This window comes from Nipponia nippon, unplaced genomic scaffold (genome assembly GCF_047370975.1).
Source record: "Nipponia nippon isolate SJK-2023a ecotype South Korea unplaced genomic scaffold, ASM4737097v1 scaffold_2, whole genome shotgun sequence".
In the NCBI taxonomy this organism is placed as follows: Eukaryota; Metazoa; Chordata; class Aves; order Pelecaniformes; family Threskiornithidae; genus Nipponia; species Nipponia nippon.
This window is the reverse complement of record NW_028262336.1, coordinates 79,106,399-79,178,487: the sequence shown is the minus strand read 5'-3', so window position 1 is coordinate 79,178,487 and position 72,089 is coordinate 79,106,399. Positions and strand designations below refer to the sequence as shown.

Here is a 72,089-nt window from a genome sequence, read left to right as displayed (position 1 = left end):
TGATTGCAAAAAGTACTCCAGGATTTTTGGTAGATTTGCTGAAAATTAGCATAGATCATACTTATAGAATCTCCATTAGTGGTTGTCCCAGTTTAGATATTAGCTCAGTAATGCTGAGATAGATATTGAATAGCAAGCAAAACTATCTATTCTAGAAACAGATTCAGAGACTATAAGTTTACTAATTTACCTTGTTTCCTCAGTGCCACTTTGCAATTACAGAATGCATCAGGCTGTGATTTTTTTCTCTCTACCTACATGGACAATTCGTCTCATTATGGCAGTTGCCTGCCAAATTGCTAGTGTCTATATAAATTTCCAGGGCTTTCGCAGTCCACAAAGCAAAATGAGATCTTGCATTTTAACTGATTAAATTGTACTCAATATTCCAACAAGTGAATATAAGCAGAATTTGTATTTCTATTATTCTGTCCACTGAGGCAGCCCTGCCAAAGCTATCAATTACTAGCAGCTGAATCGGACTAATGATTCTCAGGAATATAGATTCATCACTGGTGCTTGGCATCTTGGGATCAACTTCAATCTTTTATATGGATTTGCTTCTCAGGAAACAACTGACCGTGACTGTTGAAAGCGGTACCTCTTTCCTGAAGGGAAACATATAAATACTAAAGTTGAAGGGGAGATATAACATCATTAGTAACAACTGAAAATCTCACTCAATATGTTTAAGAAAGAAATTCTTCAAGACTTGATCATCAATTGTAGAAGGAACACATTCATTTGTAACAAGAATATTCAATAGTCAAAAAATACAAAGAAACATTAGATTAACAAGGGCAATCACTGTTGAATGCACAATTCTGCACAAGACTTGAGCCTGCAAATCATGTAATTTTAGTTGCTATCTTCTTTTCTCCTTTTTTTCTGCTGTATGAAAACTACTTAGGGCAGAGACTGTGTGTTCTTATTGGGACATTTCTTGGCACAAGCAGGCTTAATAAAGGCACTGCTGGAATAATAGAATCTTCCAGAAGTAACTTCTAAAATTAACAGTTAAGATTAATTTGAAAAGAGGAAACAGTTATGTGTTCAGCTGATTACATGAAAAAGTTTTCTTTGTAATTTAGATAAATGTTTTCCTGGCAATGAAACTGAATATAAAAGTATTAATTATTCACAATGTAATCATTAAGAAATTGGGTAAATGTAATCACATTGCACAGCCAAATGAAATTAACCTATGTCACCAAGAGGAACAGGATAATAATAATATATTATTAAATAGGGGAAACAAACAAACAAACAAAACAAAACAAAACCAGAAAACATATGCATAGAGATCTAGTAATACCACTATTTTTAAGATGAATGCTATCTTAAAGAGGACTGAAGAGAATAGAATATTGTTATTCTTTCTGGCTGTGTATGTATTACATTACTAAATTTTCTGAACAGGAAGTAGAAGAGATTTTTAAAAGTATGTCCAATTTCTATACCCTACTATGTTTTTCCTCTCACAAATAAGAGGATGTATATGAAGAAAATGATCTGAATAATTTGGTAGGTAGTTAGACTTCACAAAAGAGTTCTTCAACCAACCACCCTCAGGGATCTTTGGAAAATGTTATTGCATCTACAAACAGGGCTTTCTGTCTTATGACGTGCCTTCCTTGAAAGGCATATGGATTTAGGGTTTTTGTTTCCCTTGAGCACCAAGTCACAATTTTCTAGACCCACATCAAAAATATGAAGTGCTAAAGGTGCTTATTAATGGGTATGGAGTGTGGATTATTAGGGAAGTATGACTAGTTCGATAGTGCAGCCTGAATAATTCAGTTTTGCTTTTAATATGAATCACCCTTTGGAAAAATCCACATCTATCTTCACTAATTACAGAGGAATACTAACATCCTAATCTGTGTGCTTAAGTTAGTTGCCTAAAATTAAGCACTATAAATATCCACTCAGATGAAAACAGCTGCTTAGAACCTGAGTTATATAAGGTACATTCTGCATCATCTGTTATGGATCACTATTATGAAAATAGATTATACTTAACCTCCATATTATAGAAGTAGGCGCATGGTGAAATTCTATGCTTACATTTCACAGGAGGTCAAACGAGATCCTAAGGATGTTCTCTTGAAGTAAGAGCTCTGATTCAGCAGGCCGCCTATAATCAAGGAACAAGTGAAGATGAGGACTGTACAAAACATAGTTCTCAAAAATTCCAGGCACTGTACAGAAACTGAGGAACACTTACATTCTGGGTAGACAGACGTGTCAATATTTGTTAAAGATTATATGAAATTTGAATCAATTGGCCTGTTTTACACAATGACCTTAAACTGGATAACATTTTCTTTAGAATTACAACTTCTCCCTGTTGATTATAGAAGGAGCAAACCCATTTCAGAAGTCAAGAATTTCCATGCAGAGGAAGCAAAAGTCATCTTAAAATGCACCTAACCTCAACATTGACAATTTTGTATTTAAAATCCATCTTGAAAATGCTCTTTCTGCTTGCAGTTCAGACACATGATAACTACTTTGCTCAAACAAGACCTGGAAAAGTAAATCAGCAGTTCTGGGTTCAGACGAGACTTTTAAACACATGCTTTAAATTTAGCCTTAAGTAAATATTTTATTTATGTCAACATTGTGATTTTACTTTAATTTCTTGAACTGTATGCTATCACTATTTTTGCTAAAATTCTTACATTTCTTTCAATACAATCAATGCTGTCTTTAATAAAATGATTGGGTTTTAAATGTAGTAATTTCATAATACTAGGTATATTTTAGAAATATAAACTACTGGGTGTCAGAGTCTAATATTCTCTGGTTCTTTCAGATTTTCCAAGGAGGATTTAATGTTTTGATACTAAATTTACTTATTTGAAGATAATTGACATTACATGGGATTTTGATTTAGGAAAGTGATACAGCAGTGTACTGAACTCACAAAGCAAGCACAATATAACAATTGCAATACACAGTTGGATCACAATGCAAATATGATTCCCATTACCAGTCTCCACATGCTCACTGTCCTATCACTGGGCATCCCCAGTCACTGGGAAGGATTACATGGGTTGAAGCTAGCTCAAGCCCTTTGCTCTCTTCAAATTTCATTCTGTTGGTTGCATGATTTTTGTACTCTATGTTGGGCTGAGCCACATAAACTCATCCCCCATGTTGATCTGTCTGGCTCAGGAAGATAATACTTTCCATTGATTATTTTAGGAAGACCTTTTACATAACTAGTTTACCCATTCAACTGATACAGCTGTTTATAGCTGACAAAGTCCATCTTCTGGTCCCCTTGATGTTGAGAAAAGTTCAGCTTCCTTTATGATAGCTGTAGTCACTTCCTACATTCATTTCTGAGCTTCATGAGCACATCATCCTTGCCTGTCTTCACTGAGTCTTCTTCCATTGTTGGGGTTTGTTGATCACCCACAAAAGGATAGAGATTCCATCTCATGGCACTTGTGTTTGTATTCTTTCTACTTAATTGTTACAAGCTCTGAAAATCCATGACTTGCAATTTCAAATAAAATATACCAGAATGATCTTTCTCTTGGATCCAATACTTTTTTTGGTCAGAAAAAGAAAATAAACCTAAATTAACCATGTTAAATGTCAGGCGTAAATAAATAAGTAACATTATGTCAGTTTTACAATAAAATGAATTATAATCAATTCCTCCTTTTGTGTCACATTATTTACTAACACAAGATATCCTTGTTGAACTGATCCATATGGTCTTCTCTTCTTTCAAATCCAGTCAGGACATAGCTCTTCCATAACATTGCACACGAGATTAGACTGAGATGGCATGAGTATATTTTCTGTGTACTGCTTAATTCTTATTTCATCTGAATGCCACCCTACATATGTTGACTGTTGTAGGAACAGAGAAAAGACAGATTAATTAACATATGTTGCTAGCACTGTTCTGAAAATTTGGAGTCTTGGTTCTCCTGCCACATACCTTTCTTATCCTCTTCAGTTTTTGATAGCTGAGTTACTAATCCAGACAGGAAAAAGAGGAATAAGTTTTCAAAAGCATTCTGGGCACAAAACCATAGAAACATACTAAGGAAAACAATATGCCTGCTTAGTAGGATGATTACTACAGTTTTAACAGTCCCCTCCTGTGCAGCTGGTATGCATATATGCAGCTATTTAATTTCACCGGTTACTTAAATAGTTTCCAAATTCGGTATGTATTCAGTGTATGTATTGATTCACTTCACTAGGTTGATTCCAAAAAAGCCATTACTGTCAATCAATCAATCAATTATATACATTTTCAAAATATTTATATTTAGCCAATTACATAGTTAATGGAGAAAGTAAAAAGCATATTTAAAATTACATATCTTTTTGAAAGACTATCTATCACTTCCTTACCATGCATGGCCACATAGATAAATTTTGACATTATCAGTATTTATTTGTTTTAATTAAATCTAACATTATGGTATATCTAGAATAATCTGGAGAACTTGTTGATTTATACAGGAATTGTGCTGCTGTAGCTGAGGACAAAAATTCACATTCTGACTCTTGCTGGCTAAAGGTTTAAGGAATAGACAGCGTATAAACTGTAGAGACCCTTCAAAGTTCATTTGCCTGGACATGGCAAAATGGAGTTACATAACCTTTGTAAGGTCCAGGAGGCACACAACTGCTCAGAAAGGGAGTTTATTTATCACCTTCAGCTGGAAGGCACTCAAATGCTTGAATTGCCAAGAAATACCATCAACTATTCTGAACTTCAGCTGCTTTCCACTCTCCACTGCCAGTGCACAGAAAAGGATTCAATAATAATTACAGGGAGGCAATGAGAAAGTGACTGTGTGGCCTACCATACAGGATACTCACATAAGTGGTGAAATAGGATTCTGATCCTTGTTGTTAGAGCTGCTTCTTTAATTTGCTTAATTAGTTGTGTAAAACACATGAGCACTACTGGGGCCAGGGAGCATGACCCATGCAAGCATACGAATCAGTAATTTGTGCAAGCATATATTCTTGAGAGTGCTGCTGAGCTACAGAAGCATTCTTCATTCTCACTTCTTCTCTAAACCAGAAAGCCTTAAGGTCTTCTCTGCTCCATGGAGAAGATTTATCACCAGATAAGAAGAAAGCTGCCTGATAAACAAGACAACTTGAAGGATCTCTTACTTGAGGGCCTAACTGAAGTAAGGTCATCTGGTACAGCTCAGCAAGCCGAAGCAGCTGCAGCCCTTTCTCTCCCCACAACCTCCCACGCTCAGGTGATTGTTGCCACCTGGTGGGAGCTGCTACTGGCATTTTTATACAGGATCAGCTACTATAACCAAACAAACACATTCCATTGGAAATACATGATCTAAGAAGACTGAGTAAATTCTCAGTTTTCTGAGTTTCTGTTTATAGTACAGGGAATTTAAAAGTATTTTTCACTGACTGGACTATCCCTTTAAAATATTTTGAGGTGAAAGGTTCACTAACTTTTTAGTCATTTATATCTCATTCAATATGGGTATAGTTTTTTATTGTTTAAAAATCTATGTAATTAAATTTGACCATTTTAAAAAAGAAATTAAATAATGCGGTTTTTTTTTTTCCTAAATTTATCATGGTGGTTTTTTTTTTTTTTCAGAACTCATAATTTTCCAGAATGCAACTGCCAACTCCAAATACTATTCAAAAAATAACTGCTAAAAATATTTTTGACATAATTTCTAGAACCATAACAAGCAACATATACGCATACAAAACTGCATCTATCTACCTGGTCAACTTTAAGAGGGATAAAATAAACAGAGTTACAGTTCTATTAACCCATAATTGCAGTTAAAAGAATGCACAGTGCTATGTTTTCATGTTCTTTGCAAGTTATTATGTTAGTAAAAATAGTAGTTGTAGTTTTGGGTTTTTACTGCCTTTATTATTTTCTTCTGTTGTGCTAACACACAGATATTCAGCCATTATAACCTAGGGTAGCTGTAACTCTTTCCCTTGTCTCTCTCTTACAGCATAAAGCAGATATTCCAAGAGAGTTTTGAAACTATGTGTACATATGTAAACTGTAAATAATTTTTATTTTATCCCTTCTAAATTATGCTTGGACCTGAGTTTGATTTTCCTTGATCAAATCTCTCCTTGTTCTAAAAAAAAATTGTAGTTATAAAAATAAATGCTACATCAACCTTGGGTTTACAAATTGTAACACCTTGTGCTGTGATTACGATTTAGAGTGATATGTTGTCACTTCAAATTACTTTGCATTGGCAGCTGTGGTTTTTTTAGAATTACAAGTTAATTTGGCCAACATCCAGAATAAATGAAGTGATGCAAAAATGTCTCTGCATTTATTGTGCTTGAATGATTGGAAGTTTTTTAGCTTTAATGTTCCAGAATAATTTTATGTAACAGCAGGAGGTATGTAGACTTCAAACTAAACTGCTCCATTGATGTAACTTTTAAGAAACCTGCATAAAAGAGATAGTTTATTTTAATTACTGAGGAGAATGAATGAGTTCATGGGATCGGTGCAAACCCTATAAACAGACTTGCTTAAAACAAGAGGCTAGACAGTTACTAACAGAATATCTATTTAAGGTTTTGGGTTGGTTTTGTTTTTCAGTTTGCCGGAACTATAAGATTCAAATCACATCTGGAGCTTCAGATGTTCTTTCTCCTACCCCTTCCATTCCAATAAGTGTGTCTTACATACAAGGTTGAACTGGATAATTTGTCATTCTGTTTTGGAAAAAAAAAAAAAAAAAAAAAAGAAACCAGGAATTTCTTCTGTGGAGACTTTAAGTCTTCTCATCTCTGGATTCCCCATAATTTGTAAAATCCCATTCTTTAGATTCTTAGATAGAGAATACTGAAGAAAACCATACATTTCTTTCAGCACTGGTTTGTTTCATAAACAGTCAAATACCTGTCAGTACTACATAGTAATAGAAATAACAACTATGTTTGTTTGGAAAATGTGCACTTCTTTCTAGAACTTTATAAAGAAAACAGAACGGAAAGAAATTTAGCATCTGTATTTTCTATTTCTCTCTGTTTTGAGAACGTTTACTCTGTGAAGTAATGATTGTAAAGGTGATCCAGAAAGTACAGTGGATTAACTGAAAAAAAAAACCTCATCACAGCATCACTTAATTTACCTATGCCTGGGCATCTGAACAGACTGAATGAACCCAGAAGTATGTTCATACGTTCATTTTTCAATGCTTAAGAAGCTTTAAGCACTTCAGAAATGGTTTCACAAAATCCAGTATAGTAACTAATAAATGGTTCTGAAAAGTGGGAGCAAAAAAAGTGTTCTAAACTTCACATTCTGTGATTGAATTGCATATAGTTGGATGATGGATATTGATATCCCACTGCACAACTGCTGTGCTTTAAAGTGGTCTGCTTATGTAGCAAACAGAGTGTAGGACTTTTCAAGAAGAACCCCATGGTTGACTTAATCTGCCATGTGAATGACATCAGTTTAAGAGTAGATGGATATTGTTGGAAGATTAGATGGGATGTTTGCATGGGTTTGGAAATTTCTCTGGTCCATTTTGCAAGTACATACACAAGCCCATGCTGAAGAAAAGCACAGTTCTTTCCATCTCCCAAGAACTCTGTACTTCTTTATCTAAGCAAAGGCTTGCATTCATTTTTCTCCCTTTCTATTATTCTTGACAATATTGGTAATAACAATCAAGAAAAACAAATATGTCATATTTCTTTTCATAAGCTTGCTTATCGAGCTTTCAGAGTGCCTGTTTGCATATAGGTCTCTACCCTATTATTTGACAACTGTTTTCTCTCTTACATCATCCTTGCCTTCAATACAGCAAGATAGCTACAGTTTTCCATGCAAGTTTGGGAACTGAGGAGCAAGTAAGAAAGTAGATGAAGGGCAATGTTTGTAAGGAATTTGTGAATGGTTCAGTGAGAAGAACTACCAGTGAAATTTCAAGTTTTTTACTCCATGTTATATATGTGATGCTTGACTTTGAAAAAGAGCATTGCAAATGTTAACTAATGACCCAATAAACTTTCAACCCAAGTTGAAAATTTGTTAATTTATGTCATCTATCATCTTGATCACAAAATAAGTATTATTAAGCTTGAAGAATTCATGGTTAATCAGAACTAGTACTGAGGAAACCTCTGTGTTTAACCTTTTGATATAATAAATGGATTTTGTCAGTAGCTTAAATCAAACATCAGTTTGCAATGGTTTGTCTTTAAATGTTGGATGTATATTGAGACTTGCAAAAATTAGTAGTAGGAAAACTCTATGGCACTTTTGATCAAAGTGACTAGAAGGGTCTGAAGGAAAACTTATCTTTACAGATAGCAAGATTTCTTCTTTGATAATGGCAACAATCAGAAATATTTTCTGTTTATTATGAATAACTGTATAAGCCAATTACCATAAATGGTAATTTCACTGTTATACTTCTTCACACTTCTCTGAGACTTGGTTAGACAATGCTCTAATTAGATCATTTTACGTATGGAAATGGAGGCATATCTTCTTACCAGTATTTATGCTTGAAAACTCCACTGGACCTAATGGAAATTACTCTGATATTCTGTTAAAACCATTTTGGTCTAACAATAGAAGACAGACAAGGCAGTGGATAAAGATAGTAACTTTATGGGACCAACAGTTATAACTGGGAAGAATTTGCCAAGATTTGGCTATGCAATTCTTTATTTTAGTCTAAGTGCAAATTGAGAATAATTTATCAGTTTAGTGTAATATGCATAAATTGGGCCTTCTTTGAAAGAAGTAGTAGTTGGCATCTGTGAGAAAGAAGTTATTTTAATTGGAAGTTAGAGGGAAGAGACAGGTAATTAGGGGTGTCCTGGTTTCAGCTGGGATAGAGTTAATTTTCTTATTAGTATCTGGTATAGTGCTGTGTTTTGGGTTTAGGATGAGAACAATGTCAATAACACACTGACATTTTGGTTCTTGCTAAGTAGTGCTTACACTGGGCAAGGACTTTTCAGCTTCCCGTGATCTGCGAGGTGCATGGGAAGGCTGAGAGGGAGCACAGTCGGGACGGCTGACCCAGACTGGCCAAAGGGGTGTTCCATACTATATGACGTCATGCTCAGTGTATAAGCTGGGGGAAGAAGGAAGGGGGAGACGTTCGGCATGATGGCGTTTGTCTTCCCAAGTAACCGTTACGCGTGATGGAGCCCTGCTTTCCTCTAGATGGCTGAACACCTGCCTGACAATGGGAAGTAGTGAATTAATTCCATGTTTTGCTTTGTTTGCGTGTGCAGCTTTTGCTTTACCTTTTTAACTGTTCTATTTTATTTTACTTCAATTATGAAACTGTTCTTATCTCAACCCACAAGTTTTCTCCCTCTTACCTTTCGATTCTCTCCCCCATCCCACCAGTGGCGGGGAGTGAGCGAGTGGCTGTGTGGTGCTTAGTTGCTAGCTTGGGTTAAACCACGACAAGGGGGCAGGGAGAGGAGATATGCACTCTAAGAAAAAGATTTGTTTCTTGAAGCTTTTGGAACACAGAAGGACATAACTGGGGGGTAAGAAGACAAATAATAAAATACTATATATAGCAGGGTTTGTGAGTTTGTGGGTTTCAGTATTCAACAATGCTTTGAACTTTAGTTTCCAGTCTCATTTTTGGAAGATGAGCTCTCAGTCAGTGGAAAGAATCTGTTTCTAATGAAGTGCTTTGTTTTCACTAGCTTTTTAGAGTGCATTAGTTATCACGCATTAACACGGTTTGTCAGAAAACACCTCTCTTTCACCAGGAAGATATGCTAGATAGTGGTCATTATTCATTTTGTAACCACAGAAGCATACATCACAAAATGGAGTGATATATGTTGCTCATGGCAGTAAAGCTTCATCTCAACCTAATGTGAATAGGTTTGCCCTAGATAGTGACTACAATTACTACAGTAACTATCAATGAAAACATTGTATATGAAACGATAATATTTTCTTGCTCTGGAAGGCAACTATTTTAATATTTATTACTTTCACTGAGCATAAAATGATAAAAAGTAGTTGAAAATATTCATTATATAAGTTCATAGGTATGTCTCTGGATATTTGTTGGGAAGAACTATGTAAAAAGAAAAAAGGCATTACTGATACCTTATTTAGAGGCGCTTTTAATTTAAAAGCATGCATACCAGCCACCACAGGTACCTGAAATCTATATTGATGAGTTCTGGATTGCTATTTTTGCCATTTCAGCATTCTATTAGCTCTGAGTTTTAGATTGTGTGTATGTATTCATATAAAGTATATATACAGAAATGTTTTCTTATTATTATTTGACTTCTGTGTCCTATCATTCCTTAGAAAATAATGAAGCTGGAGATGGATTCCAGATTCTTATCTAAATGCTGTCATTTCTGTCACATATTTTCTGTGATTTACCTGTCCCAAGGGAGTTAGTTTTCTTCTCATGCCTTCTGCCTCCAGGTGGGGATAGTCAGAGAGAAACAGCAGAGATCAGTATTTGAATCCTATCAATCAACCACACAAATGACTGGAACAAAAAAACAGAAATTTTTCTGAAGGCTGGTTATGCATGGGGAAATGAAGACTCTGTTAAACTCCTCAGTCTCTTAATAACCTGATGTTCCCTGACAAGCCTAAATTACAGGTCAAATTAATCTCATTCATCACACAGTGTAAATCTGATGGCTTAGTAAACTCATTTTACACTATGTTTGGCCTATTGCTAGCCTAAAACAACAACTTTCCCTTTCTCAAACTGAATTCTACATTTAGATTCCAACTTCCCTTTTTTCTAACCTTTCAGCTTTTAATGTGTAACATTGGTTTACAAAAGCATATGACAGAAAACCAGCTGTGTAGCCTTTATTTCCTCTTTTTGTAAGAACTTAGATACTTTCTCCATGAGTCCACTGGAAAGACTACACTATAATTCAATCCACTAACAAACAGTTCAGATAAAACCGATTCAAATCCACAAGGTGTCCCTACAGACTTTTTAAGGAAAGAAGAAAGCAAATATGTAAATTGATATTCAGAGAATACTTTCCTCAAGGGAAACACATTAATCTTCTCTTTCATTGGACGAGTTTTTAGCTTACAAGTTAATGAAAGAAATATCTTTAATTTGGCATGACTTTCCCTGATTGAAATGATATTTGTGTCATGACACTCAGGTCAGTGTCCTTCAGACTAGTAATGTAAGTGTTCATATACCTCAGAGAATGACACTTGGCTGGTCCTCATGCATTTTACCAACTCAACTGAAGTCAGCTGTGATCTATTTTTCTATAAAAATGCAAACAGAGAAAGAACTTTACATACCTAAATACATATCTGAGCCCTTCCATTTTGTTCCAAATGTTGACTTTGCAGTATTGCTCTGAAAAAGCTATGAGGTGGAAGTTCGTTCTGAGTCCTGACATGGAAAGCAGAACAGCAAATAGCATTTGCTGTTTAGAATACTTATAGAAGCAGTATTTCTTTTGTAAGCAGTTATGCCAAGCAACAAACAATATTAACTCTATGGTAATTTAATAAGGAAACAAATACCAAAGAAACAAGCAAACAAAAAAAACACCTCTGGATGTTAATTTTACATTTTTCTTAATTTTTTGCCTACCATGGCAACTGGAGCAGTGTAGTGTGATCCACAAACCATTAAAGTAAGTAGACGCCTTTTTGTTGAATGCAGATAACATTTTGTTAGAACTTGAAGAAACAGAATAATCATGGTGATGGTACCAATGAAAGGAAAATTATTTACTTCTTCTTAAGTTGCTTGTTACTATAACCTTCCCTATGGTTCATAGAACATTTTAGAGTGATATGAGTGATAATGAGGATTAGATGATGTGCAACTCCTTCAGGCAACCTATATGTTTAAGATATTTTAAAAACATTTTTACTGTATTAAAATTTCTCCTTGAGTTACTACTGCATAGTCACTCTTCATTGTCAGTAGCATGAAACATCATAGTCCTATGCCAGCTTTTACCTCTTTCTGAAATATTTTGCATATTCAGTCTACCAACTTTCCTGTAAACAGAAAGCTAGTAAGTTCTGATACAGATTCAGGGGTTATGCTAGACATCAAAGGTAAAAAGAAAGGGAGGAGGATATTAAAGAGAGATTTACTAAAAAGGTAAATGCAAGAAAAGGCTCAGATTGTTCTTAAGTCTCAATAAAAGCCAAAAGGAGCTTAGTGTTCCAGTGCCATAACCTTGAAAATGTATGTATATTAGATCTTTGGCCACATAGCTGAAGGAAGCCCAGCTCATCTCAGTCCTTCCTAATTGATATTTTATCAGCTAAAGCCCTCCTAAGTCCAAATAATTTCTACACTGTCTAGCACTCTGGGAACTCAACTTCCATATATAGCTTTGTATTTAGCAGAAATATTCTGTATGTGACAAACTTTATTGTAAACACGTATCCATAAGCCCTTATCAGATGGATATTTATCACTTATTTAGAGTTTATTTACAAGCACAAGGTACTGGTGTCCACCTTTTATATAATGGTTCACTGGTTAAACAATCAGTTAATTAGTATATTGTATATGTTCAATGGAAGATGACAAAGCCTAATTTAAGTAGCCAGGGTAACTTTATACAGGTATCTAAAATTCTTCAGAAAGTCAAAGGTCTGAGGAAGTGGGGGACTCAAATTTGATCTCAGCTATTCCATTCTCCAACATACCTTTCTTTCCCACCCAGAACCAATTTTCTGATTTCAGTGAGGCAATATTCATTTGGGTACCTGTTTGACTATTTAATAACATACTGATCATCATAGAATCACATAATCATTAAGCTTGGAAAAGACCCTTAAGATCCTCCAGTCCAACCATTAACCTATCACTGCCAAGTCCACCGCTAAACCATGTCCTCAAGCACCACATCTACCCTTCTTTTAAATGCCTCTAGGGATGGAGACTCAACCACTTCCCTGGGCAGCCTGTTCCAATTGATCATATGAAGTAGAATCTACATATGCCATCGTTGTCCAAGCACTTTGCCATAACTGTTGCTAATTTTCCTCAGAATAAGCTCAAATACCATCATGACACAATTTTGAGTTGTTATACCTTTAAATAAGCGTGGATATAGTTATGAAGATGGGATTTAATGCTGTGTGTTTCTTTAATCTATGAAATATTACCTTTGTAGAAAAGGATGTTTCTAAAAATTTTTCTTCAGTGCCAGATTTAGATGTTCTGAATGTTATTTCTTCTGCATAGAAGGCCAATCCTTTTATTTTAATACATTTATTTGATTCCAACTCAACTATTCAGGGTGCTGTGACTCATTTGTTACAGAGAGTCACATGCAAAGAACTAATTTTGGCAGGTTTTCTGTTTGGTTTTTTTTGTTTGTTTGTTTGTTTCCTCGTCTGTTACATGTTTTGCATAATGATTCAGTCATGAATGGTCACCACTGAGAAGGCAGAACCTTCCTTGCACTGTTTGCTTCTCATTATACTATGTATTATTCCCAAGCTCATAATATGGAAGTTTATCAGGACCATTCCACCACTATTTATAAAAGGCTTCTAAAACAAATGGTGCTTGCCTCTATCCTGTTTCATAAATACATTTTGAATGTCTATTCTTTGTTAAATATTGTTCTTTGACTTGTAATTCCACATAAAGTAGAAAAATGCTTAACAATTTTGCTTATGAAATGCTGAATAATTGTATTTACTCTTTAATTGGATCATATCTGTAAAAATGAACTTTCAATACTAAAAAAAAAATGCTTGGTTTAATTCATAACAAGATGTAGAAGTACTAAAAAGTATTACACTATGAAAAGCATCAAGCAATTGTTAGGTTAAAGTTTGAACAAAGAGACTCATATCAAAGGACAAAGAGAAGGAATCTGTGGTAGTGTCACAGCTGGTTAGAAATCAGCTAATTATTAAAATCACATCGTTTAGAAGTTGACTTGAGAAATTGTTGAGAAACCGGCTTGCTTTGGTCCTCACTTCTGGAGCAGAATATAAGGAAATAAATAATCCTTTATTCTGTGAATTTTGTAAAATAGAGCCCTGCTTGTATTGGATTTGCATGGCAAGGTTTTGGTGGGGGGGAGGGCTGCAGGGGTGGCTTCTCTGAGAAGATTCCAGAAGCCTATGTCCCATAGAGTCAGTGCTACCTGGCTCCAAGACAGAACCACCACTGGCCAAGACTGAGCCAATCAGTGACAGTGGTAGCGCCTCAATCATAACATATTTAAGAAAGGGTAAAAACTCTTGCACAACAGCAGCTGGAAGAGCGGAGTGAGAATATGTGAGAGGAACAGCTTTGCAGACAACAAGGTCAGTGAAGAAGGAAGGGGAGGAGGTGCTCCAGGCACCAGAGCAGAGATTCCCCTGCAGCCCATGGTGAAGACTATGGTGAAGCAGGCTGTCCCTCTCCAGCCCATGGAGGTCCACGGTGGAACAGATATCCACCCTGCAGCCCATGGAGAACCCCATGCCAGAGCAGGTGAGTGCACCCAAAGGAGGCTGTGACCCTGCAGAGAGCCTGTGCTGAAGCAAGCTCTTGACAGGACCTGTGACCCTGTGGAGAGGAGCCCGCACTGGAGCAGATCTCCTGGCAGAACCTAGGATCCTGGGGGGACCAATGCTGGAGCAGTCTGTTCTTGAAGGACTGCACCCCATGGAAAAGACCCACACTGGAGCAGTTTGTGAAGAACTGCAGCCTGTGGGAAGGACCTACATTAGAGAAGTTCATGGAGGACTGTCTCACACGGGTGGAATCCTATGCCGGAGCAGCGGAAAAGAGTGAGGAGGAAGGACCGGCAGAGACAACATGTGATGAACTGACTGCAACCCCCATTCCCTCTCCCCCTGTGCCACTCAGAAGGAGGAGGTAGAGAATTCGGGAGGGAAGTTGAACCTGGGAAGAAAGGAGGGGTGGGGGCAAGATGTTTTAAGATTTGTTTTTATTTCTTGTTACCTTGCTCTGACTTTTGATTGGCGATAAGTTAAATTAATTTCCCCTAGTTGAGTCTGTTTTGCCTGTGATGGTAATTGCTGAGTGATCTCCCTGCCCTTATCTAGACACATGAGCCTTTTGTCACATTTAACGGCCTCAAGCTGCGCCAGGGGAAGTTTAGGTTGGATATTAGGAAAAATTTCTTCACCAAAAGGGTAGTCAGGCACTGGAACAGGCTGCCCAGGGAAGTGGTTGAGTCTCCATCCCTGGAGGTATTTAAAATACGGGTAGATGTGGTGCTTGAGGACATAGTATAGTGGTGGACTTGGTAGTGACAGGTTAATGGTTGGACTTGATGATCTTAAGGGTCTTTTCCAACCTTAACGATTCTATGATTCTATGATTTTTCTCCTCCTCTGCAGTTAAGAAGGAGAAGTGATAGAGCAGCTTGGTGGGCATCTGGCATCCAGCCAAGGTCAACCCACCAAAAAATTATTTATTTTATTATTATTGTAGCAGCTAAAGGTATTAGTAAAACAGGAATCTATCAGAGCTGCTGCTGTGACCACACTGTGGGGACTCATTACGGAGAAGACACTTGTAACTTGCAAAGACATTATCCATATCACTATTATTACCATTCTTGCAGGGCAGTGTCAGAATCAGGGAAGCCAGAAAGTACTTTCCAAACCATTTTTGGTGCTGTTGCACCAACAAGAGGACCCATTTAGCCTTAGGAATGTGACTGCTTAGTAAAAGTTTAATTTGTGTTTGAATTTATGTATTAGCTGTATCCAACACTTCGATTAATAGCCACGTTTATTGCAGCTAATTTTCAGTTTTAAGGAATCATGGAGAAGAGATAGAAATAATTCTGCAGGTGAGAACTGCAATTCTATTTCATTCTGGTGCAAAAGGAAGATTGTTTCAGGAGCCAAATGTAGATCTTGCATCCCCATAACTGAACTGTGAAGACATTACCTCTAGTAATATTGAGAATGCTAAGCTGCTTAGGATATATTTTATCATTCAGGTGTAAAACTCATCTTCTTTTCACTCCACCCCTTCTTACTATAGTGCTTATGATCACAGTCTTTAAAAAGGAGACCCAGCAGATATTTCTTGTCTGTCCCTGCCATAGTAAACAGATGCTTGGGAATTTCTTTATGCTCCTTCATACTTTAGCGATCCCTGTTCTCCTCTCAACCATTGCAAATTTCTTCATGTCAGCAAGTCCTAGGAATCTCATTGTATATTACAATGCAGAAGCAATTAATAGTAAATACAAAACTATGTGAACTATTTAAAAGCAAGTACATAGTTTTCCAGGCTTTACAGAAGAAATGTGTGAAGAACAGTGCTGGGTATTTACTGCATGCTTTTTAAGTGCATTCTCTATTTCACAGCAGTGATCATGTCTTTACAAAACTCAGTACTTATAATTCAGGAAACATATAAGACCATTACTCTACATCATAGGGTGACATAATTAGCAATTACATAGAAAGATAAGAAGAATGGCTGGAAGTCTGAAAATTCACAACTTTTGACCAACTATCTGCAAACAACAATAATTCATACTCATATAAAATACTTTCCGTCAGGGAAAGTCAAACAAATTTGGAGAGATTACTACAGATTTAAGCATTTTTAGGAAGAACTAAAGGTTCCTGTTATATTTCATAACATTAGAATATACAGTCTTCATAATTTCTCCCTAGTATTCAATCTTGTAAAAATTTCTGGAATCCTTGCCAAATTAAACTCTTAGCAGGAATTCTATTTATATTTTCTGCAAAACATAAAAATTAATTTGTAGATGTGTTTTAACAGCTTACATTTTTTATACAGTTAAATTAATGAGTTTGCTAATTTACATTGAAAAAATACAGTGGCAAATTCAAAAGAAAAAGTCTCATTTTCTAATTTAATTCTAAAAATATATCTTTGAAAAAAATTTTTTTGAAAACATTTTATTTTGTTTGACATTTTAAATTGAGAAAGGATATGGGAAATAGAGAATGGAAAAAACAGAAACTAGAAAATAGCCTCTCCTTTTGTCTTTTCCCCATAAAGATGACATTTCATAGATGAAGATAAGTGATTCTCTTTTTTTCTCCAACTTCTTATAATTTCTGTTCCTGTCAGTTGCTTGCACTTCTTAATTTTACACATAGCAGGACTTCTGAAGGAAATGCTAGAGAAACTAGAAACGAAGATGCAGGAGATTCATATGTCAAATATGGCAACAGATCTCAGTGACTTTATTAACATATATTTTGTGTAACAATGATTTACTCTCAGAGTGTTTCTGTCTGCACTTTCAGTGTTTCATGTGCTTTTATAAGCACTCTATATACATCATCACACATGACAGCATTTTTATAGTTATACATTTGTCATTCTGCTGATATCTATAATAGTTCATATTTACATAAAACTATAAAAAAGACAATTTACATGTTGCCTTTAGATGCAAAGAGTCATCACAATAGGAAAGATAATGACATGTTCTAGCTAACAGTGATAATCACAGAAAATCTGCTTAGATTCATGGGGTGCAAATAATATGTGGCTGTCAGGTTCCAAATGCTCATTTCCTGCAAATCTTTCTTATTTTTGAAACATAAAGCAAGTATCCTCTTTACTTTCACACATATTTAATTTAGAAAAATTTAGGAATGCCAGAGTACCTGCTGCATGGAGGTTTGCACATCAGCTGTGTTTCATTAACGTGATAGCATATCCTGAGATCATAAAGAAAAGCAGGATCTTGCTAACTGTTCTGTCTGAATAGTAAGATCCTGTGCTTTCTACCTAGGAAGATTTATAAACTTTTTGCTTGATTTTTTTCCCCTGTTTATTTGTCTGTCTGTTCAGTACTTCTAGAAAGATCTCTCCTATGCACACATTATTAAACAGAGCTGTCTTATCTGAAAGCTGTAGACAGGAACCAATTTGAGTTTTGACTTTTAGGGATTGATGGAAGAGAAAATGACATAGGTATAAAACTTGGATAATGATGAAATAGTATGACTGGAGCCAATTACTCAGAAGAGAACCTTTGTACTAGTGATAGAAAGAGCTTTACTTTAAGCCACAGAAAACAAATATGCTTTAGAGATGCTAACAACATCATATGTAGACAAAGTATTTTCAATTTTAGAATGGTTTAGCTATAAGGCAACATTTATTTTTTTCTTAAACTACATGAAAAAGGCTGCTATTAAAAGGAACTGAGATGACAGGGAGTGGGAGAGGAAGCAGGAGGGAATCACTGCTGCTAAAAATAGTGTTTTGGGAAGAAGTACCCTGTTTTAGAGTAGGTAATATTTCTAATGTAACATTTTTAATTTTCATAAAGCACCATTATAATGCTGAGTTTAGTTCTGGCTCTTGCAAAGAACAATGTTCTTTTGTTGAAAGCTTTTATTGGTTGTCTGAATTTCTCCCCTGGGTGACCTATTTGGGAGTAGCCCCATTAACTTGAATTAAGTGCTTACTAAGGCAGAGTTTGATAATTGGCCTCTTCTTTTTAAGACAACAAATGGTTTGTCATTTAAAAAAAAAAAAAAACAAAACCAAAAACCAGCTATTAGAAAAAAAAGCAAGTTAATGCACCTTTTTGGTTAGTGAATGTCATTCAGGTACTAGATAAACAATATTTTCATTTTTATGAGAGACTGAGTTAAAAACAGGGAATATTTGTCTGAAGCTTCAGCCTGGAAAATCAACGTAGACAGAGTAGTATGGTGGGAGAGGAAATCCTTCAGTGATAGTAGATCAATGCTGGAAAAGATTGCCAGTGGCAGGTAGACAATCAGCCTCAATGAAAAATTCAAAGCCAGTTTACACTACTGTATGAGCCCTGGTTTAGAAATAATAGAATATTTCCTCCTCTAATGCAGAGGCATTGGCTAAATGACCCAGCAGAAACCTATCACATCAAAAATATTTTTTTAAGAAAAGGCCATTACACTCAGAATTGTAATACATTTTTCTACTCCCCAAGGAAAACAAAAACCTGGATTTCCAGTGGGCATTTTGGACATGAGCCAGCAATATGCCCTTGCAGCCCAGAAAATCAATCGTATCCTGGGCTGTGTAAAAAGAAGCATGGCCAGCAGGTCAAGGGAAGTGATTCTCCTCCTCTGCTCTGCTCTTGTGATACCTCACCTGGAGTACTGCATCCAGCTCTGGGGTCTCTAGCAAAAGAAAAACCTGACCCTGTTAGAGCAGGTCCAGAGGAAGGTAATAAAAAAGATCAGAGCACTGGGACACTTCTATGAGGGAAGGCTGTGAAAATTGGGGTTGTTTAGCCTGGAGAAGAGAAGGGTCCAGGGAGACCTTATTGTTGCTCTTTCAATACTTAAAGGCAGCTTATAAGAAAGATGGAAGGGACTTTTTACCAAGGCCTGTAGTGACAAGACAAGGAGTAATGGTTTTAAACCAAAAGAGTGTAGATTTAGATTGGGCATGAGGAACAAATTTTTTATGATGAGGCTGGTGCAAGACTGCAACAGGTTGCCCAGAGAAGTGGTGGATGCTTTGTCATTGGATTTGTTCAAGGTCAGGTTGGATGGGGCTTTGAGCAACCTGATCACCCTGCTTCAGTTGCACATTAATTTCTATTTGCATTTGTCTGTCTTGGCTCTTGTTATACCTTTTTTTGCTATACTGAAAATATTATAAACAGATATGTTTACAAAACATATTTAGGTCACTTCTTTATCTTCTTTAACAATCTTCTTAAACCCCTGCAGGCTTTTTGTGTGAGTTTTGTGTTTTTTCCCCCACCTCTATCCTTTCAACATAAGCCCATAAGATCTGCAGAATATTTGTCAATCAATGTCACATGCAGAAGTAAAATCACCCTCACTATTCCACTTCCTTGAACTCCATGCTTCCAGCACACTTTTTAATTTGCCTTATAGGCATGGAGTATGTCTCTTCTAGGATGCCAACATTCTTTTTAATGTCATCATTTGGCCAGAGGTACTGGGATCAAAAAAGAGTCCTGTGATGAGCCACCCTGACGAAATCTCAGCCATTGGAAATAAAAGCTTTCCCTCAGTTTTAACACCTCCTTTCTTGTTTAAATCAGGCCTTACCATTGGTGAAAGATGTGGAATAAATTGGATATTCTAGTCCCAGTTCTCTCACTGACTGTTGGTAATCTGCTCTACAGAAATCACTTACAGCCTTGAAAATATTGGTCTTAGAAGTTATGCCAAGCTAACTGAGAGACTGAGAAGGTTTTAGTCTCTCTTCATATATCGCTTTATACACCGCCCTGACATCGGTACCAGACTGTCGGTGTCCAATACTCTCTGACCAGATTTGTTTAGGTATTCCACACAGGGAAAATTTAATATTTTAATATCAAATTTACTTATTTGAAGATATTTGGTATTTTTGATTTTTATTTAGCAGAATGCTTACTGCCATAGAATCATAGAATCGTTGAGGTTAGAAAAGACCCTTAAGATCATCACGTCCAGCCATTAACCTAACACTGCAGAGTCCACCACTAAAACCATGTCCCTAAACACCACGTCTACCCATCTTTTAAATACCTCCAGGGATGGGGACTCAACCACTTCACTGGGCAGCAGTTCCAGTGCCTGACTACTCTTTCAGTGAAGAAGTTTTTCCTAATATCCAACCTAAACCTGCCCTGGTGCAACTTGAGGCCATTTCCTCTTGTCCTGCCATGATGCTGGGCATCCCTAATTGCTGGGAAGGATTATGTGGGTTGAAGTCAGCTCAAGCCCACTGCTCTCTTCAGGGTTCGTTTTGTTGGTTGCTCAGTTTTTATGAGCCACATATACACTTCCCCCATGATGGTCTGGCTAAATCAGGAAGACATTAACACTTTTTGATTAACTCGGGGAAGGCCAGTTGATTCACTCAACTGATACAGCCATGTATCTAACACAAAGGCCACCCTCTGGTCCCCTTTGTTTTCAGGTAAGTTCAATGACTTATGGTCGCTCCCTGTATCCTTCCCTGAGCTTCAGGAGCACGTCACCTGTGCCCATCTCCTTTGTGCTTTCTTCCACTGTAGGAGCTTATTGATCAGTCACACAGATGCATCCCATTTTCAATAACCAGAGTTTTCTCTCGTCCATACAGAAACTGCACTATCACATTAAGCATGCTGTACTAATGGTGTATCAAAGGGAGCAGGAAACAAGGATAAATCAGAGATAAAAACTTGCTGACTGAAGCCATTTACCATTAGCTCACCTTTGTTGTATGACTTAGAATCATTAAGGTTGGAAAGGACCTCTGAGATCATTGAGTCCAACAGTTAACCTAACTGCCTGGTCCATCTCCAAACCATGTCCCTAAAACTTGACTTGACACAAGACAGATTCCCTGGCCTACACATTCACCTTGAATGACCAATGCATATGACTCAGGAGCCATAGTACAGCAAACCTACTTTTTGGGATTGTAAAATTACTTTAAAATACATGCCATTTTTTTTTACAGTTCTTTCAAGCTAATGTGGCTTCCAGCATAAATTTGAGCAGCCTGTGGAGCTGCTCTAGCTTATGTCTACTTAACAAAGTTGCCTCTGAAGGTGTCTGAGACCCAAAGTTGAAGACTTTGTTACTCCTTCTACCCTCAGCCACAGCTAAGAGCTATGGAATGATGAAGTGCGCTATAGTTGTGTGCACACCAGATGCTGCTTTGCTTACCGCAACCCAGCCAGAAACATCAGTAGCTCACAGAGTATATTGAGAGGGTGCTTTATGCTTCTTGATCTGCTTATGTAGGTCAAATCACAATCTTGTCCTTTACCATTGATTGGTTTTTTTAGTTGTTTGTTTTTTTTTTTTTAATAATTTCAGTCAAAATGGCACTGTGTTCAAAATAGTTTAAGCTGAGTCTAGAAACTGAGTCCCATTCACTGGGGCAGTAAGGGTCAGTAATTTTTATAAAGAAATTGAATATGACCTTGAAGGAGGTAATGCCCTGAATATAAGATCTGATTTATTCAGGGAAAATTACATCCTTCCTAAAATAATGCTTCAAAAGACTACTGAGAACCTCTGGGAAAACCTAAAAAGTATTAAGTCATCCACTCTTTCAGCAAAAGAATATTTGCATTGGGTAAGACTGCCCAAACTTTTGCTTGTCTGTGGGGAATAAGTCATGGTACACTTTAACTTATCTTGACATGTTGATATTCAGAAACCATGTAGAGCAAGTCTTATTAAAGTGAATGTGCCAGAGATCATTAGCAAATCACTTGTAAAGTTACTGATATTTCTGAATAAAGCAAAGAACATGTACCTGTTTCTTAACTATTCCTCTCTGATAATGACAGAGAAAGGAATGAAAAGCTGAAACACAGTAAACCAAACACGAACAGGGGAAGCATATTTCTTTACTTGATTCTAATATTTTACATTTTTCTTCTATATTTTCAGGAAGAGTGTGTTTTTATCACATCCAAATAAAGAAAGCTGGAATTATTTTTCTGTGGATTTGGAAATAACTTTCTCTACTGCTACAGAAATATTAATAACAAAAAAGAAAGCAAAGTACAACATACCATTGGCATTCTGATACGTGTCTTTGGGCAGATACCAGAGATATTAATCTTCACAAAAAGTTTGGGCTTTTATTGAGAAAATAATTTATTATTGAAGCTTCTTTCAAAGTGCAGAAAGTATCAAATTCATGTATCATGTTTCTTAGGAAAGTGTCCTAGCCAGCATGCTGTGATACCAGATAGAGTTTACCAATTCTTCAGTCATATTCTTAAGTGAGAGTAGCTCGAACTCTGTGGTTTGAAGGTTTTTGCTTGGGTTTTTTTCATAATAGCTATACTCAGAATATACCTTCCTGATGTAGCTGACCTTGAAAGGACTGTTGGAGAAATTTACAGTCAGAGGATTCCTACCAGATTAAGATATGCAGATAAATGATTCTTTAAAAGTTAGAGGGAACCTAGAAGAAATCTTTGACTGAGAAAATTTAAGGCTATAAATATTTCTAGGTCTGGGTTTGACAGAGGATTATGTAGGGGTTCTGAGTGGACACACATTTGGTGTGTTCTAATTCCACCTACCTCTCTGTCCTAAAGTATGTTTTTATGTATCTATGATTACGTAATTTCAAAGATTACATCCTCTTTAAAAAGGCACGTGAGCACTTCAGAAGCCAATGAGGACTACCCAGAGAAAGACTAAAGCTAAAACCTTCCCAAAATTGCTATCATACAACAAAGTTGCTGGAGTTAATAAGAGTGATAAAAAGAAGTTCCACAAAGTCTGTCCAAGCATCTTGGACACAACAGATAGGTGAGACTTTGGAAAACTATAGCCACTGTGACAATACAATTAACAGTTCAAGATAAAAGTGTTACCTACAACTAGTAGGTGATACTAGTATAAAATAACAGTATAGAATAATAGTATATTGGTATCTAGTCTCTGCTTATCCCAATAGGATTTAACTACATATTGCAGAAGTTTTATAGCTGCCAAGTAAGTCTTCTAATAGAGTCACACTAATGTTTTTGTGACCTAGATGCCTAAATATGGTTTTTAATTCTCTTTAAACATAAACAAATTTTACCCCTGAGATAAAACATCAAACACAGGTGAAAGGAAGAATTCTGCATATACCCATGCCTTCTTTATTTTGTTTTGCTCAGTGTAGGTGTCCTTATATGTTAGATGCTGAAAAATTCCATATGTGTACTTATCCCTCCTTCAATCAATAACAATTTATCTGCTCAACTGTGCATTGTGACATTTATTCATAAAGTGGGGTGTGTAACTCATAGGTGTTGTAGTTCTAACTGTCGTAATGTTCATATCTCTTATTCAGATTTGGGTGGTAGACATCTTGCTGACTCAGGGACTGCAGAATTTCAAGTCAGGAATTCAGGGATTTTATGCAGTACAAGAGCAGATTTGACAACTATAAATAGTTTCTACATAACAAGAAACAAAACAACAGCCAAAAAAACCCACGACCAAACCGAAACCCAAAAAGCAAACCCACAACATATTAAATGAGATGAGAAACCTAAGCTACTGCATAAAAATATCTGGGAAAGTCTGTGGCTTGAGGAAACCACCAGCATAATTTTTACTGTACTTGGGATTTTATTTAGGATTCCAAGCCAGGAAGTCTGTTCTGCTGTATATACGTAAACCAACTCTGTGTTGCAAAAGAAAACAATAGGTGAGTGTCATTTTTTACCCATTATGCTACTAGAAGAACAAATGCCTAAATTTTGATTGTTCAAGAAGCTGCAAGAAGAGACTTAAACAATTTGTCTGCTTCATGAAATATATAGATGCTTCACTAGTTAAGTAAATGCTTATATTGAGATGAAAGGTTGGACATATTCTTTTTCCTTTGATTTATTTGTTAAAAGATCTTCATCTTTGCATTAATTAACTCTTAACTGGGCAAAAGGGAATGCCAGAAGAATTCTGTGTGAGGTTGGTGGCACTTACCCAGCAAGAGACTCATCTTCCACTTCTTGTTCTATTGAATATTTAACAGTTTAAAACACAACAGAAGAGCTTCAGTGATTGTGAACAGGATGGGGTCGTTAAACCTGGCCTCACTCTCTTTCAACTGATTTAATATTTATGATGTGGGGGAGCATTCTGGGAATGTCTGGAGTGATTTTAGTAGAATTCTAAATGCTTTAAAAAGCCTTTTTTTTTAAATATAATTGCATAGTTCTCTCATTGTTAAAGTGCAGTCTTCAGGTTGCCTGAGGCCTTCAAAACTCTTATTCATGCACAAAGGAATTTTTAAATTGTAGCCAACAACTAACAGAACTATAATAATTTACTTAAAGATTATCAAAAGTGCATGCCTCTACATCAAAGTCTGCGGTCACGAGCATTAATAAATCTGGTCTAAAGTGGCAGGGAATAAACAATCATGTACTCAGATTTTACATTGAAATTAAAAGTTTTGAACTCTGATTACTTGAAATAATTAGCAAAAAAAAAAAAAAAAAGCTGAATAAGCCCTTCCCTGCAATTATTAAATAAAAGTGATACTGAATCCCTCCTTTTATAACTTTGTCTGTATAAAACACATCATGTCACATATCTTGAATATAACAGCACAGCATTTGGATTAACACTTTATGTATCCTTTTACTTGATATCCATTAAGTAGGTACCAAGAGCAAAACTCTTGACATGGTATATATCCGTTACATTGAGAAAGCTTAAAGACAGATACTGTTAAAGTTCAGAAATGCCTATGATTTAAGAAATAATTTTCTTTTTGAAGAAATGCTTTTCATATAAGAAAGCGTAACTTGAAATAAAGTTTGTACAAAGATATAGGTACTACTTTGTAATAAATAGCAGGATACTGGACAACAAAGCAGAGATTAAAGAGGATTTAAGTTTTTCCAGAGAACTGGTTAGAAAAAAGGCATTCTAACTGTTCCCTGTTATATAAGCATGACTTTTATTCTGTTTCACAGAAACAAAATCTTCAGATTCTATTCCCTGCTATAATAACATAAGATACATTAACTGGGGAAGACTTCTGCTCTGTACTTGTGCCAGACAGTTTTTTGGGAAGTACTTTAGAGGTAGTCAAATACTTAAGAAGTAGATGAAAAGGATATAAGGATTTTGTCCCATTCTGTCACATTTCAAAAGGAAAAAAGTATGAAAGAAAAGGAGGAAAGAAAAAAGATGAGTTTCAGTTCACTACAGTGGTGAGATTGAACTAAAGCAAATGGTAAAGAAGAGCAGAATATAGATACATTTAGTACTGGGGCTATGCAACAAGAATTTTTTCAAAGAATCATAGAATCACAGAACCATGTAGGCTGGAAGATGACTCTAGAGGCCACCTAGTACAATCTTCAGTTCAAAGCAAATCCAATTCAAGTATGTTGCCTTGTCCAGTTAAGTTTCTAATGTCTCCAAGGGTGGAGATTCTACAAACTCTCTCAGCAACCTCTTTGTGTTTGATGCCCCTCGTAATGAAAAAACTTTTCTTATATTGAGACATTGCAACTTTTGTCTGTTTCCTCTTATCCTTTCATAGTGCAACTCTCAGAAAAGTCTGGCTGCATCTTCTTTATACTTATCTGTTAGGTATTTGTAGACAGAAAAACAGTTTCCCCTGAAACTTCTGATCAAACTCAACTCTCTCAGCTTCTTATATGACATGTGCTCTGGCTGCCTAACCATCTCATCGACTCCCTGCTAAACTCAGTCTACTGCATCCATTTCACACCTGTCCAGGACTGGACACAGCACTCCAACTGCAGTCTCACCAGTGTTGAATAGAGGGGAAAAAATCACCCTCTCTTGACCTGCTGGAACAGTCTTCCTAATGCAGCCTAGAATGCTATGCTGCTGGTCTTTGCCACAAGGGCACATAGCTGGCTGATGTTCAGCTTGTCCACCAGTACTCCCAGACACTTTTCTGCAAAACTACTTTCTAGCCAGTGGGCCCTGAGTTTGCACTGTTGGAGGAGGCTGTTCTGCCTCAGGTGCTGCTTCACTCAATTTAATATTCTGTGCAGACTTAACTGTGCATGCAATCTATTACATCATCCAGATAGGTAATAAAGACTTTAAACAATACCGACACCAGAACTGATCCTTAAATGATACCACTAGTAATTGGTCACCAGTTGGACTCAGTACTGCTTACCATCACTTCTTGAGTCTGTGAGTCCAGTCAATGTTCTATTCATCTTATAGTCAGCAATTGCCTGTATCATTGCTTGCACCCAGCTTCATTTTCCTACTGGCAGATGTGGAGGTGGTGAAGTCCACCAAGAGAACCAGGGCCTTTGATTTTAAGGCTTCTTTCAGCTGTCTAAAGAAGACTTCACGTACTGGCTATCTGTAGGAGATGCCTACTTCAACATCACCCGTGCTGGTCTCTCCTTTCATCCTTTATCTCCTACAAGCTCTCAAGCAGCTCATTCCCAGTTCCAAGGCAAAGCTGCATGCACTCCAGTCACTCCTTTGCATTGAGTGCAATGCCTCCTACTCACTTTCTTCATCTGCCTTTCCTGAAAAGCCTGCACCCAGACACTAAGGCTCCAGTCATGCAGCCTATTCCATCACCTCTCTGTAATCCCAGTGAGGTCATAGATCTGCAGCTGTGAACAGACCTTTAGCTTTTCCTGTTTGTTTCCCATGCTGCATGCATTTGCATGCAGGCATTTGAGATGGACCACAGCTATACTGCTTTCACAGGGAAAGTGCAAGAACATCCCCCATGATGCAGTGCCCCAGTCTTGATGCTGTGTAAGCACTGTTCAGCAATAACTAAAACATCAGCTTGCTCACCTCCTCCTACAGCCCTTTCAGCTTGTGACTCAGCACCTCAACCAGAGCACATCTCCCACAGGGGAGGCCACTGCTTAGGCCCTGAAGAGAAGCACCAGGCACTGCTAGGTCACTCCCATAGCAGCAGGCACTGCCAGAGACCAGGATGGCAGCACTCTACCACAGGAGTTGTGTTTGGATGGAGGTCTCTGCTGTGGCAGGAATAGCTACTCCAGTCAGTGCTGAAGATGGTAATAGCTCCATCAGTGCCCAGTTTTGAGTAGAGATTCTGGGTGCCTTTGTGGCCTTAATGCACTGACTACAATGGCAACTACTGCAGCTCTGTTAACTGCCTTTGCTTGCTCTCTTTAATGACATATTTTCAGGTGCTCATGGTACTTTACCTTTATGTTGAATCAGATTTAGTTGATTAGTAGCTGTGTTTTAGAAGCGTCTCCTGTTTAATAGCACTAATAAAAATTCTGGAATTCAATTAAAATACTGCAAAGTGCTTCAATAAAGATGAATATTGTTGTGTTTGGGGGTTTTTTTTATTTATTTTTTTATTTTGGTAAGCTGAACTATAATAGAGTACTGGATATAACTGAGCTATAAAAGTGTACTGGATATATCCTACAAGAGTATATGCTATCATGGCATCACTTCTTGTACTCTAGTTCTGCTTTCTCTGTATAAGAATATTCACATTAACTTAGAAGAAGAGCTAGCATTGTAACAGGTGCTGGGTTTATTTTTCCACAAATTATGCAGCTTTCAGAAAACTATGGGGCTTATATGTTTTCTTAGTCTAACTTGTGGATAAAATCATTGATAACAATATCTATTAATAGCAATAACAATCAATAACAAATAATGCTATTTGCTTGTAAGCAATATATAGACCTCTCAGAAGTTCCTCAATGAGTAATATATGCAGGACTGAACACCGCCTTTTAATGTAGTTTCCTCTGCTTCTTTTTATACTAATTAATGTATTAGATTATTAAATAAATACATATAAATATTCTGATATGTAACAATCAGGTGTAATCTGGAAATGCTTAAAATACTGTCAATATCATTTATATTTTAATGATTATAGAATTTTCTATCATATGATTTGTCATCTCTTTGCAAAGTGGAAAAATACTAACTTAATTTCTCTCTTAAGTAAGAAAGAGTCCTCCTGTCTTTCTAACTTACTCAGTGATATTACAGTGTTTATGTTTTGTTCTCCATTCTTTTCCTAATAATTCTTTGTATTCTGAGTGTGTTTTGATCACAGCAGAGTACTATGCTTACAATTCCACATGACTATCCAAAAAGAATCTTATGTTATCTCTCTTGAAAAGAACAGTTAATTTTAAAGCATATTATTGTAAATATATAATTAGGATATTAGAGAGAGGGGTTTCCATTCAGTTTTGCCATGCATATTTATGTATTTATCAGTACTGGAATCTTAGCAGTTTTGAATTGGACTTCAAATGTGGCCCTGCTTTGAGCAGAGGGTTGGACGAGATGACCTCCAGAGGTCCATTCCAACCCAAAATGTTCTGAGTCTATGATTTTATTGTCCAATGAATCATGTCAGAATTCAACTTGTTTAACTTCAGATATACGTGAGTTACGCATCTGTGTCTGATATCTGTATCTAGCTTTCTAGTCAATGGGGAGATTCAAGATGGTTCAGTTTTCTCAGCATAAGTATCTACTGCCATCTGAGACACTCTAGGTTATATCTGAAGCATCCACACTGTGCTGGCAGATATGACACAGGACCTGAGACAGATCTGCTGGAGTTGGAAACCAGATGCAATACCTCTGGACGTCTCACAGCTAGGCAGTATACATCTATGTTGAGGGAAATTAATATCAGGTATAGGCACCAACTTATATTATAAATATCTTCATTAAGGTGAAATGAGTCAATCCTAGAGGTGTACTTTCTTTCCAGGAAGTATAAAAGAAGTGTTGACAACCAGCTTAGATCATAGTTGACTGTACTGCAGAAATGCTTCAGTTTTGGTGAGACCAATCCTCTAAGGTTTTCATGAGAAAATTCTATAGCTCTTCACAGTCAGCTCAGGTTTGACTCTTCTAAATTATTTTGCATCTCCAGCCAACTTTCAGTACACTGAAAAGCACAACTCTCAAGACAGACTAAAAAAAACCCTAACCAGTTGTTTCTATTCTTTCATATTTTAATATATCATTACTCTATGAAAAGTAGCTCTTTGCTGACAGTGATTACATTCTTTCAACCCTTCTGATGGACAATTTTTTGGAGGACATAAAAAAATACAAATATTTAACAAGATTAGTTCATTGTGGCCCATCTGCTCCTTGACTTCTCCAAAAATTTTTAATAGTTTTTCTAGAGGGAATTTGTTCCTTAAGAATCTATATCAATCTTCTCCAATATAACAACTTTGTCTATGTCTCTATTTACTTTATTATGTATTATAGTTTCTACAGATTGACACAATTCAAAGTTCAGACTTGCTGGTCCATAGCGCCCCAGGTTATCTTTATAACCCTTTAATAAAATGCTGTCACTTCACTATCTTTTATTCGTCTGATATTGAAGGTTTTTTAACAAATACATTGTTCCATTAATAGTAACTCTGACATATTCTCCCACCAAATGTTACCATTTTATTTGTTCAGCTGATCTTATTTTAGTATTCTCTTAATTTCTTTTCCCTTTTAAAGCTAAATAGCATTTAGCATTAGATGTTTTTATTTTTTGCTTTTTTTTTTTAATCTTTTTACCTTCCACAAATATGTTTAATCTAGTAACACAATGACATTGTGTAAAAAATGGTATTATATTATTTACATCCTGAACCCTGTTTTGTACATTCAAGAGCTGCTTCTGGTCTGACTCTGTTCCAAATCAATCACTCTGTAGAGAATAAATGTGAAGAAACTTTGCATAATAACCCTCCTGACATTTGCTCAGACTAGTGGAGGGTACTAGAAAAATTCCATTAGCATGAAGGCTCTATAGGCTAAGTGTAGACTGATGAGGAGGTGTATTTAGTCTGTCACTCAATCACCAAGAGTAGGGACCTGGCTCAGAAACACCACAGTCCCTTGTAATGTGTGTGTGTCATCTTTCCTATGGGAATTAAGGCACAAACAGAGAATGCTTTCAGAATGTGTCATGTACTGAAATGGACCTGGATCTCATCCTAAAATAAAGTCAGGCCAGAAATGGAACATGCATCCAGACTGTAAGGGTATATGGAAGGAGAGAGCATCTGTTCCCTTAATCTGGTCACGAACCAGAAGGGGATAATAAGAAAAGGAGGATGCCATAACCAAGAACACACAGGAATACAAACCTGACCTATAAGCAATAAGGGAGGAAGCAACAGGAGGGAGGAACCAAACCTGGTCAGTCACACTAATTGGTAAGGGCAGGTGGAATGTGGGAATGTTTATTTCAGTAAGATTACCTGATGGACGACCTTGTCAAGTGGTATACTAAGGAAAAAGCGGAAGCTGTAAACAAAACACAGAGGTGCAAATGTGACAGACAAACATGATGAAGACAGAGACAAATATCAACGGTCACACTAATTGATGTGCTATCAAAAATCTGCAGGCAAACAGGGACTTTGTAACAGATAAGGATGCAAACCTTGTCCAGAATGTTGGAGAGGGTTGGTGGGACTGTGCCAACTGATGAGGCAATGTGCAGGGGAAGGGGCACAGGGAGGAACAGAGAGGAAAGTAGACAAAAAGGTATATAAAAGGGGCTGGTCACATGTAAAAAGAGCCAGGTCAGTACATTTACCTGGCTGAGCCCTGTGCTTTCTTTGCTGCATAACTGGCTTATATTTAACCTGCTGTTCACAAGGACCCCTATGTCCTCCTGTGCCAGGCTACTTTCCAGCTGGTAGGCCCTCAACCTCTCATGGTGCACAGGGTTATTCTTATCCAGGGGCAGGACTTTGCATTTGCACTTGTTGAATTTCATGAGATTCTTATTGGTTGATTTCTCCAACCTGTCAAGGTTCCTTTAAATGGCAGCACGCTTATCAGGTCTGTGAACCACTCCTCCCAATTTTGTGTTGTCTGCTAACTTGCTGAGGGTGCACTGTGTCCCATCATCCAGCTCATTAATGAAGATGTTGGACAGCATTGGCTGCAGTATCAATGTCTGGGGCACACCACTTAGTGACTGGCCTCAGCTGGATTTGGTGCTGCTGCTGACCACCTTTTGAGCCTGCAGTTCAGCCAGTTTTCAGTCTGCCTCATTGTTCATTTATCTGTCCTGTGCTTCATCAGTTTATCTATGTTATGTTATGGATGTTCAGCCTTACTGAAGTTGAAATAACAAACATCCATTCCTCTCCCCTCACAGACTGAACCATCTACCTCATTCTAAGAGCCATCAGGTTGGTTAAGCATGACTTGCCCTTCATAAATCCATACTGACAGGTCTCCATCACCTGCTTGTCTTTAATGTGTCTGGAAATGGTTTTCAGGAGTATTAACTCCTCTACCTTCTAAAGGATCAAAGAGAGGCTGACTTTACTGTTATTCCCTGTATCTTTCTTCTTGCTTTTCTTCCTTTCTTGAACAAAGGAGTGATATGTGCTTTCTTCCATCCTTTAGGAACCTCCCCCAATTGCCACAACCTTTCAAAGATAATCACGAGTGCTCTCGTAATGACATCAAGCAGCTTGCTCAGCACTTGTGGGTGCATCCCATCAGGTCCCATGGACTTGCGTGTAACCAACTTGTTTAAATGTTCCCTAACCTAATCATCTTCTACTAAATGTGAGTCTTCCTTGCTTTGGATTTTCCCTCAGGTCTGAGAGGTCTGGAACTCCCGAAGGCTAGTCTTACCAGTAAGGACCAAGTTTGTCTTTTCTTCATGAAAGCATTGTATACTTTATAACTTTCCATGTCCTTTGTCACTAGATCCCCTGCTCTATTCAGCAGAGGGACCATATTTTTGCTAGGCTCTATTTTGCTTGTCTTGCATGTACAACTTAATAATATGCTGACTTTTTTGCTCCAATTGTTGGAAACTTTTCCCTGTTAAAGTACCAAGAAATGTTTTCAGAGCTGGGAGGCGAATGAAACACTATTGGTCTTTTTCTGCATCATTAGATTTCATTCAGAGTCTTCACATCACATTAGATTTGTTTGTTTTTATGAAATGTGATTTTGCTCACAAATATTTGATGTACATTTAAAATGATAAAAGTATACATAGCCAGTGATAAAGATGATTAGGGAGATTTCTTTAAATAGGGAGAAGACGCTAACAAGATATGCTCAGGGCATCTGTGTCTATGTAGTTACATTCAGATCAACAAAAGACATTGTCACATCATGCAGGCAGTTGCATAATTTGTCAGTATAATGCACTCCCTATGAGGAAATAAAATAAATTGAATAGAAGGAAAGAAAAAAAAAAAGAGTACTGAAGAAGAATAGAGGGTAGATTTTTTTGTTTGTTTTAGCCTATTTCTAGCCTACTCTGTTTTTTGGACAATTTCCTGAAAACATGTTTATGAAATTCATTTTACTACTTACAGCCTAAATTTAGAATATTACCTTTGTCTCATATATTGTGAACTATAAAAGAAATGAGCTTTTTCATGTAAACAATTATACTTTACGAAGGAACCTTCTAAAATAACTTTTAAGTGCAATGAATGAATGATTTGAATTTCCTTTTTATAAGAAAAAAAAGTATTGTGGTAGCATAGCTTAATTTCAAATCTTGTTCCCAAAGGAAAGCTACAAAGTCCTTGACTTTAATAAAGGAGACTAGGACTTCAGATGCATTGCATTTCTTTGTTTTATTTTCCTTTTAGAAGATTTTTTAGCAATGCTGAAGGACTAAGGTGACTAAGGATACAGTTCAACTGACATAACTTCAGACATCTCTAATGGAGCTGTCTGGAATCTTAAAATACTATCATAGTAAATGGAGAGGTACAGGCCATTTTAAGGAACAATTTGGATGACTATATGTACAAATCTAATTTAGAATGAGATGAGTCATACCCTAGAAGAGGTCATCTCCTTTTATTCACTCTAAAAGTATTCTGGGATACCTTATTTAGAATCAGAGAATTATAGAATATCCTGAGTTGGAAGGCACCCATGAGGATCGCTGTGTCCAACTCCTGACTCCACACAGGGCGACCTAAAAGTTAAATCATATATCTAAGAGCATTGCCCAAATCCTTCTCGAACAGTGACAGGCTTACAGTCATGACCACTTTCCTGGGGAGCTTGTTCCAATGCTTGACCACCCTCTCAATGAAGAACTTTTTTCTAATATTTAATCTGAACATCCACTGATGCAGCTGTAATCCATTCCCTTGTGTCCTATCACCAGACACCAGAGACAATAGACCAGCACCTCCTTCTCTGCTCCACTTCATGAGGAAGCTATAGACAGCAATGCGGTGTCCCCTCAGTCTCCTCTTCTCTAAGCTGAACAAGCCTAGTATCCTCAGCCGCTCTTCATAAGTCATGCCTTCTAGTCCTTTTACACATTCCTTTGGACACATTATAAAATTTTTATACCCTTCTTACATTCAGGAGCCTAAAACTGCACACAGTAATAAAGATGACACTGCACCAATGTTGAGTACAGTTGGACAATCCTTTCAACCAGTTAGCTATACTGTGCCTAATGTCCCCAGGATACAGTTGGTCCTTTTGACCTCCAGGGCATATTGTTGACTCATATTGAGTTTACCATCAACCAAACCCCCCAGATCCCTTTCTGCAAGTCTGCACTCCAGCCCCTTGTTCCCCAATCTATACATCCACCCAGGATTACACTGTCTCAGGTGCAGTATCCAGCACTTGTTCTTGCTAAATTTCATAGGATTGGTGATTGCCCAGCACTCTATCTATCAAGATCTCTCTGTAAGGCCTCTCTACCCTTGAAGGAATCAACAGCTCCTCTTAGTTTAGTATTGTCAGCAAACTTACTTTGTGTGCATTCAACTCCTGTGTCCAGGTCATTGATAAAAACATTGAAGAGAACTGGCCCTAAAATTAAGCCCTGGGGAACATCACTAGTGACTGACCACCAACCAGGTGTTACCCCTTTTCTAGTTAGCTCTCTTAGTACCTGTGTCAAAAAGTTGTCTTCTACATGCTTCAGGAATTTCCTGGACTGTGTCTGCTGTATGATAATCTCAGTTAACACCTAGGAAGTTGAAGGAGAAGGGCAACTGATCTAAAGATTTCCCTTAATTCCTTATATAATAATACATCAATGTCATCAACCTGGATGGGTGATCTACAGTAGACTCCTACAACACCTGCTTTATTAGCTTTTTCCCTAATCCTTAGCCAAAGGCTCTCAACCATGTCATCCCTACCTGCAAGTCCTCCACAGTTCAACCCCTCCTTTACCTGCAGTGCTACCCCTCTGCCTTGCCTGTCCTGGCTATCTCTCACAAAGAGCCTATAACCATCTATTCAGTGGAAGAACTCTTGGTAGACTGAAGATGTACAGTTATTTCACATAGTTCTTATCTTGGATAACTTGAGTACATATTAATTTTCACTGGAACTTGCAATGCTAAAAGCTGTAGGTGCTTTTCAGAAATTCAGTCTTACAATTAACATATCCTAGGTCAATATTAATCTATAGCAAAATTTGGTCTTCATAACAGAATTTATTATTTTTTTACCTGTAAAGAAAAGAAAAATAAAAGTTTCCTAAAAGGCAGTGAAAGGGGCCTTCTGAAATCAGATAAGATTTACCTGTGTCATTTCTATTCTTACAAGTTACAATAGGGCAGTTACACATTAAACAGATATTTTAATATAATTCAGACATATTTGCATAAGCATAATATACAAACCATGTGCAAATTTACAGATTATATGATCCATCATAATCACACAGCCATAAATATATGGGTCTTGAAGGTACTTTCAGAAAACCTCTAGTCTATTGTTTGTTGAAGAAAGATAAGCATACTTGGCTTTTGTTTGTTTAACCCACTCTTAAAAATCTCCAGAGAGGGAGATCTCAAAAACTTTTAGTACTTCATGATCCTTGTATTTAGAAAATATTTTGCTTTGCTTCTCCCCACCCTATGTCTTAATAACCCAAATTACTAAAGAGAATAATTCTGTCACCAGTCTCCCTGTAACGTTTTTCATATTGTTTCAGTCTTTCTAGATCTTCTCTTAATCTTATAGGTATGTCTGTTTTCTTCAGCCTCTACTCAATTAATTTTGTTTCTTTACTGCAGACCTCTAATATTTTCCTTAAGAGCTGGTGCCTGAAAGTCAACATACTTAAGAGCTGGTGCCTGAAAGTCAACATAATAGGGTATATTCCTTCCTGAAATGTCTTCATGATTAGGGAAATTGGGGAGGAAAGGACTTTAAGAACCTATTTTTACATTCTTATAAAACACATTTTATTACAGCTGCAGTCTCACCAACATCAGAGAGTAGAAAACTATTTTTCTTTTACTATTAATGTTTACTACTACTATTTTTGCCTGACATGCAACAATCTTATTAGTCTGTCTCAGAATGAGATTTACCTTTTCTGTTCAAAACTAGTTTTCAGTCCTTTATAACCTTCATATTTTTCTCTGCAACACTGACACTTAGCCATTTTTTCCTCATTTTGTAGCTATGTATTGCATTTCTCCTCTCAGGTACTTTATCAAATGTAATCCTATTGATCTGGGCCTAGTTGTCCAAAACTTGATAAAATTCTAATGTCATCTTTTTGAGTGTTTTTAACCTTCTCAGCTTTGGGGTCATACACAGTTTTCCTAAGTGCAATTTCTATTAATCGACTAAGTAAATAATTAAAAAGTTGAATAGTACTAATCTCACAACAGATATCTACAGGACCTCAATTGAAATGCGTTACCAATTAGATAGCAAACCATATTTAATCTCTTACATTGATAATAATTTCCTGTAACACTTATGCAGAGGTAAGGTGTTTTCTGTGAAGATAATATCTTCATCAGTAGGGAAGTTGGGTAGAAAAGGAGGATAAAGGAAAGCTTTGCTATGAGTTTTGTGGCCTAATTTTCTATCCACGCAAAATCATGGCCTACAGGATCCCAAATTTAGAGAGAGCTATCAAGTGATTGGGGGGCAGAGAAGGAAGTGGGTATCTCCTGTTTTATTTAAATTTAATATGGGCTATAAAAGACTGAAATAAGTTAGAAAGTCCTATTCAGAGTTGTCTTCATAGTTAGGCACAAGAAAAAGTAACCTTTTGTATTTGAATGTAACATTCATAAGTCCTGCTTACATGAGTCTTGACATAGAAGTCATGTCTTGCCTAGGAGTCACTATTATAATAACTATTTTGCTGAATTCTCCAATATTGTCATCTTTGCCTGAAATAAGTGTTTTAAATCTCATCTGGGAAAGCCCAATACAGTCATGCTCATACTAATTACTATAATAGATATGATACTTCATATCTTTCCTATCTATCAAGTTAATTAATTATCTATATCAGTGATCTGATTATTGATGAACTACTGTGTGTAGAAGGAAATATTGAATTTTAGGAAAGAATTTTCTTTCTGCAAAAAAGGGAGAAAAGTTTGGACTTGCATTGGTTTCTTTTTGCTGTTCAAGAGTTGGTATCCACAAAATTAATTAAATGCATTTATCTATCATTATGCACATATATTTGCAAAGGTATATATTCTTAACAGTCACATATTCAGACATGACAAAACACAAAGCTTTGTATGACAAGGATAAATGTTAGGATGGAGATGCAAAGCACTAAGCAGACTAAGTAAATGGACAGCTCATTTTCTGAGAGGAAGGAAAGTTGTCCTTAACATTAGATAAAATATGAAGTTTCAATATCTGCCCTTTCCAAATAAAAGGGGAGAAGTTTTATAATAGTGGACGATTAGATCAGTGACAGACTGAAAAGTGACTAAAATAACTTTAGGCTATATGATACTGCCAGATCACAATCTAACTCACTGCCATCACTGACATCAAGGAGAAGCTTGCTATACATATATATTTATACACATATCTTTGTTTTCTGATACAACTGTAACATCTTACGATGACAAAGCGACAGATTTTTTTAAGGCATTTAGATAGCTATTGCCTACCTTTCATTGAATGCAATGACTAAAAATCTTTAACAAAACTGTTTTATGCAGTCTGCTAAGAATCCTGTAAAATACAAAGTATATTTTTAGTGAAGATTTTTTAAGATTCATTAAATAATGCTTACCTTAATAACCTATCAAGGAAAGGTGGCAACTTGTATAAATCCTGAAAATGTGAGGGGATTTGAAAAGGAAGAACATGAGCCCTAGTTCATCTCTGGGCTCATCAGTCAGCTCATTTGTGCATATCCTGGATCATGCTGAAATTTGTTAACGTACTTTTAGTTTAAACAGCATCTACTCATCAGAAGAATCTATTAGGAAGCATGAAATTACTCTTTTCTGTTCTTTGCTCTTTAGTGTCAGCTGCAAGCTCAGTTCATAACAGAAGCAGGATAAATACAGAAATCAAGAGAGTACTGCTAAAGCCAAAGCCTTTAATGGTCAGAGACTTTTCTTTCTAATGTTGTTTAAAGTTCACTGAGAACAGCTTTGGATTTTTGTGCATGTGCTTAACAAATTAGTCTCTTTAATACCATTCCACTCTTAACAGCATGTGGGGAGGGTTTTAGCTGAGAGAGGTTCCTGCCTGTCTTTAGCAAGGGTTAAAACACTTATGAGGGGTTTCATTGACAAAAGAGCTATACAGCAACAAAAGGTAGGATATCTTGCGTAACAATGGACTTTTGCCTTGACACCAGTACACTCCTGAAGGATTCTTCCCCTCCACTCCACCATCAGTTAAGAACAAGGTCTAGCAGCAGAAAGAAAATTTCACCCTGCAGGAAGAACAGTAAAGATGGTCTCCTCCTACTGTGCCTGTATTTTAGGTTACCTTTTTGTTGTTCTTGTATCAAGACAGGACAAAATGTTATCAAGTACAGCTCAAAAGAAAATAAAGTCAGAAGCTGTTCACATAAAAACAATACCAGAACCCCCCCACGTTTATATTATCAAATTATCTCCAATATTCTTCATTCTGAAGTCACACTGAAGGGTCTATTTATTCCAGATAAAACTCACTTTAAAAATAGTATGCTTCCTTTGATGTTTTGTACATGAAGGCAAGCTGCATAGTGCTAAAAATGTGTAATTAAATGTCCCAGTGGATAGGAAAATATATAGGCACTCAAGGAGTCAAAAGGAATTTTCATTACAGAATGATCAAGATAACTGAAAATAAGTATCTAAAAGGAGTAAGGTCATTATTTAGCTGGTTGCATGCTTTCATTGCTCAAGGTAATCACAAAATTTATTCTCCTGAGAGAAATAATTGTAAAAATAAACCCTCCAAACAAACAAACAAAAACCCAGAACCCCTACGTTTTCTTTTTCTTCTTAAAAGAAATATTTAATTTGAAAAACTGAAATTCTCATCTGATTTTTTTTCATTTCCTCATGATGAAAACTCAGGTTTTTGCAAAATATTTTTTATTCAGAATGCCTAATATTTCGAAGAAGCCATTTTTCCTTGGAAAAAAAATCTTTAAAAGTCAAGTATTAAGACACTCTTCCGGTGTTCTAAAATACCAAGTACTATCACTAAACTTGACTCATATCAATTTCATCTCAGAGTACAGTCAAGTAAATGTTTACATACAAGCATAAGAATCAAACTTCAAAAATTTATCATATTATACTTTCATGTTTTCAAATCAGTTTGTCTAGGTGTTAAAATATTGAATTGAAATGTATCTATCTATGTATTTAAATTTTAAATACAGATTTGCATATAAAATTATATAAAATAATAGTTTGATATATGTAGATATAAAATATGTAAATATATACATGTATCTTATATATTTGTGTTTATTATATGTACATTTATTACCAATATCTAAAATTTCTATGATCCATAAATACCACAGACTATATAAATAAATAATATAAAAATTTATTATGGAGTTTAGTCTTATAATGTGTTAATGATCTATTCATTGGTTCTGGTTAATATAATGAGAATGTACATGGACTGACAATTTATGAGTTGCTCTGCTTATAAAGCAGCATACTAAATTTTAAAATATTTTTAGTGACTGATACTACAGCAAAGTTTAAAATAATGTTGTTCTTTTTGTGAAACAGTTTTATTTGAAAGTTTAATCAAATACTGTTCCCTGTCCAGGACCAGCAGTTAAGTAACCAAGTGTGTAAGCATGTGTTTGAGTTCTACATTGAAGGTTTCTTACTTGTTTATTAATACTAGTTTACTAAAAGGCATGTATTAAAATGATTACTTTAAACAAAGAAATAAAGGGGTATATTTGTTCTGTATTTCTGTATTTGTATCTCTGAATAAACATTTAGGATATTTCTATATTTAATTTAAGCTAATAAAGTGAAGATACCCATAGGTTTTAGACTGAGGTGTACATTAGTGTCATAGTATGCAGTTGCCACACAAAAGTGATGATGTATTTTCAATAGATTGCTCTCACAGGCAAAAAAAAAAACTAGAATAGGGGAATTTACCTAACAATTTATTGCCATTCAACACAAACTGCTGATTACTTATTAAGGTATTCAGAAAAAAAAAAAAAAAAGAGAACACCAATATATACTTCACACATACACATACATAAACATCTGTTTTCTCCTCTCCCCATCTCAATTTTACTTAGTTTCACCATAGTTTATACTCAGTCTGTCCAGTTCATCCAGCCAGGTGATGTGTGCTGTAGCAGGTGGAGGTGGTATGTGTCTCTGCCTTTAACGATTCCCACCACTCCATTCCTAAGTGCCCCTGCCTGGCCTGAGTCGTCCATGGGTTGCAGTCCCACAGGGGTGTCCCTGCCCTGGTATGGGTTGCCCGTGGATCCCAGTGCCTTTAGGGACTTCATGGAGTGCCTCCCCGCAGCATTTCTCTTCAGCTTCTAACAGGTGCCAGTGTCTTTGTTAGGTATGTTTGAGCAGGGGCCCTGGTTGTTTCTCTGATTGGATCAAGTTGGGTATAGTGTAGTTAAGTTTTGGTGCACAATTAATAATTTCCACTGTTGTTTTCCTTTGTCTCAAGGCAGGCTGGACCCCATTTCAACAAGCACACTGCAGCTCATGGTCTTTCCCTGACTGGTCTCCATTGCAAGCTCTGTAATTTAGATTCTTGACACTGAATTCTGAAATGCACTTTGTGTTATTTCTGGATTCATTCCTGAAGTTAAGGTTTGCAGGGGTTTTATTTGTTTTGTTTGCTTTCACTTCAACATTTTAGCTAATCACTTTCCTTTGAAGTTACTTTAACCTTGAATGTTCAGAACTCAATCATTTGCCCAGTTTTGTTTTCTTGATTAAGTGTTCTTAATTCTATGGAGAGGTACAGATTTGTGGGTAAAACAGCAGCCAAGAATATGAAGAGAGAAAATACGTTTTATTTCAACTATTCCTAGAAAAATAAAAATTAGGGATGAAACAAATGTAAAGAAAAAACCAAGGGTTTCAGACCTATCATGGATATTTGTGCTAATGATCTCACAAGCAATTACTCATTTTAGCTAGTGAAAAAAGATGTATAGATAGATCAGAAAGTCTTCAAAATGTTATCTTTTACCCATGTGTTGTGGTTTAACCCCAGCCGGCAACTAAGCACCACGCAGCCACTCGCTCACTCCCCCTTTGGTGGGATGGGGGAGAGAATCGGAAGGGCAAAAGGGGAAAACTCGTGGGTTGAGATACGAACAGTTTAATACCAAAGTAAAATAAAAATAGAACAGTAGTAATAATAACAAGTAATAATAGTACAATAGTAATACAAAGCAAGCGATACGCTATATAATTGCTCACCACCTGCCAACCGATGCCCAGCACGTCCCCCAAGCAGTGATCGTTGCCCCTCACCTGGCCAGCTCCCCCTGCTCATATAGTGAGCATGACGTCATGTGGTATGGAATAGCCCCTTGGCCAGTCTGGGTCAGCTGTCCTGGCTGTGCCCCCTCCCAGCTTCTCGTGCACCCGGCAGAGCATGGGAAGCTGAAAAGTCCTTGACCAGTGTGAGCGTCACTTAGCAACTACTTAGCACTACTTAGCAAGAACCAAAATATCAGTGTATCATCGACATTGTTCTCATCCTAAATTCGAAACACAGCCCCATACCAGCTACCAAGAAGAAAATTGACTCTGTCCCAGCTGAAACCAGGACACCATGCTATGTAGTCACTTCAAGATCATTTTATATAATTGACTGCTGTCAGGTAAGCAAATTATAATATCACTTTGGGATTGACTCGTCTAAACTGAATGTTGCTAGTCACCCAGTTAGTTACCATAGCATTATTGTAGCCATGTCCCTTACTATACGTAAGAAAGCTCTAATGAGTTTCAAATTTCTGATATTTCTTTTCTTAGAATGGTGTGTTATACGTACAGTATCTTTCAAAATTAATCTTGTTGACTTCTGGACACCTAAGTAAACATTAAACATTAGCACAGACTTCTCAGCTCTGCAAAAAAATGAACTAAGGTAGCTGTCTCCATAGATTGAATCCCTAAAATGCTGAGTAAAGCATTGGTATATCATATACTTTAAAGGTATCTAGGCTGGGGGTCACAAAGACAGTGTATTCAGTACACCTGAAATACTGTATTTTGCATGAATTTGAGTCCTCATCTGGCAGCTAAACAACTTTGTGCAACTGGGACTCAGAGTGTAAATTCTCTCACTTCCATTCAGCAATTTTTGGTATTTAAACACAGAAGTGGCAATCTACTTGCATGATAATTACAACAGTGGCCCAAAAACAGAGGGTGAGACCTGGGCTTTATGTCCATCTCATTGAGGAGATTTGCATCTCTATCTTTTACCCACAAGGAAAATATCCCAACTGTAAGCTTGTGGATATCCTGGATGGGTTTGTCATTTTCCTACAGCAGCTTGACCAGTATATATTTAGGACTGCAAAATGTGTAGGCAAGTGATACAAAAATTCACGGATGCTTCTCCTCACAGTCTGAATCCCCCCAAGGGAGAAACGGAGTATTCAGAGAGTCCCTGAAATGAAACTCAATAGCAACGAAGTTACTGTTAAGCAGGTATTCTTTATTGCAGCACTGGGCAGCACTGGGGATTCTCCACCATAAGTGCTCCACCGATTTGGTGGACTTTCAGAGATTATATACTATTAAATCCTACATATTCACATGAGATTTCCTGGAACTTATTAACATATGCAAATGTCTGATCCACATGCGCAGTCGTCTCCCGTGGTGGTCTTCAGGTGGTCTTTGGGGGTCTTCAGATGAAGGCTCGTAGTTTTCTTCACTGTGTTCGCTGATTGACCTTTGCCTCTGCACAAACTCAGTCCTAGGATCACATAAAAGGTGTCCTTCAAGGCTGTTGTCATTCTTTTGTGACCTCCTATCTTCCATGTATTTGTTCTCCCAAGGTCCAGTTGTCTGAGATGGGATTATCCCGGAGCCCCCTTATCTTACAACCATTCTAACTACTCCCTAAATCACAAAGGCCTTTCTTTTGTTTAGTTAAGTGACTAAGATATTTAAATATACTCCTTGCCCCTAGGCTTTTCAGGAGGCATTTTGATGCAGTGGCTTTGTCTATCTTGGCTTTAACCCTTTCACAAGAAAGAGAACACTTATATTTGAAATGCTATTATAAGCCAAAGGGAGCATAATATAAATATACAGCTAAAAATGTATTGTCACTCTAATTTTTTAACAGTCCTAAGTTCCAAATTAAGGTTTTGGTTTTGTTTGGGGTTTCTTTTCAGAATAGCCTAATGAATAAGTTTAAATTGTTGCTTCTCTAATACCTACCCACCATCATTGGTGTTGTATTTCCCTTCCAAAGTCCCTCTTGGTTGTAAGAGACCATTTCAGGCTTCCTCAGGCCTGAAGCATGGAAGGGGAGTTTCCAGTGAGTCACCACTGTTGCGAAGAGTACAACACTCAAGGTTAAACAATCCCTTCCTCCTTCATCCTGAGACATTGCGCTGGTGCCAGGCCTGGGCACCACTGGCAGCTCCATGGTACAGCGGCAGTGAGCAGGGGCAGGGGTACAGCACATATGGGAAAGCTGAGCCTATTGATTAGGATTTTTGTGAGCACCAGGGGATCTGCTATTCAGTTTTTTTCTTCCAGGACTTTTTTTGCATTTCACATCAAGCTGGATAAAACCAGAAATAGAAACTAGAAAGTGGGCAAACTCGATTATAGTCGTGGATCACAACTCTTAAAGGAATTCCTTTCCAATTAGGTTACAATCAGGCTTTTTCTTGCCTGGGAATATGTTTTATAGTGACCCAATTTAAAATAAAGAAGTAACAGATGTTTCCTGGCATTTAAGATACTTTATGGGAAAAGGCATTTTCATATTTTCATAGATACAAGTGTGGCAGTGTGCTCCCTCTGTACCCTCCTGCCTCCCCACACATCTGACCTTTTCCCATAACCCTGCTCAAGTGATAATCACCAGTGGCAGTTCTGATGGATGCATCCAGCTCAAAGTGGATTCGGGGGAGACAGATAACAACACAACAGCCAAGGGCTAATTTATGGCAATGATGTGTCTACCTAACGACAGTGCTGGTCAGTGTCCAACTCAAGCTAGATTTGGAAGAAACTAACATACAGAGTTGGTATGTAAATACGACTATGAGTTAATCATCTTACCCCCATAAATAGTGAGCAGCCCAAGAGCCCTCTGAGCTCTCCTGCACGGCAGCGGCCTGCACGCCAGGATCTCCCCCTGAGTAGGGATGCCTCTCAAGGTTACTTCTCAAGGCTGAGAGATTCCTTGCCACAACATATCCTCAGTAAGTGACTAATAGCATGCTAAACTTTGAAATTTTAGCTAAGTGTTATAAAGGATTGATTGCGCACATATATAATCCTTTAGACATAAACCATTGACCAAGTCTGGGACTAGGATTGGATCCAGCCGCACCTAGACTCCTCTCTGAGAAGGAGTTTAGAAAGTAAGGGGGTCCGCTCTGAACCTCATGACTCAACAGGAGGGTCTCCCTGACAGTCTTGTCTGACCCTGTCCTCTATGCAGTAAACAATCAAGTGTATGTTGCCGTTGAACCTCATTAAACCACTGTCTCATTTATTATCAAACTTTGTTATCAATAAACATATTGCTTTTACAAGTGCACTCTCACTCCATCCGCGACAAGTGAACCTGAAATACACTTTTTCAGAACAAGCTTTTAAATTATTGGCCCATCCTTTGTATTTTCAGCTGATGTATTCTCTATTAAATAACCTAGACAAGCTTAATGTCTGGTTCCCAAGTAGCCTTAAGCAGGATGTATATTTTGATATTTAGTTCTTTGAAGACAGTGATGCTCAGAATTCATATCGCAGAACATGAGACACAATAATTTTTTAGACAGATATCTGAGTTTCCTGGACCCTTAACTGGATTTTATTTCATTTTGGTGGATTATGCTTCTGAACGTAGGCTCTAAATAACACTTTAGGTATCTAAATGATTTTTTTTTTGGAGTTGTCATTTGTGATTATTATTGTTTAACAATTCATATGTGTGCATGATTGTTTGGCAGTCATCTTTAAAGCAATTGCTGTGGGTTTTACTATAACTTTTAGAACTATGTTTTTACAGTTGTTGCTTTTCATGTAATTCATTATTCTACTGTTTTAATTAAAGTTCATATGATTAATAAATATTTTAAAGGAAAAGTGAAATATTCCCTCTAGCAAAGCAAAATTCACTGCAAGCTAACAGGCTTCTTATTTTCATGGTTGATCTTGAAATTACATGAGCTCATGAATTATAAAAAAAAATCTAATTAATTTTACTAGTCTTTATTTTCCTTATGATTTGGGGAAGTGATAAATCTGTTCAATTACTTCATTCCACATAAATACATAATCATGAAAATATAATACAGATCATTTACACCTTGGTGGGTCACAGTCAGAAGTCCTGTGTACTGATTTTTCACAGAGGACTTTTAAGTGTTGTACGCTGTAAAACGGATAAAATGTATTTTCTCCAAAGTTTTAACTTGAGAAATATTTTCCTCCCTATTCTAATTATTCATGCCGTTTTCAGAGAATATAAATTCTAACACTGTTTGTATTGTCTTATGCTACCTCAAATTAAAAAATGAGCCCAACCTTGTATTTTTTCCTTTAGTCCAAAAGTGCGTATGCATTTAAATACCTACCTCCTACTCTCAGTTTATCCTGGTTTTATATGTAGGCATTTACAACCTCAGAGTGATCTGTAGCAGAGTCAAGAGTTTACTCTGCTGTCAGCTCAGGGAAGGCAGTGGAAGAAGAGACCTGTGATTCAAAATGTGAGGTCAGAATCAAATACTGGCTTCAGACTTTCATCAATTCCTGCCCACAGGCAAAGATGGGGTCTAGCTTTTGGATCCTTCAGTGCTTTGCCTGCCTGCAAGGACATTCAGCCACATGTACTGCCTGACATAGAGCTGTACTCATGATTGGTACTCATTTGTGCAGCCACAGCCGGAATCTGTCACTAACTGCCCAAATAAACTATGCTTGTGAGCTTTATTTCATGGTAACTTTAATTACCAATAAAGTTTGTTCTGGCTTTTTAAAATGGACTCCAGTTTCAAAAGACAAAAATGGAGTAACATATAGATGCCAGGAAATTGTGGATATGTTCTAAACTGGGAATTTTGAAGAAAAATATTTTCTTTTACTCAGAAGGAGAGATCTGAAGAGAAGGAAATCTATGCTTTCTCTTTCAATGGCCTTTAAGGGTCTTTCAGAAAGTAATCCTAAGAAAAAGACATTTCTATGGGAAATGACTGGAAAGAGAAAACGGTAGAAATTGTGGGTGTTCAGAGTAAGAAGCCAGGAAAAAAAACAAGTAAAACAAAGGAAAAAATATTTTGGAATAAGAAGTTTAGCATTTAAATGTTTTCTTAAGGAATCTTGGAAAAGATGTAAGTATTATGCTCAAAATATCCTTTATGGACAAATAGGAAGCAAACTTTACACATATATATAGAGAGAGACAAGAATTCATTGTTAGTATAATACAAATCTTGATAGTCTAATTCAAGAATCACTATAAATCTAGACCTAATTTTTACAGAAAAGGAAGCAGAATAATGCACTTAAAATTGTTATACACGCACTTTTTTCCTACCCTTTTGCTTGTGTTATGCTCACCCTTCCACTGCTCCACAGAGTCCCTGGGGGCTGGTGGTTTTATTTTGGTGGTGTGGTAGATCCATCTAGTTGTTGGGATCTGGAGTCCTCCGAAATGTGCTGTTCATGTTGATGGTTTCTTTTTCATCACTCTAGGATTCACTAGGGTCATTTTCACATGTTTGCTAACAGTTTTACACCCTTCTTTTCTTTAATTGGTCTGAGCTCCATGTTATATTTGAGTTTACCATACACAGTGCCTTATGCATATGTCAGATAGTATTTATTTGTTCTCTTTTTTACCGCTAAACCCAGTCTTGTCCAGGTCCCAGTCTGCCTATCTTCAACTAACTCTGTGTTAGTTGTTTACAGTTGTGGCATCTCCAGGGCCAAGCCCGTGCCTCATTTCTTATCATCTTGTGCCTGTGCCCCTCTATACCACATCCTGTATCTGCACTACTCAAGGCATCTGTTATCATACCCGACCTGTCTTCCTCTACGCTGCATCATTGTGCCAGAGTTGTAAATATCTCAGTCTGCATAGGACAACTGCTTGTTACTGTAACCTATGTAAAACTATAGTTGCACCACACACAGAGAGACAACAGTAAAACAAATTAACCTTTGACACCTGGTCAGTTAGGGACATTGCTGTCACAGCTAAACCAGGTAAAACAAGCTGCAGGCATGTCAAGAAAAGCTAAGATAGAGCAAGCCTGACAAGCCTCAGTCCTGAGGCCTTGCAAATTCACTGAAATGCTTATAGCCTGTTACTAGCAACAACAATACTGTATTACAGGCCTGTGTGGTTATAGATCAATCATACCAGAATTTACGTATAAAGTTATTAAGCAAACTTTGTCTTATGCTTTTCTTCCTCAAGGAAATAATTTCTGCTAAAAACTGTGGAAGGCAGAAGCAGATGACTTTTACAGACCATCAGTGCCTGGAACCCAGGCTGAGTGAGAAACTTGAGGGGTGGAGGTAAAAGGGCTCTTGGTATTGAAAGAGTGTCGCTTTTGTGGTAAAGACTGCTAAACGAAACAAAACAAAGGCAAACAAAATCAAACAAAACAAAAGCAAAGCATTCAATTTCTGAAAAGAGGACAGAAGGTGATACAAGCTGTCACCCTTGACTATGTAAGATTTTTGTTTCGCATAATGAAAACAGCGAGAATACCCAGAAATACACTGCATATTTGGGAAAGCATAGCTTGTCATCTGTTTCAGAGGCATGTTTAAGTCTGGTTTGCCTTTGTCTAATTTGCATTACAAATTTGAAAGTCTTTCATAGTACAGTGCCTCTCCTCAGTTGAATGGAATAATACATTAATTTGTTGAAGCTTTATTCATTCAAGATTAGAGCATGATAATGTTCCCAGATAGTGCATTTCTGATAGCTCTACTGCTAAGTACTGAAAAGTCTTAAAAATATCAACTACACCTTATAGTATCTGTTCTGAATTTAAGAACAGATTTGAGTCAGATGGCTGTAGATTAAATTCACTTTTATGCAGAGGCTGCCATTATTCAAATGAGGGGAGGAAATGTATAACTTCATGCATTGTATATTTTTAATAATGCAACAATAATGCCTAGTAATAGAAACACTCACCTAAGAGGTATACCAGTTAATTTCGGTTTCCTGCTCATGAGTTAAAAACAATAGCTCCCAGTTTCCCCAAGAATTTCCTAATTCATCAGGGTATAGCCTTGTCCAGATAAAGGTTAGGGAAACTTTTCCAGGTGCTTTTTTGCTGCTCAGTGATACCACTTCAAAAATGCCAAAGTCACAGGATGAGATGAAAGATGCACATATACACATGTGAGGTAATATTTGGTAGAGCCACTCATCTGGGAACAAGGAGTCCTGGCTGCTTCCTGCTAGTATTCTTGTGCAACATCTAAACTGCTCAATGCAATTACAAAACTAAGTTCATCAGTCTTGCTGCTTGACATCTAGTACAAACTGCATGACATTGTAATGGTTGCTATGGCATATGAGAAGTAAGATATACAATAGAGAAAGACATTGTTTCTGCATGAGAGGCAGAACACTGTAGTAATTTTCAAAGGGGAGAGCAGTATCCTTCAACAGCCTCAGCTTTCTCTGGCAGAGGAATCAAGAGTCAGAGGAGAAGCAAGGGAGGATACAATAATGAAATACAACCCAGGGGAAAAATTTGGGAACATAAAGAATACCATCAAAAGCAGAGGAACAAAATAGATAAAAAATACCAAGGGAGGCCATTCTTTTAGTAGGATCAAATTTTAGTAAAATAGAATTCATACTGTAAAGTACCAAGGAGTTGTGTCACAAATGAATTTATAGCAACTGTAAGATACAACCCTTTCACCAAGTTTAGAGGAAAAAGTTGTACTGGGTCTGGCTGGGATGGGATTAATTTTCTTAATAGTAGCCCATATTGTGCTGTGTTTTACATTTGTAACTAAAACAATGTTTTAATGACTGCTGAGTAGTGCTTGCACAACATCAAGGCCTTCTCTGTTTCTCACTCTGGCCCCTCAGTGAGAAGGCTGGGGGTGGGCAAGAGTTTCAGAGCAGACATAGCCAGGACAGCTAACCCCAGCTGACCAAGGGAATATTCCATACCGTGTAACATATAAATAAAACTGGGGAGTAGTCTTTCCAAAATACCCATTACTCAGACACTGGCTGGGAACTGGTCTGCTGGTGGGAAGTGGTAAATGATTTCCTCTGGATCACTTGGGGGTTTTTTTTGGCTCTTTCCTTCATTTGTTAAACTGTCTTTATCTTAACCCATGAGATTTTGTTGCTTTTGCTCTTACAGGTCTTTCCCCATCCCTATGGGGGCAGGGACTGAGTGAGCAGCTTGGATGCTTAGTTGCTGGCTGAGGTCAACCCACCACAAAAGTGAAAGTGAGATGGGGTGAAAAGATGCCATTCGAGGGGGATTCTGTTAGAAAGGATGTTAGTCTTGTGTGCTTCTACTGGGATGAGAAAGAATTGGAATAAAATTACTAATTTGAAGGAAGCTGATGAAGCAATGAAAAATGTATCATACAGCACTGTAAAATGATAAAAAATAAGTTACTTGAAACAGTGATGAAAGAAGAAGAAAGTCAGAGGTAGTAGGAACAGCAGCTGAGGAATTAAAAGAATGAAGGGGGAGATGAATTCACACAGAATCTTGTTTTATTACAATCTTTCATTATGAAGAGATCTTTCCAATTTCATGCTGGTGTAAAATTCATGTAACTTCACTGAATCTCACTGAATTACAATAAATTCACTGAAGGAATGCAAAATCAGTTCAATGCTTTTAAAGAGCAGACAATTTAACATATTAAGGACCAAACTGTTTTTATTATTCCTATACTATAATATATATGCACATTATGTATCATACATGTAATACATATACATATTGCATGTACACATTATGTAGTAGATATGCTATATACACATTATATAAGCATATGTAGAGTGTATATATGTATATAAACGTAGTGTGTATATATACACATTAATTAAATAATGTACATAGAAAGCATATGTAGACAGTAGCCAGCTCCACTTTTGTTTTGTTCTGTTCCAAGACTGTATTCATCTTGAGTAAATACATGGCAAATACTGTTCATCCACAAATTATGGAATAGTTAAGAGAGTACATCTGTCCAGAGAAAGAGGATAAACTCTCCTTAAAGGCAAGGGGCAAGGCAAGGGGCAAGGCAAGGCAAGGCAAGGCAAGGCAAAGGCAAGGCAAAGGCAAAGGCAAAGGCAAGGCAAGGCAAGGCAAGGAAAAAGGAAAGGAAAAATGGAAAATAATTTTGGTAATTACTTATATACATATAGGGAAACTTCTTTCTTACCGAATTATTTGTATGTGCTCCACTTTAGAAGATATGTACTATTTTCGTGGTTCCCAGTGGTGTCAGATACTTCATGCAATTAAATGACATTCCTCTTTCATTAGAAGTCAATGATGAGTTCAACAATAATTTTCAGTGTCATGTACAGTATATTAGCAATAGAAATAAAATAGGTCAAACCAACAACAATAACAACAAAAACAAAGCAAGTAATTGAGCAGAAATAAAACAGAAGATATGTAAATCACTGATACTGTTTTTAGAACATTTTCCATTTTGTTTGTGGATCCCGTCTTCTGTATATCACTGCTACTTGCAAATGCATCTACACAGAATGAAGTGGGTTGGAGAGTGACCTCCAGGCTAAAAAACTTGCTGTAGTTGGTTGTTGCTGGAATGCTCTAGGGAGCTCTTCCACTGCCTTTTTGCTGAGCTCTGGTGCCCTTACTCCACCAGATCTTTCATGACTTACAGAAAGAGCAGATAGCCAAAATAATTCTCTGAGATCACTTCCAGTGATCTCTGCAAAGGCACTTAGAAGTGTCTTATTCCTCATCTTAGGAGAGCCTTGCAACCCGTAGCACTCAAGCAGTATTAGTTACCAATCTTTATAAGAGCAAGACTCTGCTCCAGAAATTCCAGGCAGTTTTTAGCCTCTGTCATTTTCAAATCAAGTAAATAAGTAATTTAATATTTTTTGACCATAACTACCACAGTTAGTAACTTTTAACTATTAGATCTATATATTCCATCTTATTATATCTAATCACTACAGCTATTTTTGTCAGAGTAATTTTTCTGGTGCAGAGAATACAGTAGAGAAGTAAAGAACACTTTCCTATTTTTGCTGTTTTAAAATACCTTTCAGATAAACAACTTTGCTCTCCTCCCATTTCTCCCTCCCAAAGTGAAAGCAATTTTCTTAAAATTGATATCAAAATATCTGAATGCGTGTTTATTTTTTTCAACAATGTTCTTCATGTTTAGTTTTAGATACAATTATTTTTTCATCCAATTTGCAGCTGCAGCCCTGAGAGGCTCTGAGTATCTATTTCAAAACTGTAAATTTGAATATCCACAGTTCAGATTGACTTGTCATTGAAAAATATCTGTATTAAACAGAGGTCTTTACCTGGTGGAGGAATATTAGAATGAGTTTTTTTCTGGTACAATTTACTTAATTATTAATCAAATCAACTCACATCAACTAGTTTGGAAACATCTTTCTCTTAGTACTTATGTTCTCAGACTAGAGAAGGTAAACACTACAGTGTTTCTTTCACATAAACTCCTGCTGAGATTTTGTATGGGGATTTTTTTTGTCTGTTTTTGTTTTGGTTGGTTTGTTTGTTTATTTTTTATTGGAAGACTGTTTCAAAATATCTGCTCTCTATTTTCTGGTCTTAAACATCTAACTGACCAGCCAACATAAAAATTTTTGCCATTCATAATAATCCACTCCTTTAAAACTAGGAACTTTGCCAAAAATATCTGCAGTATATTTTAAGGATTATAAGGATAACTGGGATTTTGTCACTTTGAGACTTAGAGAGCTATAACATCCCCTGCATCAAAGCAGCTGCTGGCATTTTCCCAGTGTATGTTGTTCTTTAAGTACAGAAAATCAATTTGCTTTGGACTCATTTTTTTTCCACCTTCGTCTCCATTTCAGCATAATTCCTTTTGCAAAATAGTAAAGATCTGTTTTGCAATAGAAGTTTACACAAATTTTTATTTATTTGTATTTTATTGGGGCTTTAGTAACTGTGTTTCATCAACATAGTATTTGGAAGTTCTAGATAAAGTGTCTGTGAACATTTCAAAGCATTTCAAAGACTTTCTTTTCTCTTCTACCTACATTTGATGCTTTATTATAATTTATTCCCACTTATTCCCACTTATATTTGGGAAATGGAGGATTACGCTTTCAGATGCAAACACTGAGATTTTTGGCAGTATGAAACTAAATTCTGCCTTAAATATTTCATTGTAGATTCTTATTGCTTCTAGTTTTGCACCAGTATGTTGCAACTATAATTTAGTACTACATTTTTAAAAATCAGCAATTTTCACACATCAACAAATAGAGAATTGCTTAAGAATACAGTTTAATGGGTAGTGTTATTTCAAAACCAGACAAATAAAATTCTGCATGAGAGAGCCAAAAAACAAAAGTCACTTCAGCTATTATTCTACAAATGGGTAAATTGGTTCCTGCTTTGTCCAGGTTAAATTTGAAGGGAGAGAGATTCAGCTCTCACATGCTGTCATGAACAGTATACAGCTGTTACCTGGAGCTGTCATCCTGTTCCATGGGATTGGTGGATGTATGATGAAGCACAGCATGTAAGTAACATTGATGAAGTACGTGATTACCTTCTGTATGGTCTATAGGTCACTGCTGCTTCCACCAATGAAAAAGTATGAGATGGTAACTGCAAAAAACCATGCCACTCAGCTCTGAAGAAACACCCAATCCACACTGCAGAGCAGCTGGAACAGCAAGTACCAGCTCTTCAGATCTGATACCCTTTTCCATCTCTTTTCTGTAGGAAAGAAACAGCCCAACCACAGCCCCCTAACCCTTGAGGGCAGCAAATTTCATATTTCTCTGCAGTACTGAAAAGACTTGAGCTGACACTAACAATCTGCATTGGATAATATCTACCATAAAGTACACTTCCAATTGTGTTTGGATGTTCAGGTCCCATATAACTTTTGCCCTGAGTATCTCCTCTCAATTTCTCATATGTTTAAATCATGAGGATGGTCTCTTTCTTTCACATATATACATTGTACTAAACACACTGGATGAATCTCATACTGAGATATCTAGGCATTATTGTAATATTACTATTATCAGTACAAGCTGGAAGGAATCATCCTATTTACTAAAATTATATAATTAAATCAGTCATTTATACTCCTAATAATAATTGGCTGGAGTACAGATTATGACTCATTCTGTTTAAGACAGATGATTGACAACCACTGAAATTTCTTCTCAATATAAAACTAGAAAACTGCAGGAATATATTCTTCCTAAAATTTGATAATATCACAGATAAAATTTTGCCCAGTTTCTATAATGGCAAAAACTGTGCCTAGCTTCAGAAGTTGGTTGGATCTGTTTTTCCCAGCTGCTACTGTCTTGCACATTGGAAAATGAACAGAATATTGAAATCAACAGTCTAATTATGTTAACTCAAACATGAATGCCATTCAGTTTTTAATATAGATGTGACAGTGACTCTGTTGCAGCTCTCAGCTGCTCTGCTTTAGTTCCATTATATAAGAGAAATAGAGGCGTATTTATGTTTTCTTTCACTGTCTCATTGTGTGTTTTCTAACAACTTATTAAGTAACTAACCTTTTCAAAACCCTCAGTCTTAACCTATCTTTCTTCACATTGACTTTTTTGAATTAGGCCATCAAAGAGCTTTTAAAAATCCTACCAAACTGGAATGTGCCTCTAAGTAATTAATTCTACAAAAAAAAAAAAGGGTGGGGGGGTAGCTTTGTAATCATTGCTGAATTCCCATTTCAAGGTACAAGCTTTGTCCAAGCACAGCTGCAAAGTTATTTGTTAAAACTCCAAGTACTTTTAAAGTAGTTTTAGTTCTTATTTTCTTTTTCAATTAACAGAAACATTAGAAAAAGTACACTACCTTTTTATACCTCATCTTAAATCTCTTTGAAGACTAGAAGTGTTACTGCTGTGCAGATTTTTCTATCCACATTGTGCTTTTTTCAGTTTTCACTTTAATGCTTACACTTTAGAAAACTTCATTCCATGTGTAAACTGTCCTATAAATCTACCTGTCATCTTAATCGCTGTCATCACATTGCTGCATTAATTTTAATATGTTGTCAATTTAAAACTCTATTATCATTTTAATTTCATTATAATGAACTGTAGACAAAATTTGTTTTACGATCTGTCTAAATAACCTTTGGAGACACTTTTTCAGACTAAATTAGAAATATATTACACTACAGGATGAAGTAGTTTCCTTCTGGTTCTGTAGATCTACAAACCCACTTAAAACTGTGTCAGGAGTGATATACAGCTGCCTTTAGAGAAATTTGTTACGGTTTTATAGGGATCTTCTGACACAAGCACTAACTTGTGAACTTTCTTAATAAGTTCCCAAGTGATGTTTCTTTGTCTTTTACACCATCACAGAGCATTCACAATTGAGGCTGAGAAAATAATTCACTCTAGACAGCATTTTGTAACTTTTTCACCAGTGACATTATGTTTAATAAAAATTAAGTTTTAGTTAAAGATTTTGTTTTTTCCTAATATTGTATTTTACCTAGCTGTCTTTTGATGTTACAATATCTGTTAATTTACCTGATTGACTTTCTTTCCATTAATTTTCACTAACACTACTTTTTAATCATTCAGGTTTTCATGTATTTATATATATATATATATATATATATAAAATAAGGAGCGGCTGAGGGAACTGGGGTTGTTTAACCTGGAGAAAAGGAGACTCAGAGGAGACCTTATTGCTCTCTACAACTACGTGAAAGGAGGTTATAGCAAGGTGGGTGTTGGTCTCTTCTCCCAAGTAACAAGCAATAGGACAAGAGGAAATGACCTCAAGTTGTGCCAGGGGAGGTTTAGATTGGATATTAGGAAAAACTTCTTTGCTGAAAAGGTAGTCGGGCACTGGAATGGGCTGCCCAGGGAAATGGTTGAGTCCCCATCCCTGGACATGTAGACATGTAGATGTGGCACTTAGGGACATGGTTTAGCGGTGGACTTGGCAGTGTTAGTTTTGCGGTTGGACTTGATAATCTTAAAGGTCTATTCAAATCTAAATTATTCTATAATTCTATGACTCTATATACACAGTCTTCTGCTTAGTTATGTCTTAAATATAGGTAAATATGATTTTTTTAATAAAAGTAGATAAAATACAAAGTGAAAAGCCAGGCAATGACTTAAACAGAATATTTGGAAAACTTGAGTTTATAGGTGCATTGACTTGTAAACTTCGCTAGTCGTTGTCTAAGCATCTTTAAAAGTTATGTTCAAAAACATAAGAAAGCTAAAAGTGTGAATATTGTTCTACACAGTAGTCATTTTATAAATATATATGTGTGAATACATTCAAAGGCAGGAGAGGGCAGACTTTAGGCTACTAGGATTACTTGGCCATTTTCATTTCATTCTTTGCTGTGCAACAGTATAATTTTCTCACAGAATTATGGAACAGCTGAGGTATCTCTGGAGATAATCTCAGCCAAATCCCCTGCTTAGAGCAAGGTCAATGAAAGCAAGTTATTCTGGGTTGTGTCCATTCAGATTTTGAATATCTCCAAGGATGAAGACTCTACAACATCTCTGGGCAACTTGTGTCAGTGCTTGGTCATTCTCAAAGTACAAAAGTGTTTCCTGATGTTCAGACGGCACCTCCTGTCTTTCAGTTTGTGCCCGTTGCCTCTAGTTCTGTCACTGGACACCACTGAAAAGAGCCTGGGTCCATCTTATTTGCACTCTCCCTTCAGGTATTTAAATACATTGATGAGATCCTGCCCAGAGCCTTCTCTTTTCCAGGCTGAACAGACACAGGTCCCTCAGTCTCTCCTCACAGGACAAATGCTCATATGAACATCTTCGTGAACTCTCACTGGACTCACTGTATGTCCATGTCTCTCCAGGGAGCCCAGAACTGGAAACAGTACTCCAGATGTGGTGTCACCAGAGCTAAGTAGAGCTGGTTTACCTTTTTAAAGGAGTTTTGACTTGAATTTGAAACTTACTTACATCTTTGTTGGATACTTAACTTTACCTTCAACAACACAATCTTCACAGAGCAGTGGACTGTGTAAATCCTATGAACCAGAGACAATGGATAGTGGGTATATGGGAGCCTGTGTAAAAAATGAAACCATAAGAAAACACTTCAATGAAAAAGCAATTTTATCTGGAGTGATAAGACTGCATGACAGACGACTTGTAAAATATCTTTTTTTTTTTCTGAATTTTATGATGCTCCGGAAAAAAACATAAAAGAAACCATAAAAATTACCATAGGAGTTATATATTTTTCAAAATAAAGTAATACTGAAGAATGAAAAACACTTAAATGATCTTAATATCTTTTCTGTTTTACAAAACAGAATGATTTTTTAAACAGCTGGTTTACACCTATGTTGTATCTTCTGTTATTTTAACATATTTACACACACTCTAGTACAGATTTAGTAAAATATTTAGGCAGCTGAAAATCTAACTTTTAAGTGCCAGCCTTCTGGGACTTCATTAATTTGCCCAGACAAAGGAATGCAATACTATCTGAGATGCCTTAAGGGATTCAGGACATCCACATGAGCCTCACAAATGGGACACTGGACCAATAAGAAAGCCATGTCCTTCTGCAGAATAGCCAGAAGCCAGATGGCATACTTTAGAGCATCTCAGCAAGTACTATGTGCTCATGTTTAGTCAACTGAATCCTGTTCTGGGACGTGTTGTATTTCATTCTGTATAATGTTGGATGCTGACTTCTGTGCAGTTCTAGGACCTGGGAAATGTGAACCTTACATACACAAACAAAGTTCATGCAACTCTGGGGTAAACAACAGATAAACAGGAGTTGCATCACTTCATGGTTTTAGATTCAGACACCTTGTTTCAACCAAAAGGTCACTTTACACTCTAAAGATTATTTATTTGGGTTTTTGTTTGTTTGCTTGTGGATTCCAGTCACTATTCTTCCACTAGTTTAGGTACTGAAGGTTTAGATGCACTTGAGCTTTGTCAATCAAAAAAAAAAACCCAAAAAACCCAAAACAACCAAAACCACACATCATGTTGTTTTCAGAGATTTTCAATATGTTTGCGTATCTTCATGAGTGGTCAGGTTTTGCCCAGGAAGTTGTTATGGTCTGTGGCTTAACATGGTTACTTAATAACATTTTTCTGGTTGTTAATATGAGTGGTATTCATGAGAAACCATAAGCCACTAGACTGCATACATAATTTTTCTTTGTAAGACTACATAGCAAATGCCTGTAGTGTGTTTATGTGTCAAGGTTTTGGTACTGGGGAGGGAGGCTGCAGAGGTGTCTTCTGCAAGGAGCTATCCCCCTGTCAGACAGAGCCAGTTCCATCTGTCTCCTAGATGGACATGCCTCTGGTCAAAGCTGAGTGTGGTGGGTTGTCCTTGACTGGAAGCCAGGTGCCACCAAGCTGCTCTATCATTCCCCTCCTCAGCAGGACAGGGAGGGGGAAGAAAATGAGATGCAAAAAAACCTGATGGGTCAAGATAAAGGCAGTTTAATAAAAGCAAAAGCAAAGGCTGCACATGGAAGCAAAAGAAAAACAAAGATTTTATTCTCTACTTCCCATCAGCAGGCAATGTCCAGCCACTTCCTGGGAAGCAGGGCTTCAGTACACGTAACAGTTGCTCCAGAAGACAAATGTAAATAATGAATGCCCGCCCCTTCCTCTTCCTTTCTCTTAGCTTTTATTGCTGAGCGGACATCATATGGTACGGAATATCCCTTTGGTCAGTTTGGGTCAGCTGTCCTGGCTATGTTCCCTCCCAAAATCTTGCCCAACCCCAGCCTACTGGTGAGGGGGGGAGGAAATGTTGGAGAGAGAGCCTTGATGCTGTGCGAGCACTGCTCAGGAGTAGCCAAAACACTGGTGTGTTATCAACACCTTTTTAGCTACCAATACAAAGCACAGCACTATGAGTGCTGCTATGGGGAATATTAACTCCATCTCAGCCAGACCCAATACACTGAGCCAACCAGTGATGCTGTTGGTGTTTCTGTGATTATATATTTAAGAAAGGGTAAAAATTGCTGAGCAGCAACCAAGAGAGAAGAGTGGGAATATGTCAGAGAAACAGCCCAGCCACTAAGATCAGTGAAGAAGGGGGAAGAGGTGCTCCAGGTGCCGGAGCAGACATTCCCCTGCAGCCTGCGATGAAGATCATGGTGATGTAGGTTGCCCCTCATGTAGCCCATGGAGGTCCACTGTGGAGCACATATCCACACTGCAGTTGTGTAGGTCCCCACACTGCAGCAGGTGGATGTGCCCTGAAGAAAACTGCAATCTGTGGAGAGCCCATACTGGAGCAGCTTCCTGGCAGGAGCTGCAGCCTGTGGAGAGGAGCCCACACTGAAGCAGGTTTTCTGGCAGGAAATGTGGCTTGCAGGGGACCCATGCTGGAGTAGTCCATTCGTGAAGGACAGCAGGTTGCTGTAATAAGGTTTAAATTTGCTTATTCGCAAATAAAATAATCATATATAGGAAAACTAGTAAAATATTTCAAAGTTTCATACTTCCACCACCCATATTGCATAACCTCTCTTTACTCAGTGTGTCACAGGTTGAAGCCTACCCAAAAGCACTGCTTCGACAAGTGAAACCTTGACTGCATCTGCACAGCTTTAACTCAGTAGATGATTCCGGTAGGTACTGGGAAAACGAAGGAGGACAGATAATTGTTATAGGGAAAGCTTGCCAAAAGCTCTGGACTACATCTGACTGCCTTTAACAATTTAAGTATGTGTGGGAAAGAAAAAAGAAGCACAGATGAACTGTTGAAAACTTGACATCTGTATAACACATTTGGACTGAGAAATTAGAAAGTGATAGTAGCCCAGATAGCAACAGCTAAGTGGCTTTAGATATGAAGAAAGTCAAACAGGTTGGCCTGGGGGGCATGACCAACAAGGCCAGCAAAGTTAGAAAACAATAAGTAGTGAAGACAATAGTTCCTTGATGAGAAAACATGCATGGAGGTCCCAGCACTGTGAAGAAAGCTGAACCCAAGGAGGAACTGCCAGGCATGGAAGTTAGGCTTCCAGACAGGACTTGGATATAGTGACTGGTCAGAAGTCAGTGTCTGGATCCCCTGGTTCTACAGGCTGGTTTGAATTGAACCTGAGGTCCTAGGCCGAAAACTGTTGTGAGTGTAAAGAGTGTGTGTGTCATAGAAAGAATAGAAATCATTGTCCGCCCACGATACTAGTCCCACTTAAGAAACAAATTCTGGATGTCCTCTCACCAAGTGGTGTGTTTCTGTTCAGGGTGCTGTCACATCCTGAATTCATCCATGACACAGTACTCTTTGGTTTTGCTTGTATGTAGGACAGTCTGCACATGCCTTCAGAATCATGAAGTGTTTCTCAATGGTTCTTCCTTCCTTTTATGCAATGTCTGTCTTTGTCAGAACCTTTCAGTAAGGCTGACCTGACTGCGCGTGGACACCTATCGTGCAATGGAGTCAGTCCCCTGTGCTCCTGTTGTAATCAGTGGAATCACTAGGTCATAGTTTGTCTCATTCTGAAGTATATGTAGGCCAGGAAAAAAAACACAGTATTTTTTTGATATGAAAGTTACAGACTTATTGGGGGAATGGGGCTGGTTGTTTTTTCATTTTTTTTTAACTGCATTATGTGGAAAATTTGAATGAAGCAAAATGTAAGAAAATTCAAATAAAAATTGTGATTTTGGGGCTTTCTGGATGACTCCATTCTATTTTTAAGTTTTAATTTAAAAAATGAGCATGTGATTTCTTTTTCTATTGCACTTCCTAAACATCATAAAAATAAGTTTTTTACCACCTAACGTTATATTTCTATAGCTATAAATCAGATCACAAAACAGCAACATCAAAGTCTTAAATCCTGTGCTTCACTTTGGCAAAAAACCTTTTTTCCAAGCAGCCTTTAGATTGTTCACACATTTGTAACCATGTCAGGAGGAATGAAACAGATATGACTTCTAACCTATTTTAGGAATGACAAATTGCAACATTTAACAGTAAAATCTTTCCTTCATGTGTTTTTTTTTTTTAAGTTAATAACCTGAATCCAACATTACTTGAGACCTTTATATCAAAGTCCAATACAGAGTCACTTAATGTAGATTGTAACTCCAAGAAGTACGTTGAAACACCCCATCTCAATACTGTATAATGCACTGAATCTACAAAATTATAAATTTTGTATGTGGATTTCTTTGGACAGTGAAATTTTTCATTGACGACATGGTTCAAAACACACTGAAGGAAATGGAAAGTCTGGTCATTTGTTAAAATAGGCTTTGGATCATTCCCTCAGTCTGAAGAATAAGAAATTAAGCCTAAAAGAAAGCAATATTTCTGAAACAGAATGATATTTTTTATTTCATAATACCAACTGACTGCTGCCATGTACTCAGAGATTATAAACTGTTTTGCTTATCCAGTGAAACTAACTCTTCAACTTCTCCTTCTCTTTTAAGACCTTCATAAAAAGGAGGAAATTTATTCAGATAGATCTTTCTGAGCTGTTATTCAAAAATGCATTTTATTATATTCCTTATTCTACCCCTTTGCAAAGTTATTCTTGGAATTTTACAGTAACTTAGGGACAAATGTTAATGCTGAGTTTTACAGTAATAGAGACATCTATAGTGTATCTATAGTGTGGAGACACTGGATCATTAGTAGCAAGGTCCTGGAAATAACGCAAAATTTCTGCACAGTTTTTCTGACTGCTGAATAGATGTCATAGTTCAAGGCAATAAACGAACTATAACTGTGAGTAGGAGGATCATTAGCTAGAGTTCAAGTTTCTATTTTTCCTGCTGTTGACTTGCTCCTTTAAGGATGCTTCCTAAAGCCTGGCTACCTTAAATTCTGGGAGACCTGAAGCACTGAACGTGAACTTGCCTAGATTATAGACTATATAAAATCACAATAGAATCTGTTTTTAATAAATTATCTGTACAGTTACTTTGTGTATAAACTACTACAAAATAACTATGCAGTCAATCTGTGGTATTAATCCTCTCAGGTCCTCCTTAACCAACATAGAGTATCCTTCTACTAAAAAGATCTCTGTCTTGCTGCCACCAAAAATAAAAAAGAAGAAATAAGGCCCTGTGCTTCCTTATATGCTAATGGCTCATTAAATGAGCATAAACATTTGAACAGAATGGCCTATTTAAAGACATTAAGTTTTGTATCTTTTGCAAAGCAAGCTCAAAAGGCTCCACAAGTAGCTAAAACCTTCCCAGTGAGTGTCTGTGGACTGGCCTGCTACAGTACCATCAGTGAAGCAAACCACAGTGAGATGTACTGTCCTAAATTGCTTACAATTTTTCAAAGGCTTTACTGAGAGTCTGTGTTATAAAGAGGAAGTTTAGATCTGGTTCATGATTAGAATCTGTGCATCATCTCATACCTCACCTTTTAGAGTACCATCAAGATTTCTATTTCACCAAACTTCAGGCTGTCAAGGGCATGTCAATGAGATCAGGTTATGTACACAAATTCAGTGAAGTAGTATCAGTTCTGTTTATACAGTGTGATAGCAGGAAAGGACAAGAGGGGTTTTACTGTTCTTCCATTCATGAGTTATATCTCTCTTCTACACATTCCTGAATTCTGTTTTTTCTATTTTTTAGAAAAAGTGGTATCAGCTAATAAACTAGACATCATGGTACCTTGAAGAAGAGTGAATAATCATGCATTTATATGACTGCTATATATATATATATATGTGTGTGAAGAAAAGTAAAAAGGAACAAAAAAATAGATTTAGGGTAACAATATTTAAAGGAGAGGAAACGCTGGTCTCAAAATTCCTGAGAAACTTTTGAGCTGATAGTGTCTATGCATTTAGATGTCTGCTGACCCTTTTGTTCTCTTCAACCTCTATCTCCATAAATCCTTTTTCCTCCATCTATGCACTTAATCATAGATCTCTTAAAACTTCCAGTCCATTGTTCTCTGTCAGACTTCGCTAGTTTCACTTGCCCTTCTGATTTTTTGGCCAAGTCTTTCCTCAGTCTCTTGATTTACACAGTTGATATATCTATATTAATGCATTTTCTTTCAGAATAGACTATCAAAACTTTTTCTTTTTTTTTTTTTTTAAGGATTCCTTCAATTTCTCACTGAATTTTACCAGCCTCTAGACAGATAAACATGTATTTCAAATTCAATTTCGTCTCAGTGTGAAGTTTCTCCAGTTTTGCATTCCCATGCTTGATTCTGCTTTGTTAGGATTATTATTTTGTTCCAACTCATGATCTATACACAAATCTGAATCTGTCCATCCAAAAAAATTCTCCTTTTTCACTTTGCAAATCTTGTAAAACAAATATACTTGTTTTCATATACGACTGCTACTAAACCCTTGTTACAATTCACATAGCCATCATAATATATTTTTTACTCTTCTGACTAAATATCTGGTGTGTAGGTATCCCATCCATACTCCATCAGTTTTTCACAACTGTATCCCCTTCCCTCCCCTCACCTTATATCAAAAATCCTGGAGAGACCCTTGGAGACTGAAAAAAAGACATATAAAGCACATCTTTCAGAACGACAAGGAGGAGAACACAGGATGCTGTAAGCTATGCGAGTTCTCCTTAGTCCCTGGAAAGAACATTGAGCGTGTCCCCTTGGAATATGCTTTCAGATGTGGAAAAAAGAAGGTGGTCATCAGGAGCAATCATCAGGAATTTACCAAGGCAAAATCATGCTTGACCAAGCTCAATGCCTTTGATGATGAACTGACTGCCTCTGTGAATGAGCTGAGAGCAGTAGTTGCAATATTTCAATCCAGTTGCCAGTTACAAGCGGTGTTCCCCATGGCTCAGTATTGGGGCCAGTTCTGTTTAATATCTTTATCAATGATTTGGATGAGGTGATCAAGTGCACCCTCAGTAAGTTTGCAGACGACACCAAGTTGGGTGGGAGTGTTGATCTGCTTGAGGGTAGGAAAGCTCTACAGAGGGATCTGGACAGGCTGAATCTATGGGACAAGGCCAATTGTATGACGCTCAACAAAGTGCCAGGTTGTGCACTTGGGTCATAACAACCCCATGCAATGCTACAGACTTGGGGAAGAGTGGCTGGAAATCTGCCTGGCACTGGTGAGGCTGCATCTCAAATACTGTGTTCAGTTTTGAGCCCCTCACTCAAGAAGGGCACTGAGGGTCTGGAGCGCATCCAAAGAAGGGCAATGAAGTTAGTGAAGGGTCTAGAGCACAAAACTTACAAGGAGCAGCTGAGGGAACTGGGATTGTTTAGCCTGGAGAAAAGGAGGCTCAGGGCAGACCTTATGGCTCTCTACAACTACCTGAAAGGAGGTTGTAGTGAGGTGGGGGTCGGTCTCTTTTCCCAAGTAACAAGCAATAGGACAAGAGGAAATGGCCTCAAGTTGCGCCAGGGTAGGTTTACGTTGGATACTAGGAAATATTTCTTTGCTGAAACCATTATCAAGCATTGGAAGAGGCTGCCCAAGGAAATGGTTGAGTCCCCGTCCCTGGAGGTATTTAAAAGACTTGTAGATGTGAAGCTTACGGACATGGTTTAGTGGTGGACTCGGTAGTGCTAGGTTAATGGTTGGACTTGATCTTAAAGATCTTTTCCAACTGAAATTATTCTATGATTATGATTCTATGATTTTAATATATACCTTGTCTTTAGCAAAGCTTTTAAGATGGACTTCCAGTGTAGTGTCATGAAGCTGAGGAAGTATGGCCTGGAAGAGCAAACTGGGAAGGCAGCTAAACTGGCTGAATTAAAGAGCAGCAATTACTGGCAAATATCCCGGGCTGAAGGTCGCTTACTCAAAAAAAGTTTTGGTTAATTCATTTTGCATGTTTTAGTGAAGTAATACAACTAAACCAGCAGATAAACTCCTTCAGACAGCAAATGCTATGTCTCTACCGTGGGGTTCATATTTATGATGCCAGAGGTTCTTTAGTATAGGCAAGATCCAAATAATGTCAGCAACCAGTCCTGTTATATTCCACTTATATTTCAGGAGCAAAGTAACCTTTCTGAATAGGTGCAAGCTTTGAATATTTTCTTTGAGCTTTACAAAGAGCTGTTCCATAAATCCATCAGGGTGTTAAAGTTAATGATGGTTTGCCACTTGAGAGTTTTGAAGGTACCACTTTAGTGGAGAATTGTTGAAGAAGGATGACACTTGAAATGGCCATGTGTAGTTGGGTTGTGTGTGCTAAAAATTTCCTCAGGCTTTTTCAATCTCTGGATAAAAGACAACAAGGCAAGATGATTCATCTCTTCAACAACCATACCTAATGCATACCACCATCTGTGACAGAAATTCCATTAACTGAGTTCACTCCTTTGGAAATCAAAATTCTTTGACATAACCAGGAGTTGTTTCCAAAATTTCTCAGTATGGCAAGGTACAGAAAGCCCGCAAAAGGGAACTTTTTTCTTTTTTTTTTTCTTTCTTCATGCTGTACTAATGCCTAAATCAGGGCATTACATTTATATTGGAAATGGAAGGATAAAATTTACCTCTGTCATTTGCATCATCTAGTTTTCTATTTAGCTTCTTAATCGTGATGGGGAAGAATTCCATGCTATAAAAAATACCTTTGCAAATTATGATAGAAACTGGTGACACAGCTTTAATCTTAACAGAATCTGACTGTAAATAATTCTGTCAGATTCATTCCAGGTCACAGAGAAATTAAAACTAGTAGATGAAAGGTTGGCTTTGTGTGGTTTTTTCTTTTTTTCTCCTCCCAGTGCATGTTCTTTAAAATACATAAGATTTTATATAGTAAAAATAGAGTAAATCCTGACAGTCAGTCTTCAGAGTTTTTTCATGATTGAAGGCATAATAAAGCAAGAAACTGTCAAGCTATTTTGTGAATAAGTTATTTGACAAAGTAAGCCATTTTTATGATAACAGATTATTTGTGAACCAGTACAGATTTCTACAAATGTATTATTCAGCTGCGAATGGTTCCCATGGAAAAATGAAATAAAATGCAGTCTGTGATTGTTCTTAGACTTCTGTGGTTATTCCCTATTGCCATTTTTCATTTCAGTGCAGGACTGCTCACCTAGGTGACACATAATATTTTTTGTGATTGCATAACTGAAACTCTTAAAATGGAAAAATAAGCAAATGAGTGATGAATAAAAAATGAACAAAGAACGCAGCTGTCCACATGAAAAATGAATATATTTAATGAGGGTATTAACTCCCTAAATATTTGTGAGAACAGTATGCTTATATAGAATTATTCAGAAAATGAACACTAAAATGTACAAAAATGTCTAAGTGGAATTTGAATGCATCTCTCTAAAGGTGGCTTCTGTGTTATTCAGACAGTTCTAATCCTTGATGTTTAGAATACATTGAACATGTTATTTTTTTTCATTTGATTTTGAGCAGTAGGTAAGAGAGGAGAGTTCCCCTCTTCATGAACTAGAATACAGTGAGAATACTCATTGCACAGTGACAAATAAGGCAGTTGTAACATAAATATCTGCTAGGTATTTTTTGGAAAACACTGTTTAGTTAGATAGCTATGAATGAACTACTACAAACAAACTGTTATGTTTTTACAAAGTTGCCAGCTACACTTTTTATGAGTCCGGATTGCTCTTTATGAGTATAATAAAAGCAGACTAGCATTCATGTGTGTTGTTGATCATGTTGAGCGCAGGCAGTGTAATACTGCAAACATAACGAGGTCTGCAGGAGTTCCCTTTGTACAGTTGAGTGGTTGTGTACTTTTTATTTTTCTCATTATAACTTTAAATAACCAAAAAATACATAGAAATAGTAAGTATGCAAAAGCTTGATATTTTATTAATTTTAAGCAAGGTAACACCAATAACTTCACAAATTACTGAGTAACTGAGGGGGTTTGTTGTTGATGATGTTTTGACTTCACCACTTGAAATGTAATGCATATTGCTATCATACAAAATATTTTTCAGAAAAAGTTGTTAGTGAGTCCATTTCATTTTATGAGGAATTCTTTCTCCTCCATTATCTCAGTCAATTAAAGGAAAACCAAGCTTGTTCACCTTTAATTGTTTTACCTATAAATGTTAGTACTTCATATTTTATCCTGGAGCAAGCTGTTTCAGAGCTTTAAATTAAAGCACTATTATGTGAAGCCTCACAAGCTTATAGCCAAGTAAGCTCTGTTACGTTCACTTTTTGTGTCTTCAAACCCCAAATTCTTAGGCATCCAAGAGGGAAGACATACTGTAATATTAATATCAGGCTAAATAAATTCATATTGCTTCTAATTACAGGAGTTAGTTACAATATAAAATAATATTCACGACAAGGTCATAATTGTGAATGTCTGATTTCCATTTATACTATTTTTCCAATCATGTGTGAAGTGAATCTAATTACTGACTGCAAAAGCCCCTTTAAGGAAGAGGGGTCCACCTGAAAGTAAATGACTTGCTGAGATATCCCACACCTGTATTCTGGATCTCCATTGACTGTAGAAGGAATATAAGGCAGTAAGGCTCCTAGCTTCAGTGACTCTTTTAGGTGACCTGAATTGAATGAAATGAATGCTCCACTAATGGTTCACAAACTACCAAGTCTTCATGATTCTGAATTATTTTGTATTGTAAATAAAAAAAGTAAAAAACAAATTTAATTTGCAGCAGATTTAAACTGCTGATGCATGTTAAAAATTATATCCGTGTAATTTTATTTTTACTTGTTTCCTATAAAATGGTCTTACCTCCCACCAAGTCTGATAGATACTCAGTTACACAAAGCACTTCAGAGATGTTGCAAAGCTTGACCTCTCTTTAAACCTCTCTGTAGAATATCCAGACTTCTTAATACTCGGTGGCATGCAGTAAGAATTACAGTTTTTATTCTGTTAAGTACATGTTGCAGAAGAATATGTTATGAGCAACTTATTGAAAAGGAGATGTGGATGTGGGATAGCAATCGTTACAATATATCACTTCGATTATTGAAATAGTCAAGGCAAACATATAAGAAACAAAACTATGTGGACATTTTGGCATAAGCAAAAACCACTGAAAAAGGTGTTAATTAAATTTCATGAGATTAGTACGGCTGGATGAATAGAGTCTGACAGTGCTGTCTCTGGACTTGGACAGTAACTAAAATTTTCACTTTTATGTATACCACCTCATCAATTTTTCTTACCTATGAATTAAAAAAAGGTAAACAGATAATTCTTCATACTTCATATTTTGTAAAAAATTTATTGCTCTTGACTAGATTGTCCTTAATCTTCTTTGTGCTTAAACCTGGACATAGTATCTCCAGAAAGGTGCTTACTAGCTAAATGTGTGAGAAGCTCATTTATTCTTCTGTGTGCATAATAATCTTTATGACTGTGAAGAAGAATATACTCATACAATTTATGAAAAATGTATGCTAAAAATAATAATTGTAATTCAAAATATAATGTATTGTGACTATTTGAATAATTGGTAACATGCAATTGGACGAGTTTTATAGAGCATTACCTATACTTTGGAAGTGAAAATTTGGAGTAAGAAAATTTGAGCATATTCAACTATTTTCAAAAGGTATTTAAACTGTTTCATGCTATGCAAACCATTAATTACTAGCAATTGTTGATAGTTTAACAGCACTAGTGACTAAGTTTATTGGTAGTTGAAATGCTACATAGAACAAAGGTGTGAAATGTATTTGTTTTGGAGACAGTAGCATAGATCTTTTAGCCTGAAACTCCCATTAAAAAATTGCATTTCAATACATATGTGAAATAAGTGTATTTTGTTATATACAAAATTGATACTGATTTATTTGAATATACAGTGATCTCTTACATTTCTGCAAAATTAAGTCTTCATAAAAACATTATCTTTGAAATTATTATTTTTCTTCCCAACTTGTTAATTTATTAGAATACTTTTCTAGTATTCTAGAAAATATATATATATATTCTAGAAAATATATATATTCTAGAAAATATATATATTCTAGAAAATATATATATATATCTATTCTATTATATAGAATATAATATATTCTATTCTATTAGAATATTTTTTGTTTGAAATGATTGTGCACTTAATATTGGAGAGATAAAAGGAAAAAATAACCTGTTTAAGGCCATAGAGTTCCCAAAGGATGCTCTCGTTAGGCAAGATACAACAAGTGTCCGGGCCATGTTCAAAAAAGCCAAACCAAACCAACTAAACAAACAAAAAACACGGAGAGAATTGGAAGAGCAAAAGCTGAAAACTCATGCGTCAAGATAAAAACAGTTAAATAAGTGAAACAAAGTTGCATACACAAGCAAATCAAAAAAGGAATTCATACGCTACTTCCTATCAGCAGGCAGATGTCCAGCCATCTCCTGGAAAGCAGGGCTTCAGCATGCATACCAGTTAACGTAGGAACACAAATGCCATAATCACAAACATGTCCCCTTCCTACTGAGCTTTTACTGCTGAGCATGACATCATGTGGGATATCCCTTTGGTCATTTGGGGTCATCTGTCCTGACTCTGTTTCCACCAAGCTTCTTGTGCACCCCCAGCCTACTCGCTGGTGGGGCAGAGTGAGAAACAGAAAGTCCCTGATGCTGTGTAAGCACTCTTCAGCAATAACTAAAACATTGGTGTACTGTCAATGCTATTTTTCTTACAAATCCAAAACACAACAGCACACTGGCTGCTATGAAGAAAGCTGAACCCATCCCAGACTAACCCATTACACCTACTATGAGTTTAAGGAGAAAGTTTTAATCAATAAATAATTAATGTTTTGTGCTCATTAATATCTTCCTGGCCAGTGTCCAGAATATTTGTCAAATACAACACATTATTTCTATGATTTAACCATGTAAGAATTAAGAGCAGATGAATCTATTTCTCCAAAAAGTTTATTAGAGTTTTCACTATGTACTGAAGTTTAAATTTCCAAAGAACCCTCTGTCCTTCACTTCTGTCTTTCAGGTAAATTGGCCATTTTTTCAGCAGTTTCTAAAAAGATACTTCAAAGTACTGTGAAGAAAATTAATTTTAAATTCCAAGGAGACATTACTGTGTGGAATGTATGAGAAAAGTTAATACCCAGCTGCTCTACAACTACTCTCATCTCTTGTAGCTTCATGGCTTTAAATGGATAGATGAGCAGGGAACTATAAGAGGAGGATTTTCATTTTACAGGCATGCCTGGGGAAAATAAACAGGATTTATTACATTGTTTTTTGTTGTCATGGATATAAGAAGCAGTAGCTATTTTTTCCATAGCCTACAACTGGACAAAAATCAAAAAGGCCAATGAAGCAGTATAAACATTGTGGCAATGATGAAAGATAACAATAATAAGGAACATAAGATCAGACTGAATCTTAAAATCAGTGATCTTGTCTGCAGAAATGCATGATCCAGAGCCTTATCTTCTGATTACCTCACAGACTTCTGGTCAACAAGAGTTTGTAGGTCATACTTCCTTTCAGTTCTGCAGTCCTTCCTCAGTACTTCCGGTAGGTCTTCTTCAGTCTGCTTTGATGTCTATATAAACAGCCTTCCTAATGACTGTATAAAGGAAGAGCAGGTATTGGCTGTAGGCTAGAGACATTTGTTACACATTGTGCTAAAAATATAAAGAAATTTATTTTGGATCAGGAATTTATGATTTGTCTATACAGTGAGCTTGGCCCTAAATCCACCCTAACATTAGGAATTTTAGGTGAAGACCTTGAGTTTGGAGCATCAAAAATTAATAATCAATGGCTTAGCTGCCCATAGGCAGGCAGTAGATGGGAGACCACCTTATGTTCATCAACGTGAAGAGACAGAATGCACCCTCAGCAAACGTGAGAACAGCAAGAAATGTGAGGGAAGCAAAAGGCCTGATATTCCATACAGCAGACCTTCATCCCAGAGAGGTTGTGATAAATTTGAACACTGGGCCAATAGAATCCTCATGAAGTTCAACAAGCAGAAATGCAAAGGTTTGCACCTGAGAGGGAATAGGGCCACATACCAACAGGGGAATCTGGGAAGCACCTGGCTGAACAGCAGTCCTGCTGGAAAGGACAAGAGAGACACAGTGGACAATAGGCTGAATATGAGCTAACAGTGTGCTCTCATCTCAAATAAAGCAAACTTGCCCTGCTGTGCTACGTTAGGGGAAGTATGATCAGCAGAACAAAGTTATTCTCTCCTCAGGCCTGATGAGGCTGCACCTGGAATACTGTGTCCAGTTTTGGGTGCCCCTGATCAAAAGGAATGTGGAGAAAATGAAGAAGGGTACCAAGCTGGCCTGGAGCCTAGAGGACATAAATACAAACAGAGATTGAGAGAGCTGGTGTTCTTCAATATTGCATAGAGGGGGCTAAGGCATGATCTAACAATGGCCCAGAACTACCTGAAGCGCAGTTAGCAAGACAGAGATTTGGTTTTAATTATATTAGAATATAAATTACTGAATGACAATTAATATGTTAACTGGCATAGTAACATTATTTTAATACATGATAATTGTAGTACACAGTAATAGTCTTTCAATATTTCAATCTGTTTGCATTAGAGTCAAGGACAGTTACATTATTTATAAAAATCTCGAGAAGAATTGTTAAAAGCAATTATTTTTTCAGAAAGCAAATTCATGCCTTACTTCTACTTATTAATATTTTTCAAACCTTGAAAACAGAATTATATGAAAAAAATGGTAAAAATAAGTACTCTGGAAAATGCCCTAAAAAATTCCTATGTTTCCTTCCATCTTATATAACTTACTTTGTTTTATTTGTAAGTAATTTATATGTAAGGTTAACAGTTTCCTTGGATATTGTCTCTCATTCGTATCTTTTTTGGGATATTAACAGCCATTATTTTGGGGGTTTATAATAAAAATCACAATCTCTATTATGATAAAAATAATTTATACTTATTTTACAGTTATTGCAAATGATAGAGATTCCAGGTATTTATGGTTTAGTAACCATTTAGTAGAAATTCTTTCACTAATATTACATTTTTAAAGTAACTTGAATTTAACTAGATATTGAGGCTTTCACTTTAGGTGATTGCTTCTCCTACAAATAATTGTCTTGGCCAAGTAATTATTCTTTATATTCAGCTTAAATGATACTTTCATAAATGTCATTATTTTGCATTATATTCTCTTATTCCATCCTGGATAATATATTGTTACATGCAGTATTTTTTTTTCTAGATGTTTCTTCAGATAGCTATAGAATATGGATAGCATTAAAAAGATCTGAAGTCTATATTCAGAACAGATTGAGGCTCCAAAGAAAATATGTCTATTCAATTGCCTGCCTTTTATTATAATCTCACCTATCGTTAGCACCTTAGAAGTCTAGGATGATATTCCAGGTTGCATTTCAGAACGGAAAGATAATTACCTTGGGAACCCTGCAGGTTTGTTCTCTCCCTCTTTCTTTCCCTCCTTCTATAACTACAGAGAGAATTTAGGTTAACTCAGCTTTGGGATCATACTGACAGAAGTATTTCATTGACTGCAGATAAGATAAACACCAGCTGGGATTTACTAAAACTGTTCAGTAAATGAAAACTACATTTTGCACAAGTTAGCAATATTTCTCAATCTAATTCTGTTCCAAATTATAATGTAAATTAAAATAGGAAATATAAATGACCTCACCTTACAGTTAGACAATCTTCCAACATTCTGAATTAACCCAAGGTAGAGAAGCTACCTCTGGTTCTCTTATACATTATATGCATTCTGAGTAAACTAACATGTATCATCTTTAATTACATGGAAAGAAGGAAGAAACAGAAGAAGGGTGGGAGGAAAGGATTGAGTAAAAGAGAGAGAGGCAGGCAGGTACACAGGCCAGCATGTTTGCTCACTTTATGGTAATGGAGATATAGTCAAAAATTATTAACTCAAAAAAACAATCTGCAACAAATATTCCTAATTTGTTAATGTCTTGTTTCCAAGCGTACTTTCCTCTGAACATATGAAATGTCAAATGAAATGCC

General features: G+C 36.7%; 1 long non-coding RNA gene across 2 annotated transcripts; it reads right to left on the bottom strand.

Moving 5' to 3' along the window:
- Window positions 1-42,364: 42,364 nt before the first annotated feature.
- On the bottom strand, window positions 42,365-46,784 carry LOC148055849 (uncharacterized). 2 transcript variants are annotated; one of them, XR_015704817.1, is made up of 3 exons: window positions 46,457-46,784; window positions 45,498-45,615; window positions 42,365-42,649 (listed from the first exon to the last, which is right to left on the bottom strand). It is a non-coding gene; the product is annotated as an uncharacterized LOC148055849 (long non-coding RNA). The 2 variants fall into 2 exon arrangements; XR_015704816.1 differs by having other exon boundaries at window positions 46,480-46,784.
- Window positions 46,785-72,089: the final 25,305 nt, after the last annotated feature.